The following is a 72089-nucleotide window of genomic DNA, read 5'->3' as shown; positions in this document are numbered from 1 at the left end:
GTAACTGTTCTTGTAGGAACCAGTTCATTCTTTTCATTATGAACCACTGTCATGCCTCCTTTTTTGGGGACAACTTGAACAGGGCTCACCCAGGGGCTATCAGAAATAGGATAAATAATCCCAGCCTCCAGTAATTTGGTGACCTCTTTCTGCACCACTTCCTTCATGGCTGGATTTAGCCGCCTCTGTGGTTGAACCACTGGTTTAGCATTATCCTCCAATAAGATTTTGTGCATGCATCTAGCTGGGCTTATGCCCTTAAGGTCACCTATGGACCACCCAAGAGCTGTCTTGTGTGTCCTTAGCACTAGAATAAGTGCTTCCTCTTCCTGTGGATTTAAGGAAGAGCTTATGATCACTGGAAAAGTGTCACCTTCTCCCAGGAATGCATATTTCAGGGATGGTGGTAATGGTTTGAGCTCGGGTTTAGGAGGTTTTTCCTCTTCCAGAGGAAATTTCAGAGGCTCTTTCATTTCCTCTAAATCCTCCAAATTAGGCTGAACATCTTTAAAGATGTCTTCCAACTCTGATTCGAGACTCGCAGCCATGTTGATTTCTTCTACCAAGGAGTCAATAAGATCAACTTTCATGCAGTCTTTTGATGTGTCTGGATGCTGCATGGCTTTGACAGCATTCAACTTAAACTCATCATTATTGACTCTCAGGGTTATTTCCCCCTATTGGACATCAATGAGAGTTCGTCCAGTTGCTAGGAAGGGTCTTCCTAGAATGAGAGTAGCACTCTTGTGATCCTTCATTTCCAGCACCACAAAGTCAATGGGAAAGGCGAATGGCCCAACTCTGACAATCATGTCTTCAATCACGCCTGATGGGTATTTCATGGAGCCATCAGCAAGTTGGAGACATATCCGGGTTGGTTTAACTTCTTCAGTTAACCCAAGCTTTCTGATGGTGGAAGCAGGTATTAGATTGATGCTTGCTCCAAGATCGCATAAAGCTGTCTTAGTGCAATTCTCTTTTAATGTGCATGGTATCAGAAAACTCCCAGGATCTTTAAGCTTTTCCAGAAAACTTTTCAGAATGACTGCACTGCATTCTTCAGTGAGGAGAACTCTTTTAGTTTCTCTCCAATCCTTCTTATGACTCAAGATCTCTTTCATGAACTTGGCATAAGAAGGTATTTGCTCAAGTGCTCTGCAAATGGAATCTTTATTTCAAGAGTCCTGAGATAATCTGCAAAGCGAGCAAATTTCTTATCCTGTTCCTCTTGGCGGAGTTTTTGAGGATAAGGTATTTTGGCTTTATATTCTTCAACCTTAGTTGCTGTAAGTTTATTTCCTACAGAAGTGGTTGAAGAAGCCTTTTTAGATGGGTTGTCATCAACACTTGTGTGTGTCTGATCCCTCACTGGTGGATTTTGGATGGTTTTCTCATTTCTTGGCTTCTTGCTGCCTTGAAATGGGGCATTCAGTGCTTTCCCACTTCTTAATTGAACTGCTTGACATTCTTCTGTTATTTTTTTTACAGCTGCTGCTTTGTTTGCTTTAATTGCACTTCCATGTTTATATTAGCCATCCTTGTTTCTTGTAGTTTATCCTTGAATTCAGCTAACTGCTTTGTTAGAAAATCCAATTGCTGATTGAATTCAGCAGCTTGCTCTGCAGGACTGAGTTCAGCAGTTACTGTTTTAGCCTCTTCTTTCATAGAAGAGTCACTGCTTATGTACAGATGCTAATTTCTGGCAACTGTATCAATGAGCTCTTGAGCTTCTTCAATTGTCTTTCTCATGTGGATAGATCCACCAGCTGAGCAATCTAAAGAGATCTGAGCTCTTTCTGTAAGCCCATAATAGAAGATGTCTAACTGAACCCACTCTGAAAACATTTCAGAGGGGCATTTTCGTAGCATCTCTCTGTATCTCTCCCAGGCATCATAAAGAGATTCATTATCTCCTTGTTTAAAGCCTTGGATGTCCAGCCTTAGCTGTGTCATCCGTTTTGGAGGAAAGTATTGATTCAGGAATTTTTCTGTCAGCTGTTTCCATGTCCTTATGCTAGCCTTAGGTTGGTTATTTAACCACCTCTTGGCTTGGTCTTTTACAGCAAATGGAAATAGTAATAATCTGTAGACATCCTGATCTACTTCCTTATCATGTACTGTGTCAGCAATCTGTAAAAACTGTGCCAGAAACTCTGTAGGTTCTTCCTGTGGAAGACCGGAATACTGGCAACTTTGCTGCACCATGATAATGAGCTGAGGATTCAACTCAAAGCTACTGACTCCAATGGAAGGTATGCAGATACTGCTCCCATATGAAGCAGTAGAGGGGTTAGCATATGACCCAAGAGTCCTCCTGGACTGTTCATTTCCACTTAGATCCATGATGGAGAAAGGGAGATGATGTAAAAAAAATATTTATTTTTATTTATTTATTTATTCAATTATTTCAAAAATAAATTAAATTAAAATAAAATAAATAAAAATAGGTGAAGATTTTCGAAAAAAATGAGGAGAGAGGAAGTGGTTAGGAAGTTTTGAAAAAGATATGATTTGGAAAAGATTTTAAATTTTGAAAAAAAAAATCTGAATTTTTTTTTAAAAAAATAATTTTCGAAAATTTGTTTTAAAAATAGAGAGAAAAGATATTTTTGAATTTAGTGAGGAAAGAGAAAAACAATAAAATAGCATAAGATTTAAAATTTTTAGATCTAATGCTCCTTGTTTTCAAAAATTTTGGAGGGAAAACACCAAGGAACACCAAACTTAAAAATTTTAAGATCAAGGCACAAGGAAAATTCAAGAACACTTTGAAGACTCACAAGAACACAAGAACATGAAGAAAGAACACCAAACTTAAAATTTTTAGAAAACCCAACTAAAATTTTCGAAAACCAAAGGAAAATCAACAAGAAAACACCAAACTTAAAGTTTGGCACAAAATTTAATAGAGAAATTATTATTTTTGAAAAAGAAGATTTTGAAAAGAGTATACCAAATTGCCACGAACTTAGACCAACGCTCTAGCCAATTGGGCAGTAAATATAACACTTGTTTTCAAGAAGTATTTTTAAATAACTAAAAAGAATTTTTTTTTGAAAGAGAAAATAAGGATTCTAAAATTTTAACCAGAAATAATAATAAGAGACTCTAAACCAAAAAGAAAAGTTTTTTCCTAATCTAAGCAACAAAATAAACCGTCAGTTGTCCAAACACGAATAATCCCTGGCAACGGCACCAAGAACTTGGTGCACAAAATTGTTACTCTCTTACAATTTCGCACACATGACCAGCAAGTGCACTGGGTCGTCCAAGTAATACCTTACGTGAGTAAGGGTCGATCCCACGGAGATTGTTGGCTTGAAGCAAGCTATGGTTGTCTTGTGAATCTTAGTCAGGATATTAATAGGTGATTATCAATTGACTTGCAAATGAACAATAGAGCATGAATTAAAAGTTACTTGTTATGCAGTAAATGAGAATGTGTTGGAGTTTTGGAGATGCTTTGTCTTCTGAATGTCTGCTTTCCTCTGCCTTCTTGTTCACGCACGCACATTCCTCCTATGGCAAGCTGTATGTTGGTGGATCACCGTTGTCAATGGCTACCATCCATCCTTCCAGTGAAAAGGGTCCAAGTGTGCTGTCACCGCACGGCTAATCATCTGCAGGTTCTCAATTGTACCGGAATAGGATTTACTATCCTTTTGCGTCTGTCACCACGCCCAGCACTCGTGAGTTTGAAGTTCGTCACAGCCATTCAATCCCAGAATCCTACTCGGAATACCACAGACAAGGTTTAGACTTTCCGGATTCTCATGAATGCTGCCATCAATCTAGCTTATACCACGGAGATTCTGATTAAGGAATCTAACAGATATTCATTCAATCTGATGTAGAACGGAGGTGATTGTCAGACACACGTTCGTGGGTTGAGGAAGGTGGTGAGTGTCACGGATCATCACCTTCTCCATAATTAGGCGCGAATGGATATCTTAGATAGGAACACGCATGTTTGAATGGAAAACAGGAATACTTGCATTAATTCATCGAGACACAGCAGAGCTCCTCACCCCCAACAATGGAGTTTAGAGACTCATGCCATCAGAGATTACAAAGTTCAGATCTAAAATATCATGAGATACAAAACAAGTCTCTAAAAGTTGTTTAAATACTAAACTAGTAACCTAGGTTTACAGAAAATGAGTAGACTATGATAGATAGTGCAGAAATCCACTTCTTGGGCCCACTTGGTGTGTGCTGGGGTTGAGACTAAAGCTTCTCACGTGCCTGGGCTGTTTTGGGCGTTCAACGCCAGGTTGTAACCTGTTTCTGGCGTTGAACTCCATTTTGTAACTTGTTTCTGGCGCTGGACGCCAGACAGCAGCATGGAACTGGCGTTGAACGCCAGTTTACGTCGTCTATCCTTGAGCAAAGTATGGACTATTATATATTTCTGGAAAGCGCTGGATGTCTACGTTCCAACTCAATTAGAAGCGCGCCATTTGAAGTTCTGTAGCTCCAGAAAATCCATTTTGAGTGCAGGGGGGTCAGAATCCAACAGCATCAGCAGTCCTTTTTCAGCCTAAATCAGATTTTTGCTCAGCTCCCTCAATTTCAGCCAGAAAATACCTGAAATCACAGAAAAACATAAAAACTCATAGTAAAGTCCAGAAATATAAATTTTGCCTAGAAACTACTAAAAATAAACTAAAAACTAACTAAAACACACTAAAAACTATATGAAATTAACCCCAAAAAGCTTATAAAATATCCGCTCATCAAAAACTCATCTCAACAGTCACAAAACTCATTTTATAACTCACAAGATTCATTCCATACCACTCAAAACAACCTCACCACAACACATCCATATCCACAAAATTTCTCTCAACCTTCATCTTTTGAGCTAGTAACTGAGGATCCCCTTCAAAAGTCCAGAGAATTATTGGAAAGGCAAGAACAATCCTTGAGAGAACAAGAAATCCTCTTCCAAAAGATGGATGAGTACATGGAGAAAATAAGAAAACACTCAAAACTACTAAGCAAGGAAGATGAAAACCAATTGGTGGATGTGAAGGAGGAAGTGGAAGAGCAAGAAGAAGAGGCACTGTGTCAAGCAAAATTTCAATGAATAATGAGGTGGTGGGGGTATTTGAACCTGAAACTGCACATCTACAGAAGTCAATTGAGATGACAAGGGAACATGAAAACTCACAACCCCCACAAACTTCCCTGAACCAAAAACTCTCAACACTTGAATCTGTGATTGAAAGATATGAATAGGAGATGAAGAAATCTTGGAAAGAACGACAAACCTCCTCCATGAAAGTGCTATTAAATAAAATGTTGAGTGCAAAAGAGGAAGTGGAAAAACAAGAAAGTGAGAAAGACAATCAAGGAAGTCCATACTCAAGTGAGGCAGAAATTTACATAGAAGAAGGGCTCATTGAACCACCAATGCAAGAAGCTCTTGATGAAGAGAACACTCCAACAATCACACAACCACCAAGTCTTGATATACAAGAAGTGAAGGCAACCAACAACAACACCCAGAAGAGGATTGTGACCAAGATACCAAGGACAACATTCAAGAAAAGGTCAACTGCAAACGATCCTACCCCTGATCCAGCAAGCAAGTTCAATCCAGCAAATAACAAAAGGAAGCTTGTTGAGGAGAGACCAAAACAGGGGATAATAGCTGAATCTTCTCTCCCCTTGAGGTCATTCCTCTTAACAAACTCGAAGAAGAGGAAGAAAGTGAAGAACAACATGTCAAGCTAATGATACTAAAGGAGTGCGTGTTGGGAGGCAACCCAACCGTAGGTAACATTTTATTTCTCTGCTTTGTTTATTTTCTTTCCTTGCTTTGTTTAATTTCAATAAATTGCCATATGACTACATTTTAAATTTGGTGTTGCCCTGCAACAGTCCGCTGCCAATCCTTCTGGATGATTGCATCAATTCTAAATGGAAGTGTCATACTAAATTTCTAAGTTTGGTGTACCACTTAATTTTCTGTGCAAATAAATCCAGCAACACCACTTGTCTGCATAATCATAATGCCTTTGCAGTGTTATTTTTCTTTTGGTTTGACACTTTTTCATTCTATTCGCTTTAGTCATTTCTTTGTTTTTAATGCTTTCATTTATTTTGCTCCTTAACTGTTTTTGTTAATACCTCACCAAGAAATCCTTATTAATGACAGATTCTTCGCTTGGTGATTGTATTTAACATATAACAATTTCATTTGCTTAGTCTTTGTTCAAATAAATGGACATGTGATTGCATTTTAAGTTTGGTGTTGCTATGCAACAAAATTTATTTCTAATCTTTATTGGATACTTGCATCAATTCCAAGTGAAAGTATCACACTAAGTTTTGTGTGCCACTTATCTTTTATGCAATGTATCATGCACACCCTTCTTATTTTTGCAATCATAATGTCTCTGTTTCCTGTGCCTTCACTGTTATTTTTCATTTTGCTTGCTTAAACACATGTACTACTAACATTTTATTGTGTAAGACATTCATGGTCCATTTTAGACCCCATCACCATTGTTCTAATTATTGCTTGAGGATGAGCAAGCATTCTAAGTTTGGCATGGGAAGGGGAAAAATAGGAGGAAAAGGACAACAACAAGGAAGATGAACTATAAGGTGGTAACATTTCTTTTTCCTCCTACTTACTTCCAGCACTGTAAATTGCATGATTGTCTTTATCTTCTCTGTATGCATGTGTATTATGAATAAGCATAATTTGATTACTGATTTTTAACATCTTGCTGTGACATTATGACTACCAACTTGAGTTTTGTGAGTTCAAAAGAAATAAAGTATCATGATCATAAACAAACAAGGCATTAAAGAAGAACTTAGCATGGGCATACAAGTATTAGAATGCTAGTATGGTTAATTGTTGCTCAATTGCATTAGATTTTATTTAATTGAAGTTTTCATCTAGGACATTTTATGAAATTTTTGAAATCATGAAAACCTTGAAGAAGCAAATGCAATTAAGGAAAGAAAAGCAAAAAGGAAAGAATGAGAAAGCTGAAGGCTCTGAGTACCAATGACAATTCAATTGTTAAGTACTTGTGGTGTTTATGTATCAGGCAAAAAGGTTGAAAATAAAACACTTAGAGTCAAGGCTAGGCTCAAGTGCAAAAGCACTCCCTCAAAGCTCAAGGCTCTGAGCATCAATGATTAGAGAGTCAAGAAAAGAAACAAATGAGCTTAATGAAGTCCTCTAATTAAATGCTTGTGGTGCTTATGTATCAAGTGGTAATACTTGAAAACAAAGCATTTAGAATCGTAGCTTTGTTATCAACTCATGGGGCAAAGCACCCAAAAGGAGAAGCTAAAAAGAAAATCAAAAGCTTGTTTCAAGGAAGAAATATAAGGAAAAGATTTCATAAAATGAGCTAGATAGAAGCATCAATCATTTACATTTCTTTTGTGATTGTAGCATGCATAGAAAACTAGCCAACCATAAACATTGAGTTGTTATTCTTCTTACCTTGGATTGTCAATCTTTATTGCATGAGTCTTTCCTTGCTTGGGGACAAACAAGGTTTAAGTTTGGTGTTGTGATGTCACATCATCATGTCATGTTGTTCTCTGCTTTTTCATACAAGAAATTGATGATTAGTGCTTAAATATTGAATGCTTTTGTACTTAAATAGTATATTTCTTTGATCTTTTGATTTTATAAACTTTGTAGAAAATAAGAAGAAAAAGAACCAAAAAAAGCACAAAATAAGCTAAAAAGGACAAAAGAGAAATTCTTGGGCACACTTTGGAGCCTTAGGCCACGCTTTTAAAAGCGTGGCCCATGATTTACCAAGGAAGAAGCGCTCTCAGGCCAAGAACGCTATGTTCACGAGTGACGCGCATGCATACAAGGCGCTTACGCGTAGGACGACACTTTTGAAGCTCCATGCGTACGCATGCATGGCGCGCACGCGTGGGAGGAGGATCAGCGTTCACTCAGCAAGAACGCTACGTTCGTTACCAAAGAACGCCTGCGACAAAGTGCGAAATTTGGATTTGAGGTTTAGCCATCGACGCGTACGCGTGGGTGTGGCAATGGTGATGGATTGCGCAAATGCGTGAATAGAACATCAGCGTGAAAATGGCATTTTTGCAATCCACGCGTACGTGTGTATAACGCGTACGCCTGGGGTAGCGTTCATTGCATGAATGCTGCGTTCGTTTAGTGAACGCTGCAAGGGACGCGTACGCGTAAGTGACACGTACGTGTGGGTGAATGAACATTGTGCTCAATTTGAAAATGCTCCATTCTCCTGGAAGTGCAACTCTGGCTCAATTAATCTGATTCAAAGCCCATTGAGAATTCAAAGCAAGCAGAGCCCATTGACATCACTCAAAGGCATAAGACACAGTTAGAATAGGAATTTCATTTATTTGTAATTTGTTTGCAATTTTATTTTCATTTTGTAAAGCCTATATAAAGGCATCAGTTTCATTTCATAGGAGCACTGGAGTAGGCTGCAGTAGTAGTAGGCAGAAGTAGGAGAAGGAGTAGGAGTAGAATAGAAGCGTCTCTTGAAACATTTTTATTTTTTCTGCACTTTTACATTTCGGTATTGAATTCAATTTGGCTTATACAACTTTCAGTTTCTGATAATCCTCTTCTGCAAATGTTCCTTTCTGCAATTTTACAATTCAATTTACATTGAGCTTGATTTTAATCTTCTATTCCCATTGCTCTCAATTTACTTTTATGCAATTTAAATCTTATGCAATTGTTCTGACTTCTGATTTACTGCTTCATTTAATTTCCCAGCACCCAATCCCCTTTACATTTGCTGCAATTTATGTTTCTTGCCTTTTAAGTTTCTGCCAATTTACCTTCTGCACTTTATACCTTATGCAATTTACATTCTGTCAATACAATTTCACCCAATTCACCACTATTAGCTTAACTAAACTAATCACCTCACTAAAGTTGCTTGATCCATCAATCCCTGTGGGATCGACCTCACACTTGTGAGTTATTACTACTTGATGCGACCCGATACACTTGCCCGTGAATTTGTGTGGAATCGTTTTTCCCCCATCACCCTGCCTCAGACAGCGAACAAAATCCTGTCTCTTGAGCGTATTACGCTATTCCATGAGAGCACAGGAAGGAAGCTCCCAGTAAGGAGTGAGGATTTATTCCTCTATGACTATCTTCCTCCTTGAAAGGAGTTGTCTGTCAAGGTAATGACATTAAAGAAGCGCTTGATGGGAGGCAACCCAACCTTACTCAACCATGTTTATTTTCTTCCATTTTGTTTTTCTTTCAGTTGTTAGAGTCATGATCATATGCACCAATCAAGAGACGGAGTTCACAGTAGTGAAAACAGAATACTCCGAAAAGAGTGATAAAGTTGAACGCCAGCCAGGGTATCCCTGCTGGGCGTTCAACACCCCAAGAGGGGAGCATTTCTGGCATTGAACACCAGCCAGGGAGCAGCCCCTGGGCATTCAAACGCCAGTGCAGAGAAACAAAAAATCTGGATTCTCTAGCCTCTCAGGACCAAGAGGTCCCACAGAAGCTCCACCTACCCCACTTTCTTCCTCCCCATTGATCATATTTGCTCAAGGACAAGCAAAACTCTTATGTTTGGTGTTGTGCTTTTCTTTGTAACTTCTACCACTCTTAATTATAGAAGAAGAGGATGGAGCAAACTAGGAAGCATGTACATGAGCCTGTGCAGCCGCCTCAACAAAGACAAAGGAGTGACATAGAAGAGATCAAGCACTACATGGGATCCTCAAAGAGGAGCACTGGCCACTATCATTCAGGTGGATTCGTTCTCTTTTACTCATTTCTTGTTATTTTTCTGTTTTTTGTCTATTTATTTAATTGCTCTCTTGTCCTAGTTGCATGATCATTTGCATTTAATGTCTTAAAGTTATAAAATTTTCCATAGATCTCTCACCTTGCTTAAATAATTTTTTTTAATTGAAAAGAATTGAGAGATGCATGAATTTCAAGTTTAAAATAAGATTAGTTTAATTAGTTTGATGTGGTGTCATTTGCTTTTGTTTTCTGAATGAATGAAATAAACAGTGCATATTTGAAGTTGAAACTTATGAATGTTGTCTCTTGAAAGAATAAGGAAAAAGGAAAAACATTATTGATAATCTGAAAAATTTGAAAATTGATTCTTGAAGCAAGAAAAAGCAGCAAAAGAAAAAGCATGTTTCAAAAGAAAAAAATTATTATGCATGCAAAAGAAATAAAAAAAGTGGCAAACAAGAAAAATAAAATAAAAGCAAAAAAATCCATTACTGCCCAAAAATGTAGGAAAAGGAGGGCATATTGAAAGAGCCAGTAACCCTTTAAACCAAAAGGCAAGGGTAAAAGGACCCAAGGCTTTGAGCATTAATGGATAGGAGGGCCCAAAGGAATAAAATCCTAGCCTAAGAAGCTAAACCAAGCTGTCCCTAACCATGTGCTTGTGGCGTGAAGGTGTCAAGTGAAAAGTTTGAGACTGAGCGGTTAAAGTCGTGGTCCAAAGAAAAAAGAGTGTGCTTAAGAACTCTGGACACCTCTATCTGGGGACTCTAGCAACGCTGAGTTACAATCTGAAAAGGTTCACCCAGGTAAAGTGTCTGTGGCATGAATGTATCCGGTGGTAATACTGGAAAACAGAGTGCTTAGGGTCATGGCCAAGACTCAGAAAGCTATGTTCAAGAATCAAAATAAGCTTAAATAAGATAGTCAATAATATCATCTAGATTCTGAGTTCGTAAAGATGCCAACATCTCTGGGTTTCAATGGATAGTGAGATACCGAAACTATTCAGAAGCAAAAAGCTACTAAGTCCCGCTCATCTAATTTTAACTAAGCTTCATTTGAAACTTAGAAATTTATTGTATCTTAATTTTCTTTTCTATCCTACTGTGTTTTTAGTTTCTTGGGGACAAACAACAGTTTAAGTTTGGTGTTGTAATGAGCGGATATTTTATATGCTTTTTGGCATCACTTTCACATAGTTTTTAGTAGTTTTTATTTAGTTTTTATTAAGTTTTTATAGGTTTTAGTGTTAAATTCACATTTTTGGATTCTACAATGAGTTTTGTGTTTTTGGGAAATTTCAGGTATTTTCTAGCTGAAATTGAGGAGCTGGAGCAGAAGTCTGATTCAGAGACAAGAAAGCACTACAGAAGCTGTTCGGATCTGACCTGCCTGCATTCGGAAGTGCTTTTCTGGAGCTACAGAAGTCCAAAAGGAGCGCTCTCAACGGATATGGAAATCTGACTTCCAGAGCTTTCCAGCAATATATAATAGTCTATACTTTGCTTCGGATTAGAAGGCCCAGAACTAGTGTCCAACGCCAGCTTCCTGCCCTTTTCCAGGCGTCCAACGCCCAAAGAGCAGAGCCCAGCATCCAAAGGCCCAGAGAGGACCCCCTAGCTGGCATTCAACACCAAAGGAGCCTCATAGCACGTGGATCTCATTAAAGCTCAGCCTAAACACTCACCAAGTGGGCCTCAGAAGTGGATTTTAGCACTATATAGACTGTTTTACCCTTACTACTCATTTGTTTAGTATTTAAAGGATTAGATTCATGTTATTCGAGACTTATCGCACATACCACTCTGCTATATTTTCGTTTTTCCATTGTTTTTACTTTCGGTATGAGTTTCTAAACCTCCTAGGTTGAGGGGAGGAGCCCTGCTGAGTCCTATGAATTAATAAAAGTATTACTGTTTCTTCTTCGATCAGTGTTTGCTCTATCTCAAAGATGTATATTCGTTCTTCATCAATATGAATACATTGAACTAGCATAAGGTTATCACATTCTACATGGGTTCAGTGTTCGTCTTTCATCGGACAATGATGAACCACCAACTTGAATATACGTCTCTCAGACGGCTAATCCACGACTTCGTTGGGGACTTCTTGAGACATCAGTTCAACCAATTTCTGGGGAGATTAGGGTCTCTATGGTAGAGGCTAGAACCCAAAGATGCAGCATTCTCTGATTCGGAAGATCCGACCTTGTCTGTGGCATTTTGAGTATGATCATTAAGGAGAATGGACTGCAGGAACTTCACCCTCAAGTAGAGATGGATCCACACTAAACCAGGGGTTTAGATCTGGAGGAGTATTCGCAGCTGCTCAAACTAGTGTCAATCACATACAGCCTGCCATTGAAGAAGATCATTCACAAAGCGACTCTGACTCTCAACTCTAATCCTATCACTTATTCCTTTCACAGTTTTATGATACTTCATCCAACTCCACATACTTAATCCAACAACCTTCTGATCTGCCTAACTAAGACCTGCAAGATAACCATAGCTTGCTTCAAACTACAATCCTCGTGGGATCGACCCTGACTCACTCAGGTATTACTTGGATGACCCAGTGCACTTGCTGGTACAACTGTACGAAAGTGTGGGGATTCGTGCACTAGGCGCTGAACACCAGTGAGGAAACCTTCACTGAGCGTTCAACACCCATAAACCCAGGAAAGTTGGCATTGAACGCCAGCAAGGATATCCCTTCTAGGCATTCAACTCCTAGAATGCTAGAGAGACTGGCGTTTAACGCCATTAAGGGTGGACAGCAAGGGCGTTCAACGCCCAAAGAGGTATGTGAGCTGGCGTTGAATGCCAATAAAAGCACACCCTTTGAGTGCTTAAGTCCCACTCAAGAAACCTCTATTCCAGAACCAAAGAAAACCATAAAGACCATTGAGGTTCCTTTGCATGTACTTCTGTAGTGCATGAGTTCTGATGACTACTCATCCTCTGATGAGGATAAAGACACTAGGGAAGAGCAAGTTGCTCGGTACCTAAGAGCTCTAATGAAGCTGAATGCCAAGTTATTTGGTACAAAGCCTCTGGAGGAAGAACCTCCACTGCTTTCCAAAGGACTCCATCCACTGGTTCAGCAGAAGCTACCTTAGAAGCTTCCAGATCCTAGACGCTTTCTGATCCCTTGCACCATAGGCACCATGACCTTTGAAAAGGCTCTGTGTGACCTAGGGTCAAGTATAAATCTCATGCCACTCTTTATAATGGAGAAGCTGGAAATCCTTGAGGTACAAGCTGTAAACATCTCATTAGAGATGGCAGACAAGACAATGAAGAGGCCATATGGCCTGGTAGAGGATGTCTTGGTAAAAGTCGAAAACCACTACATCCCTACAAACTTTATAGTCTTAGACATAGGAGAGGATGAGGATGACTCTATCATACTTGGAAGACCTTTCCTAGCCACTGCGAATGCTATCATTGATGTGGCTAAGGGAGAACTGACTCTACAACTAGGGGAGGATCACATCTTGTTCAAGATGCCTCATCCTAATTCTCCCTCAAATAAAAGAGATATAACTGTGCAATACCTAGCGTTCCAACCCTCTCTTTCTGTGCAGAGCATTACAGAGCCCCAGACTTCAAGTTTAAGTTTGGTGTTGGGCAGCCATCAACAAGCTCTAAGCACAAAGGTACTAAGAAGAAATTACCTAAAGGCTGGACAGACAAGAAAGTCCCAATTGAAGGCCTCTCACCTGGCATGAGAGTTGCATTCACCAAGAATCCAGTCTTACCACAAATAGTGAGTCGTGTCCTATCTCTAGAGTATGTGGATCTCATTCATGAGAGGACAAGAAGAAAGTTCACTGTAAGGGGTAAAAATCTGAGCTTATACTCACCTCCGTGAGGAGCTAACCGTCAAGCTAATGACGTTAAAGAAGCGCTTGTTAGGATGCAACCCAACCTTAATTTATTTTATTTTATTTTATTTATCTTTGATTTATATTTTAGGTTCATAATCATATGCGGCAGTCAGAACAGAAGTAGAAATATTAAAGCAGAAAAAACAGAACACTCTGGATAGAGTGTTATTGAGGTTGAACGCCAGCCAGGGTATCCCTACTGGGCGTTCAACGCCCCTCATGGGCAGCATTGCTGGCGTTGAATGCTAGCCAGGGAGCAACCCCTAGGCATTCAAACGCCAGTGCAGAGAAGTAGGGAATCTGGATTCCCTAGCCTCTCAGGACCAGTGGGTTCCATAACATCTTCACCTAACCTACCTACTTTCACACTTCCCTATACACACTTCCCTATAAACCCTAGTCCAATCACACCCATTTCACTTTCCCAGACCCATCATAACTCCCACCAATCCCCACCCAATTCAAAATCAAATTTCCCATCCAAAACCCCACCCATGACCGAACCTTAACCTACCCCACTCTATAAATACCCATTTTCATAACCCTTCATACTCACACCTCTCATACACTCATAAACTTACAAGGCCGAGCCCTCTCTCTCCCTCTATCTCCTTCTATTTTCTTCTTCTTATACTCCATTCTTCTTCTTTCCTTATTTTTGCTTGAGGACGAGCAAAGTTTTGAGTTTGATGTTGGAAAAGCATAGCTTTTTTCTCTTTCTATTACCATTCATGGCACGCATGGTTGGAGAACCCTCTAGAAAGAGGAAAAGAAAGGCAGTAGCCACCTCTTTTGAATCTTGGGAGATAGAAAGATTCAGTACCAGAGCTCATCAAGACCATTTCTATGAAGTAGTGGCAAAGAAGAAAGTTATCCCTGAGGTCCCTTTCAGACTCAAGAAGAATGAGTATCCAAAAATTCGAAGAGAGATCCGGAGAAGAGGTTGGGAAGTCCTAACCATCCCATTCAAGATGTTGGGATTCTTATGGTGCAAGAGTTCTATGCTAATGCATGGGTTACTAAAAACCATGACACTAGTGTGAACCCAAATCCAAGGAATTGGAGCACCATGGTCCGAGAGAGAATCTTAGATTTCAGCCCGAAAAGTGTGAGGTTGATGCCAGGGCATCTTGGCCAGTTTCACTGACCTTTTCTTTATTGTTTTTAGGTTAGTTTCATGCATTTCTTTAGGAAATAAGCTAGTTTTGGATAGATATTCACCTATGCCTTGATTCAAGCATACATTGTGCATTTTACATAATTTCATGAGGATTTTGCATAAGTTTAGTGACAAATATTATGTTGCATTACTCATGACTTGGACTAGAGCTTTGATGCACTTTATTGCTTGATTTCAGGACCAAAAGGAAGCAAGAAAAGGGGAGGTAACTTGCAAGGTTAATGAGAAAAGTGATTGCCAATAACACTCTCAAAAAGCCATCAATGCCCACGTTAGAGAGTCATGTTAACTAAGTTAACGTGAACTCTAACGTGGAGAAGAGAAGTTGAGCCAACGTTAGTGACACTTAACATTGTCACTAACGTTGGCAATTACTCATAAATGGCCACGTTAGAAGCCACGTTAACCTAGTTAACGTGTAGGTTAATGTGGCCTCTAACGTTAAGGGGGGAAGAGAAGCCAACGTTAGTGACACCCAACATTGTCACTAACGTTGGCCTATGATGCAAAGTACCACGTTAACTCCCACGTTAACTTGGTTAACGTGGGAACTAACGTAAGGGATGAAGAGTTGTCGACAACGTTAGTGACACTTAACATTGTCACTAACGTTGAAGCAACCACACAACCCCCAAGAGTCACATTAACTTGCACGTTAACTTGGTTAACGTGGAAGCTAACGATGAGGAATGAAGGATGAGCCAACGTTAGTGACACTCAACATTGTAACTAACGTTGAGATGGCTAAAGATGGCCATGTTAGAAGCCACGTTAACCTAGTTACCATGGACTCTAAGGTGAGACCTAGGGGCACATTGGAATATTAGTGACAATGTTGAATGTCACTAACATTCTCGAAGGATGGCAAGGGCCACGTTAGAAGCCACGTTAACCTAGTTAACGTGGGCTTTAACGTGAAGCAAGAAGGGGCACACTGGAACGTTAGTAACAATGTTGAGTGTCACTAACGTTCTTGAAGGTTAACAAGGCAACGTTAAAAGCCACGTTAACCTAGTTAACGTGGGTTTTAACGTGAGGAAAAGGGGTGCATTGGAACGTTAGTGACAATGTTAAGTGTCACTAACGTTCCCGAACTTATATTCTCACTAAATATTAACACCCCTAACGTCCTGAACTAAAGTCTCCGCCCACTTCGCACTTTCTCTCTGCAAGTAAAGCCAAGCCCAAATAAAGAAAGGAACTGCTTCAAACTCAAGATCTAAAGGCCCAAGACTTGAAGAATCACACTAGAAGCTGAGAAGAGTAGTATATATAGGAGTAGCTTTGAATTGAAAAGAAATTCTGGAGGCTGGGAAAAAGGAGAACTACTCTCTGTATTTTACTTTCTTTGCAATTTCTAGTTTTCTGATGTATTCTTCATCTTTGTTTTCATTTTCAAGAGCTATGAACAACTAAACCCCTTTCATTGGGTTAGGGAGCTCTGTTGTAATTTGATGGATCAATATTAATTTTCATTATTCTTCTTCTATCTTTCCTCTTGATTTTACTTGAAAGCTTTCAATCTTTATCCAATTGAGTAGTTATCTTGGAAGAGAAGCTATTCAAACTTGGATCTCTTTTGAACCTTGAAAGAGGAATGAAGAGATCAAGCTAGAAATGCTTTCTCATGCTGGACGAAATTGGGTTTGGATGGGTATGTGACTATAACTCTCTCAATACTTGATTTGGGAAATGCATGTGGTATAATCAGTGACCATACTTCATCTCTTCTCATGAGCAATTGACCAAGGAATTGGCTATTGATCAAGATTTGAGAGATTGTATTGTAAAAAATTGTAATTCAATCACTTAAGATTGCCAAGGAGATCAATGAGTGCATTGATTGAGGAAGAGATGAAAATGAACTTGATCCGGAGAATTCCAACATCTTCTAAGCCCAATGAACTCCCCATCTCTGATCTTACCCATTCTCTTTAATTTCGGCCATTTACTTTTATGAGCAAATCCCCCATTCCCATTTACAATTCTGCAATTTATTTTCAGTCATTTACTTCCAGTCCTTTAATTCTAGCATTTACTTTTCCGTTATTTACATTCCCGCCATTTTTATTTTCTGCAACTCTCAACCCAAATTCTGGATTCGCTCAACTAGAACATTCTTCTAATTAAAGTTGCTTGATCAATCAATCCCTGTGGGATTCGACCTCACTCTATTGTGAGTTTTTACTTGACGACAAATTCGGTACACTTGCCGAAGGGAGATTTGTTGAGAGACAAGTTTTCCGTGCATCAAGTTTATGGCGCCGTTGCCGGGGATTGATTGTGCATCAACAATGATTAAATTGGAAGATCACTAGATTGAGCATTTTTATTTTGTGAATTTCATTTTCTGTTTGAGTGATTTACTTTTTGTTTTAGTTAAACTTCTTCCCTTCCCCCTCTACTCTTTTGTTTTTCTTTGTTATTTTCAATTCTGTTTGCTAACCCACTAATTGTTTGATATATTGCATCACCCACAACTAACAGTAATTCTGACACAAATACTGTCTGCACCTATTTTCTTTGCTTGTACTTGTTGGTTGTATGACAGGGAGAAGAAGCGGGGCTTCAACTTCCTTTGATTCTGAACCTGAGAGAACCTTCCTTAGACTAAGGAGGGAGGCAAAAGAAAAACGTGTAGTTGGTGCTGAAGAAGAGGAGGAACACTTTGAGGAATACTTTGAACCAAACATGGAAGAAAACATGGAAAATCATCATGAAGAAGAGACTCACAACCATGGCAGAGGAGGTGGAGCAAATCATGCTGGGGAGGATAGAAGAGTTTTGGGCTCTTACATCAATCCAAACCCAGGTAATTGTGGAAGTAGCATCCAAAAGCCAACAATCCATGCCAACAACTTTGAACTTAAACCACAGCTCATCACCCTTGTTCAGAACAACTGTTCGTTTGGAGGAGGTGTTCAAGAAGATCCCAATCAACATTTGATCACCTTCCTGAGAATATGTGACACAGTGAAATCTAATGGTGTTCATCCTGACGCCTATAGACTGCTCTTATTTCCTTTCTCACTCAGGGACAAGGCAGCCAAGTGGCTGGAATCTTTTCCAAGGGAGAGCTTGACAATTTGGGAGGATGTGGTGAACAAATTCTTAGCAAGATTTTACCCTCCTCAACAAATGAATAGGCTGAGAGCTGAGGTTCAAACTTTTAGGCAACAAGATGGTGAGACTCTGTATGAAGCATGGGAGAGGTTCAAGGACTTAACAAGGAGGTGTCCACCTGACATGTTCAACGAATGGGTCCAGCTGCACATTTTCTATGAAGGGCTCTCTTATGAGTCAAAGAAGGCCGTTGATCATTCATCTGGAGGATCCTTGAACAAGAAGAAGACCATTGAGGAAGCCATAGATGTTATTGAAATAGTAGCAGAAAACGATTACTTCTATGCTTCCGAAAGAGGGAACACCAGAGGAGTGATGGAGCTAAACAATGTAGATGCTCTGTTGGCCCAAAACAAGCTCATTACCCAGCAGCTGGCTGACCTCACCAAGAAGATGGAGAGGAATCAAGTAGCAGCAATCTCATCTTCATTAACAACCCAAGAAGGGGTGAATGAAGAAGCAGAGGGGAGTCAGGAGCAAGCCAACTACATTGGGAATTCACCAAGGAAAAACTATGATCCATACTCCAAAACTTACAACCCTAGATGGAGAAACCACCCAAACATTGGGTGGGGAAGTGAGCAAGATCAAAACCAAGACCAGAGACGTTACAACTCCAACAACAATGCAGCTCACCAGCAATTCACCCAGAGGACATCTCAACACCCCCACAACAACACATCTCCACACACTTATCAAAACCAAAATAGCACATCTGCTCCGAATCACTCATCAATTGATGACAAACTCTCTAAGATTGAAGCCTTACTTGAAGGAATATGGCAAGAGATTCAAGAAAATAAGGTGTTCAAAGAGGAGGTGCGAGCCAATATTAAGAACCAGGGAGAGACCATTAGGAAGCTGGAATTCCAGGTGGGATATTTAGCTGAGAAGATTCCCAAACCTACTGATAGCTTCCCAAGTGACACGGAGAAAAACCCCAAGGGAGAAGCAAAGAAAGTAAGATGGGAAAATTGCAAAATGGTCACTACAAGTGATCAAGAGATTGAAGACAAGCAAGGCAAAATGTGCAAACAACCTGAAAACAACTCAACAAAGGAGGAGGATAGAGATCACAAAGAACCAGAAATCTCACAACAAGAGCTGTTGAAGCTCTATGCACCATTCCCTCAACTGCTCAATGGTGCTGTGGGAAAAAGAATATACTCAAGGTTCCTAGACTTGTTTGCATCTCTGCATGTGAACATACCATTCATCAAGGCAATTCAACAAATGCCTGCATTCATCAAGTATATGAAGGAACTTCTTCCCAAGAAAAGCTCACTCAAGGGAGGGCAGACTATAGTGATGAACAAGGAATGTAGTGCCCTTATTCAACCTGAGTTGCCTACGAAAAGAAGAGACCCAGGGAGTTTTCACATCCCTTGTGCCATAGGCGAAACTATGTTCGATAGAGCACTATGTGATTTGGGGGCCAGCATCAACTTACTACCTTTATCCCTGGTGAAGAGGCTTCAGATTAATGAGATAATGCCCACAGATGTAATCATCAGACTGGCTGACAAAACTCAAAAGCAAGTAATAGGAGTGGTAGAAAATGTGTTGCTAAAGGTTGGGAAATACTTTCTCCCAACAGACTTTGTCATTCTGGACATGGAAGAGACTCACACTCACCCAATCATATTGGGAAGACCATTCCTAGCTACGGCCAGAGCACTTATCGATGTAGAGAAAGGGGAGCTAATATTGAGAATCCATGATGAACGACTCAGCTTCAATGTCTTCAAACTCTCACAAGAAACAGATCGAGAGGACAAGGAACTAAGCACAAACGATAAGGAGACACTGAAGGAGGAGACAAGCACTGAAGCACAGCCAGTTCATTCTGAAAAGTGGGCTTTAACGTGAAGCAAGAAGGGGCACACTGGAACGTTAGTGACAATGTTGAGTGTCACTAACGTTCTCGAAGGTTAACAAGGCAACGTTAAAAGCCACGTTAACCTAGTTAACGTGGGTTTTAACGTGAGGAAAAGGGGTGCATTGGAACGTTAGTGACAATGTTAAGTGTCACTAACGTTCTCGAACTTATATTCTCACTAAATATTAACACCCCTAACGTCCTGAACTAAAGTCTCCGCCCACTTCGCACTTTCTCTCTGCAAGTAAAGCCAAGCCCAAATAAAGAAAGGAACTGCTTCAAACTCAAGATCCAAAGGCCCAAGACTTGAAGAATCACACTAGAAGCTAAGAAGAGTAGTATATATAGGAGTAGCTTTGAATTGAAAAGAAGTTCTGGAGGCTGGGAAAAAGGAGAACTACTCCCTGTATTTTACTTTCTTTGCAGTTTCTAGTTTTCTGATGTATTCTCCATCTTTGTTTTCATTTTCAAGAGCTATGAACAACTAAACCCCTTTCATTGGGTTAGGGAGCTCTGTTGTAATTTGATGGATCAATACTAATTTTCATTATTCTTCTTCTATCTTTCCTCTTGATTTTACTTGAAAGCTTTCGATCTTCATCCAATTGAGTAGTTATCTTGGAAGAGAAGCTATTCAAACTTGGATCTCTTTTGAACCTTGAAAGAGGAATGAAGAGATCAAGCTAGAAATGCTTTCTCATGCTGGACGAAATTGGGTTTGGATGGGTATGTGACTATAACTCTCTCAATACTTGATTTGGGAAATGCATGTGGTATAATCAGTGACCATACTTCATCTCTTCTCATGAGCAATTGACCAAGGAATTGGCTATTGATCAAGATTTGAGAGATTGAATTGTAAGAAATTGTAATTCAATCACTTAAGATTGCCAAGGAGATCAATGAGTGCATTGATTGAGGAAGAGATGAAAATGAACTTGATCTGGAGAATTCCAACATCTCCTAAGCCCAATGAACTTCCCATCTCTGATCTTACCCATTCTCTTTAATTTCGGCCATTTACTTTTATGAGCAAATCCCCCATTCCCATTTACAATTCTGCAATTTATTTTCAGTCATTTACTTCCAGTCCTTTAATTCTAGCATTTACTTTTCCGTTATTTACATTCCCGCCATTTTTATTTTCTGCAACTCTCAACCCAAATTCTGGATTCGCTCAACTAGAACATTCTTCTAATTAAAGTTGCTTGATCAATCAATCCCTGTGGGATTCGACCTCACTCTATTGTGAGTTTTTACTTGACGACAAATTCGGTACACTTGCCGAAGTGAGATTTGTTGAGAGACAAGTTTTTCGTGCATCAGAGGTTGACGTTCAACTTATCTCTAATGCAAGGAGATCCTCATCCTTACACTAGGAGAGTTAACTTTGATCATAGATTGGATCAAGTTCTCTCAGATATCTGTGTGGAAGGAGCACAGTGGAAAAGGGATTCCCAAGGCAATCCCATTCAACTAAGAAGGCTTAACCTAAAGCCCATAGCTAGAGTATGGTTGGAATTCATCCAAAGATCCATCATTCCCACAAGCAATCGATCAGAAGTGACTGTTGACAGAGCCATCATGATCCATTGCATCATGATTGGAAGTGAGGTGGAAGTACATGAGGTGATTCCTCAAGAATTGTATAAGGTAGCTGAGAAGCCTCACACCAATGCAAGGTTGGCATTCCCACACCTTTTTTGTCATCTATGCAATTCAGCTGGAATTGTCATAAATGGAGATATCTCCTTTAGGGAGGATAAGCCCATCACTAAGAAGAGGATGGAGCAAACTAGAGAGCATGCACAAGAGCCCGTGCATCCACTTCAGCATGAAATCCCTGAGATGCCTCAAGGGATGTATTTTCCTCCTCAAAGCTATTGGGATCAATGGCACACTTCACTTGGAGAAATAAGCACTAACATGGAGCAATTGAGGTTTGAGCATCAAGAGCATGCTACCACCCTCAATGAAATAAGAGAAGACCAAAGAGCCATAAGGGAAGAACAAAGGGCTATGAGGGAAGAACAACAAAGGCAAAGGAGTGACACAGAAGAGATCAAGCATCACATTGGATCCTCAAGGAGGAGCACTAGCCACCACCATTAAAGGTGGATTCATTCTCTTTTACCTCGTTTCCTGTTTTATTTTTCTGTTTTCTATTATGTTTTATCTGTTCTCTTTTTTTTGTTGCATGGTCATTCGCATTGATGTCTTAAAGTTGTAAAATGTTTCATATATCTCTCACCTTGCTTAAAAAAAAAATTTATCTAAAAAGAATTGAGAGATGCATGAATTTTAAGTTTAAAATAAGAATAGTTTAATTATTTTGATGCAGTGACATTGCTTTTATTTTCTGAATGTATGAATAAACAATGCATATTTGAAGTTGGAATTTTAGAATGTTGGCTCTTAAAAGAATAAAGAAAAAAGAAAAGTATTATTGGTAATCTGAAAAATCTCTAAAATTGATTATTGAAGCAAGAAAAAGCAGCAAAAAGAAAAAGAAAAAGCTTGCATGCAAAAAAAAAGGCGAAAAAAATTAATAAAAGAAAAAGAAAGCAGAAAAAGCTAATAGCTCTTTAAATCAAAAGGCAAGAGCAAAAAGCCAATAACCCTTTAAACCAAAAGACAAGGGTAAAAGGATCCAAGGCTTTGAGCATCAGTGGATAGGAGGGCCTAAAGGAATAAAATTCTGGCCTAAGCGGCTCATCAAGCTGTCCTTAACCATGTGCTTGTGGCGTGAAGGTGTCAAGTGAAAAGCTTGAGACTGAGCGGTTAAAGTCGTGATCCAAAGCAAAAAAAGTGTGCTTAAGAACTCTGAACACCTCTATCTGGGGACTCTAGCAAAGCTGAGTCACAATCTGAAAATGTTCACCTAGTTAAAGTGTCTGTGGCATGTATGTATCCAGTGGTAATACTGGAAAACAAAGTGCTTAGGGTCACGGCCAAGACTCTAAAAAGTTGTGTTTAAGAATAAAAAAGAGCTAAACTAAGAGAGTCGATAATATTATCTGGATTCTAAGTTCCTAAAGATGCCAACACTTTTGAGTTTCAATGGATAGCGAGATGCCAAAACTATTCAGAAGCAAAAAGCTACTAAGTCCTGCTCATCTAATTGAAACTGAGCTTCGTTAGAAACTTTGAAATTTATTGTATCTTAATTTTCTTTTTATCCTACTATGTTTTTAGTTGCTTGGGGACAAGCAACAGTTTAAGTTTGGTGTTGTGATGAGCGGATATTTTATACGCTTTTTGGCATCATTTTCATATAGTTTTTAGTGTGTTTTGTTTAGTTTTTATTAAGTTTTTATAGGTTTTAGTATTAAATTCACATTTTTGGATTCTACTATGAGTTTTTATATTTTTGTACAATTTTAGGTAATTTATGGCTGAAGTTGAGGAGTTGGAGCAAAAGTCTTATTCAGAGACAGAGAAAGCACTGCAGATGCTGTTTGGATCTGACCTACTTGCACTCAGAAGAGCTTTTTTGGAGATACAGAAGTCTAAATGGAGCTTTCTCACTACAAGAAAAATACCCATTCAGGTACACTTGAAAAGTGTAGCCAAAAGTGAAAAAAAATGATGCCTTAGGCTACGGCTACGCTTTTTGGGCTACGGCTACGCTTTTTGGGGTGATTCCTATTCGGCCGTTGCCTATTCTCAAAGGCTACGCTTTTCTGCACCAAGGGCTACGCTTTTGGCGTTTGGGAATAGGCTACGCTTTTCAAGTGATGCTGTCCAGGACCAAAGGCTACGCTTTTCAGCTTCCATTTTTGTCAGAATAGGCTACGCTTTTCAATACCTACTGCATCACCTGTAAAGCGTAGCCACATTGTATACCATGGCTACTTTTTATAAGTGTAGCCTTAGGTCCCTCTTTTTTTTTGTATACTATAGCTACTGTATATAAGTTTAGCCTTAGGTCTCTTTTTTTTCTGTATAATATATATATATATATATATATATTAATACAACATAATAGTTAATATGATTACATGTATAATAATTCTGTATTTTTATTTAAATGAGTTGAATATTATAAAATAAAAATAAATACATAATTATACTAAATAATTTCTTTAAATAACAAAAATTATCTCTAACCAAAATATATTTATAATAATAATCCAAAAGTACTAGAATGAAGTTAATTGTAAAAATTCATACATCTCACACTAAAGTAAGCATAGCCATATCAAAATAACCATAATATTACTTAGAATTTACTACTAATACTCTACAAAAAAACATATCCTACATATATAAGTATCTTCTAATAAAAGTCATTAGTCAACTATACATGTAAATATTTTAAACAGTACTCTATCTTAGCCAATAAACCACAATAATAATCAGCTTAATTTCCATTGCTTAATCTTCATTGCTTAAAAAGACAACCTAGAAGAAGGTGGAAATTAGGGCAGAACCGGATAGCACAGGGCAGAATAGCAGAGCAGGCGGAATCGAAGAAGGCAAAAGCTTGTTCTTTGGATAGAAACAGGACAGATCAATTAAATAAGTGCAGTATCTGAAATAAACAAATGCAGATCAATTATTTCATCTAACATTACAGTTCTATCCGTCTGATCAAGAGAAAAAGCACAATAATATTAAAAATGTTAGAACAATTCAGTGTTATTGTCTTTTTAATGAAACAGAGGGCGGTCATGCAAACAGAGCAAAACTACCTTCAAAGAAATTATTAAAAGAAATATCCCCTGAAACCAGTAGATTAATTTCAAGCTTCAAGAAGTATAAAAAATTTAATACACATCAAGTCAAAATATGTGGGCATGGTATCCCTCTTTTTATCCTTTTCAAGCATGTTTTTGTTATTTATGCTCAATGAAACAATTGCATGAAAAGTGGATCAGGAGATTTAATCTATATGTGGAGTTGCGGACAAGCACAATCTTAAACTGATTTGACAACTCAATAGGTCCAGAGGCAGATGCCATATTCTAAATCCAAAGAACACATTTACTCATTTATATGAAAATAATTTTCAAGGTGCCAATTCGCTACATAAATTACATTATATATATATATGCAAATATCATATCTACTGGAACAATATATTGACAGGGAAAAGACCAGAAGACTAAAACGAATACAGATCCTCCATATTTCTATGAAAATGGCTACTTCCTTCTATTGTATTTTCTATCAAATCTTCCTATTGAAAGACAAAAAATTGGAGGAAAAGTAAAAGATATTGTTTCTTAGGCCATATATAGAAAAGCAAACCAACCCCTTGATATAAGTAATAACATCTATTTTAGTATTTATATTGTAAAAAGAAAGATAAGACCTATGATAGGCAATAGTGTTAGTGGAGATCTGATGAGCTAAAGAAGTAGTGAATGAACGATACCTACAATGCGGACAAAATGGCCAAATGCACACCATGAAAAGACCCATTTTTGTTTTAGGAGAAAGACATGAATACACTTATTCACAAGTTGATAATAAACTAAAATGTAGCATTATCATTTACAATTTCAAGCCAGAAAGGAAAGTGGGGGATGATAATAGATATATCTCTATAAATGTCAACATAATACACCATCTTTTCTCACTTTTTTTGGCTACACAAGACAATATTCCTTTCCTTTTGTACTATTTCACTATTGCTAATATTAAAGAGGATCACAAACTGCATTAGAACAGTTACATACCTTGTTGACACTTGAAACTAGTTCTTGTAGAGCCCTGATTCTTTCTGCTATTCTTTCTTTGCGCAACTGTAACCATAATGTAACATGAAGAACTGAGGTACAAAATAAACACCCCGTCTTTAAATTTTAACACCATAACCAGCAGACAGCATGTATTTGTGCAAATATCCCAAAGCTCACCCGTTCAGCTATACTGTGTGGGTCTGTAGCCTGTCCTCTTCTAGCCCGCACCCTAGGACGCATTGTTAGAGGATGTGGAGCTGCCGGAATAGTAGTAGGCATTGGTTGGCCATGAAAAACCTGTTAAAAGATTACAGATGATCAGGGGGGCCAAAATAAGGGGGGTGAGGAAACTAAAACAGCAACTCCTCCTCTGCCTCTTAGTGATCACAGCAGTATGGAGAAGGTGTAAATAAACTTGCACTAAATCGTAATCCTGAAATGTTCAAACCATTCCATCAAAATTTATAACACCAACTTACACCTATAAGTCAACACCTACAACAATGATTCAACAATAATAGTCAGCACAAGTGCAGAGTTTATCAATAGCTAGTTGCTCAAATCAAGAAGCACTGAAGCACACACTGCAATAAGTTTTTCCCCCCTGCTGTCTGACCTCGAATAAAGGGGAAAAGAAAAACCAAAGATGACCATCCTGAAACAATAATTTGGTTTCCATAACAGCCATGGAATAACCCTGCCTTGCTCTTTATTTTTTCAAAACTACAACATGCTTTCTTTCCCAACTTCATTTTCAAGGAATTTTGAAAGTGATTCTAATTAGTTAAAAAACTGCCACATGCAATTGTATTTTAGTTCCAGTTCGGAACTCAAAACCCTGCCTTGAAAAAAAACAAATATTGAATGCATTTGAGCTAATTTTCTGTTACGCAAAGCGAGAGAGAGAGAGAGAGAGAGGGACAGGGTGTTTACATTCTTAGCTCTGGCATCAAGGACATCATCGCGAAAGTGCTTGCCGCTACCGGAGGCCTCTTTTGGTGGCTTCAAGAAGCCTACTCCTGGTGCTGCTGCTCTATCGGCTCCTTTCCCTTTGTCCAAGCTGAGACCTAGCTGGTAAAGACAAATGCAAAAGTAGCATGTCTAGTAGTATTTTTCCCACATTCCAATCTTTAATCCATTTTCAAATCATAGTTTTTTCAAATATCTGACCTAAAGATATGCTTTGATCATCAATGGTGCACAAGCTAATTATGCTCTCACCTCAGTAGATTGTTGGAAAGCAGTAGCCTCCCTCAGGTAGATGCCCCGTGAAGAAGGATCTACAATCAGTAATCATGAGCATAAGGGAATTAATATTTTTCTTAAGTTTTCCCTTGTGTCCAATTGAATTAATATTTCAATGAACAAAAATTTTTATCGTTGTTGTGAAAGCCAATACTCTTTTCCCTAACTTCTTCCAGTTTTTACTTGTGTCTTATCATGAGCATTCTAATTCTTAATAAATAACAGAATATCAGAAACAATTTCCCCCAAATGAGTTAGTTATTTATAAGTACAAAACAGGCAAAAAAATAATCTGTTAAACCACGCATCTTCATCAACAACAACATTCATGTTATCAAATCACAATTCACAAACCCATATTTCACAGATTAAAACCCCCAAATTAAAACCCTTAAAATCGGAACCCTAAACCTCTGAAATTGCAGAACCAAATAGAAATCAATAAATACATACTCAACGATGTGAGCACAGAGAAGACGATGATGAGAAGAATGGTGAAGAAGAGCGATGGTCAGTGCAGCAACAGCGATGATCAACATCGACGGTGACTGGCGGTGACTGGTTACTGGGTGGCGACAATCACCAGCGACGGTGAGAAACCGAGAATGGCAAAACTGAAAGGGGAAGGACGATGAGAAGCGAAGAGATGACGATGCTGAGAGCGGCGCAGCTCAGTGCAGTAGGGCGAAGAGGAACGACGGTTAGTGGCGATAGTGAGTGTTGTGTGTGGTTCTTCGCGATGGTGAGAGGGTTTCAGAAAGGGGATAAAGGCACTGTGATAACAAAAATTTCAGAGAGGGTTTCAGAGAGGGTTCTTCGTGATGATGAGTGATGAGTTTTGGAAGGAACAAAGGCACTGTGGTTCGTGTGGTTCTAGAAAGGGGATAAAGGCGCTGTGATTCACTAAGTGTTGTGAGTTTTAGAAAGGGAATAATGAGCTTTGGTGGGAACAAAAATTTCACTAAGTGTTGTGAGTTTGTTTTCAATTGGGAAAAAGAGGGAAGGCATCACTTTTGAAGCGCACCCAAAACTTAACTAATAGGCTACCGTCAAAAAGCGTTCTCTTTGATACAAAAAGTGGACCCATAGATATTAACATACGGCTACGCTTTATAAGTGATTTCTATAATACCTAAGGCTACACTTTTTAAATGATGCCAGAATTGTGTTTCCTTTTATCTAAAAAAAGGCAACACTGAGAAAAGCGTAGCCTATGAATAGGCTATGCTTTTCAAATGTAGCTTAAAAAAAGTGTGGCTAAATGGATATTTTTCTTGTAGTGTCTCAATGGCTATGGAAAGCTGACTTCCAGAGCTTTCCAGAAATGTTTAATAATCCATACTTTTCTTCAGATTAGAAGGCCTAAAACTGGTGTCCAACGCCAGTTTCCTGCCCCCTTCCAGGCATCCAGCGTCCAAAGAGCAGAGACCAGCGTCCAAACGCCCAAAGAGGACCCCCTAGCCAACTTTTCTTGCCCTAGGAGCCTCATATCACGTGGATCCCATCAAAGCTCATCCCAAACACTCACCAAGTGGGTCCCGTAAGTGGATTTTAGCATTAAATAGATAGTTTTACCCTTACTAGTCATCTATTTAGTATTTACAGTGTATTTTACATAATCATTCAGACATCACGCATACTTTACACATTATTTTCGAGTTTTACTTTGTATTTCCTTTTAGTATGAGTTTTAAACCTCCTAGGTTGAGGGGATGAGCCATACTGAGTCTTATGAATTAATAAAAGTATTACTATTTCTTCTTCGATCCGTGTTTGATTTAATTCTAAGATGTATACCCAATCTTCAACATGGTGAATAGGATGATCAGTGACAATCAGCTCTGTTCATCATACTAAGATGAATGTGCCTGACAAACACCCGCGTCTACTTGGGTTCGTGTGAATACGTGACTAGAAAGCACGAGCCAACAACTATGTTTATACATCTCTCAGATGGCTAATCCACGACTTCATTGGGGACTTTTCGAGACACCAGTTCAGCCGATTTCCAGGGAGATTAGGGTCTCCGTGGTATAGGCTAGAATCCAAAGAAGCAGCATTCTCTGATTTGGAAGATTCGACCTTGTCTGTGGCGTTTTGAGTAGGATCGCCAGGAGAATGAACTGCTAAGAGCTTCACGCTTCGTCAAATTGGATGACCACGACCAATGGCATTCAATCTGTAGCAAAGGAGATCAATGACCACAGCCCATGGCATTGATCACATACAGCCTACCATAGAAGAAATCACTCACAGGCAAAGAAGATAGTAATACAAGAGTTAATTCAGAAAGACAAAGCAACTCCGATCCTCAACTACATTCCTATTACTGATTGCCCTTAAATCAATCCAACTGACTCCACTCCAATTTACAAATTCAAATTATGAATATTTTCCCCTTTTTCATAAAAACACAACCTTCTGATTCGCCTGACTAAGACCTGCAAGATAACCATAGCTTGCTTCAAACCACAATCGTCGTAGGTTCGACCCTGACTCGCTCAGGTATTACTTGGACGACCCAGTGCACTTGCTGGTACAGCTGTACGGACTGTGGGGATTCATGCACCACCCTCAAAGGAGAAGAATGATCAAAATTAATCGTAGTACTTTGAAATAATGACGACCTGTTTGCATGGAAACCTGCCGACATGCTTAGAATAGACCTAGAAGTCCTTTGTCACAAGCTGGCTATCAACAAGGCAATCCAACCTGCCCAGAAGAAAAGAAACCTCATAACAGAAAAAATGCAAGCAACCTTAGAGGAAACAAAGAAGCTTCTCAACGCAGGTTTCATCAAAGAGATCCGCTTTACCACATGGCTATCCAACGTGGTAATGGTAAGAAAAAGCTCAGGTAAATGGCGCATGTGCGTCGACTTTACAAACCTAAATAAGGCTTGCCCTAAAGATGCGTATCCGCTACCTTGCATTGATAAATTAGTAGACAATGCTTCTGGTTTTAATAGTTTAAGCTTTATAGATGCATACTCTGGGTATAACCAGATCCTTATGCACCCAGAAGACCAAAGCAAAACAGCTTTCATTACAGAACATGGAAATTTTTATTTTAAGATAATGCCATTTGGTCTAAAGAATGCAGGTGCAACATATCAAAGACTAATGGACAAAGTATTCCAATAACAAATAAGTCAGAACATGAAAATCTACGTAGACGATATGGTAGCAAAAACACCAGCAGGAGGCTCACATTGTGACGACTTATCAGAAATCTTCGACCAAGTCCGAGCCTACAACATGAGGCTCAACACAGAAAAATGTGATTTCGGGGTCAAAGGAGGAAATTAAAATTCCTTGGATTTGTGCTGACCTCATGAGGAATTGAAGCAAATCTAGAAAAATGTGATGCTATACTAAACATGGCAAGCCCGAAAACAATAAGTACAGCAACTAGCAGGGAGGGTGGCTGTACTGTCGCGTTTCCTACCCGCAATAACAAACTGATCATACTATTTTTTCCAAATAATTTTCAAGAACAGAAAATTTACATGAACAGAGGAGTGCAAAAATGCTTTTGCCGAGCTAAAACAGCTCATATCATCACCTCCGATACTCCAGAGACCAAAAGCAGGTAAACCATTACATTTATACCTATCAATATCTAACCATGCTATTAGTTCCATTCTAATTATTGAAACAGGGAAAACACAGAGGCCCATGTATTTCATCAGCAGAGTACTACAGCCAACAAAGACAAGATACCCAAAGATAGAACAATTGGCACTAGCCCTAGTCACTACAGTAAGGAGACTAAGGCACTATTTTCAGAGCCATACAATAATAGTACGAACTGACCAACCCTTGAGGTAAATACTAACCAGGCCCGAGCTAGCTAGACGACTAATCAAGTGGTCTATCGAGTTCTCCAAATTCGATATTCAATACCAATCATGAAAGGCACTGAAGTCACAAATATTGGCCGATTTCGTCTTAAAAATGACTACCGAAACACAACCTGTAGAGCCGAGTTGGAATCTACACGTAGATGGGTCATCAAACCAAGTAGGAAGTAGAGCAGGCATACTATTAAAAGGAGACAAAGTGATAGCCGAACAATCACTACAATTCTCTTTTGCAGCAAGCAACAACCAAGCAGAATATAAGGCTCTATTAGCAAGGTTAGAGCTTGCCTAACAACTTTAAATACCTCGGATCGCACCTACTGCGACTCCTTACTAGTGGTGCAACAAATCAAAGGTGACTTCCAGGTAAAAGATCCTTTGTTGGAGAAGTATTGGCTCCTAACAAAGGATCTCATTTCAAAATTTGATAAATTTGAGATTATCCATGTAAACCGAAAATAAAACACTAGAGCCGATGTATTGTCTAAATAGCTACTACTAGACCAACAACACACACACCAGCACTATCATAATTAACACTTGAGAAACCCAGTTTTGAACTAACATGCATATCGAGCATTATTCAGATGAGAGACTGGAAGACACCTTTCGTTGAGTATATTAATGCAGGAACTATCCCATGAGAAGAAACAAACCCACATCTTTTCTGAAGAAGAGCAAGCTTCTACACAGTGATAAAAAATATGCTATACAGACGAGGATATTTACAACCACTCCTCAAATGCATCAGCAAAGACGACGCCGATGTGGTCATGGCAAAGACGCATGAAGGAGTATGCGAAAACCACATAGGAGGTCGAGCTTAGCCGCCAAGATCCTACGAACAGGATATTATTGGCCAACAATGAAAAGAGACTGTATAGCTAAAGTCAAGGCATGTGATGATTGCCAAAAGCATACCACAATGTCAACAATGCCAGCAGATAAGTTGCACACCATAGAGGTAAGTTGGCCTTTTGACAGGTGGGGACTAGACATCCTTGGACCTTTCCCAAAAGTTCCAGAACAGATAAAATTTCTTTTAGTATCAATAGATTATTTCTCCAAATGGATAGAGGTAAAACCATTAGCACGAATAACAACAGAAAAAGAGAGATCTTTCCTATGGAAAAACATCATATGTAGGTATGGTATTCCAAGGGAAATAATTTCACATAATGGCAGACAATTCACTAAACCATAAGCTTGCCTCATTTTTACAAAATTTTAATATCAAACATCACTTTAGCTCAATTGAGCACCCACAAACAAATGGAAAAGTAGAAGCAGCTAACCGAATTATATTGCAGGTGCGAATGAGCCGACCTTATCAAAGAAGTCCTCTGGAGCTACAACATAATGATGCACCACTATTTCTTGATACATTTTGTGTGTAATTGAGATGATTTTATTAACATTCTATCACACTTATCCATAGAAAATGCATGGTTTTGTATTTCCTTCCTAGTTTTGCTTGATGGTTAAAAACATGCGTTTTAGGCCCTAAATAGGCTATATTTTGATCTCTCCCTGTTACCATTCGATGATGTGATCTATTTGTTGAGTGATTTCAGAGCCTATAGGGGCAGGAATGGTCTAGAAGAGGGAAAGAAAGTATGCATAAATGGAAGGAGCATGAAAAATGGAGTTTTAGAGTACAGCCGACGCGCACGCGTGGGAGCTGGATCTTGCATTGGCGCGCGAGAAGGGACGCGTATGCATGGCTGACCAGATTTCTCATCAACACGTATGCGTGAGACGCGCACGTGACCTCTTTAATGAAAATGTGGCTGGCAATTTCAGAGAAGCTCATGGCCTAATTATGGGTAGAATTCTGGCGGGAAAAGATTAAAAAACCAAGGATTGAAGGAGAACACATCTTTTACTCATTGTGAGTTACTTACTTTTGGAAGTTACATTTTTAGAGAGAGAAACTCCAACTTCTCTCTAGGTTTTTGGCTTTCTCAATCCTAATTGTACTTGGATCCTTTGGTGAGATCTGAATTTGATTCAATTTTACATTGCTCTAGATTGTAGATCATCTTCTTCTACTCTCAATTTAGTATTCTTTTTACTCTAGCATTGTAGATCTTGGATCTAGACCTTGTTACTTGTTAATTGTTTAATTGTTGTTAATTGTTGTTAATTGTTAATTGTTGTTAATTGTTTGATTGTTGTTAATTGTTGCAATAGATAGCTTTAATTCACATTCTTTTCTCCATTTCATGATGTCTTCCATTATTGCTCACCAAATGCTTGATAAAATGTCAACTATAGCTATGGAGTAGTTCTTCACTCTTGGCTTAGGGGTTGGGTAATTGGAGACGCTTGAATTATCAAGGTATTTTGTTGATTGACAATTGAAAATTGCTAATTGATTTGAATAACACTAACTCTAGTCTCTCTCTAGGATTAGACTAAAACTTGTGAACTCAAATTGATTATCTTCACTTGACTTTCCTTCATAGTTAGAGGTTAACTAAGTGGAGCAATGATCAATTGATGTCACAATTGATGGAGATAATAATGATAGGATTTCCAATTCTCAACCCTAGCCAAGGCACTTATATTGATTGATTATCATTCACTCTTGCTTGATTTCACATGCTCGTGTCCCTTAGTTTCATTGTTATTTGTTCATTACTTTTATGCAAGCTTTTTTACATTACTTGTATTCAACCTCAACACCAAGAGACTCCTAGCCAATAATGTGCACCTTAGGGCAACTCCTAGGGAGAACGACTCGAGACTAATGCTCTCGATTATCAATTTGAATTGTGGACACACACTTTCTTTGTTTGATGCATTATAGCTTCTTGGTCTAGACTAAACACGACATAATTCCATTGGATAATTCTATACCGACAAAATATAGCTCATCAAAATGGTGCCGTTGCCGGGGAGTTGCAAATGTGTGCCATATTGTTGGTTAGTATAAATATGTGGATATGTGAATACTTGCATTCTTCATTGATTGTTTGCTAGTTCAATTGTTAGTTAGGATTAATCTTTGTTCAGTGCATCTCTTTTGTCATGAGCTCTATGCCTCTTTCATTGAATGACACGTTCACTCCCGGATCCGAGCTTAGCCACTTTTGATCCCGAAATTGAGAGAACTTTGCTCCATATTAGGCAAGCTCAGAGAAGGTTAGCCTTTGGAGGTGGTGAAAGGGTTCCTACCAATTCACTAACCTTATCCGAGGTTGAATCGGAATCATCATTCGAAGATGGAATGGTATACTCTTCCATCGATACTACTAATACTTCTTCTATTGATCTAGGTAGCGAAACCATGGCTGCTCCAAGGAGAGTTACTCATAAGGAAGCTGGTGCTCCGGACTTTGTTCTTCAATGATGCACGGAAACTTGTCTCTCAACAATTTTCCTTCGGTAAGTATACCGAATTGTCGTCAAGTAAAAACTCACAATAGAGTGAGGTTGAATCCCACAGGGATTGATTGGTCAAGCAACTTTAATTGGAAGAATGTTCTAGTTGAGCTAAGCGGAATTTGGTTTGAGAGTTGCAGGAAATTAAATGGCAGGAAAGTAAATAGCAGAAAATGTAAATGCTGGAAGTAAAGAGCTGAAAATAATGGCAGTAAGTAAATTGTAGAATTGTAAATGGGAATGGGGAAGATACTCATAAAAGTAAATTGCAGAAATTAAAGAGAATGGGTAAGATCAGAATGGGGAATTCATTGGGATTAGGAGATGTTGCATTCTCCGGATCAAGTTCATTTTTATCTCTTCCTCAATCAACGCGTTCATTGATCTCCTTGGCAATCTTAAGTGATCGAATTACAATTCCTTGTAATTCAATCTCTCAAATCTAGATCAATAGCCAATTCCTTGGTCAATTGCTCATGAGAAGAGATGAAGTATGGTCACTGATTATACCACATGCATTCCCAAATCAAGTGTTGGTAGAATTATAGTCACCATATCCTTCCAACCCCAATTTGGTCTAACATGAGAAAGCATTTCTAGCATGATCTCTTCATTCCTCTTCCATGGTTCAGAAGAGATCCAAGTATGAATAGCTTCTTTTCCAAGATAACTACCCAATTGGATAAAGATTGAAAGCTTTCTAGTAAAATCAAGAGAAAAGATAAAAGAAGAGTAATGAAAACTAATATCGATCCATCAAATTACAATAGAGCTCCCTAACCCAATGAAAGGGGTTTAGTTGTTCATAGCTCTAGAAATGGAAAACAGAGATGGAAAATACATTATGAAAAGTAGACTAGAAGTGCAGAGAAAGTAAAATTATACAGAGAGTAGTTCTCAAATTTCCAACCCCCGTAAAAGCCTTTTTTTTAATTCAAAACTACCCCTATATATACTGCTCTTTTGATCTTCTAGTTGGTTCTTCAAGTCTTGGATATGGGCCTTTAGATCTTGAGTTTGAAGCAGTTACCCTCTTCAGTGGGCTTAGCTTTACTTGTAGAGAGAAAGTGTGAAGTAGGCAGGGTGTTTAGCTCAGGACGTTAGTGGCGTTAACGTTAAGTGAGAGTGTGGACTCGAGAACGTTAGTGACAATCACCTTTTTCACTAACGTTCCTAACCAAGGATGATCTACGTTAACTTCAACGTTAGTGGCACTAGTGTGACCACTAACGTTGCCTCTTGGTCTTTCGCACACGTTATTGGGACTCACCTTTTCCAATAACTTTGAGAGTCCTCCCTTCCCCTACGTTAGAGTCCACGTTAACTTAGTTAACGTGGCTCTTAACGTAAGCTTGCCAATCCTTCGAGAATATTAGTGACACTTACCTTTGTCACTAACGTTCCAAGATGCCCCTACTCCCCCACGTTAGAATCCACGTTAACTGAGTTAACGTGGCTTCTAACGTGGTGATGATAGCCATCTCCAACGTTAGTGACAAAGGTGAGTGTCACTAACGTTGGCGATTGTTTGCTTTCTCTACGTTAGCTTCCATGTTAACTGGGTAGGTATCTCAACTAGCGAACGATAAACATACAAGTAAAACACTTGCCTGTAGCTAGTCGATTGGCCGGCAGGAATCAAACCTAGTTTGTGTAGCCTATTTAGTTATAGCTATATAGTTAAAGAGATCAATCCCCTCTTAGGAATCAGTAAATCCTATAAATGATTGCTCTGATGTATTGCATAAATTCTTTTTTTGGCTTTCCAAGGGAATTTTGTTATGTTGCCTTGGGCTTGAACGGTGCACTAATCTTTTGAATCCGGTACCAACGGGTATCACCCCCCTAGAACAACGTTCTCTTTCAGACCTTTCAACCAATCGATACGACCCCGGAGAGCGGCTTTTGCTAAAACTCTAGCAGTTTCTTGAAAACTCGCTTCGGATATGAAACTTTGAGTATTCAGAGATGTTTTCCTTATTCCGGGCTCAGTAACAGATCGCTTCTTCCAAAGCACGTCCCGTTCGTTCAGCTCGCAATAATCCAATTAGTTCGCTGGGTGATTTTTCAGCAGACAGGAACAGTTTGATTCTCTAAGCAAGCAGGTTTTTACCCCCGAGCTTGATTTAAGAAGTTGATAAAATGCTTGCTTTAGACATCATTGGTCCCAGACAAAACGCGCTCTGCTTGTCTAACATCGTGCCTGTGAAGAAAACCTCCGGCCCTTCCTTGTCAATGGGAAATCAGTCCTAGATTCAATAGCAGGGGCTTCTCTTTTCAATTCAATATTTTTCAAGACTTCTTGCTTTGTTTCTGTCTCTCCTGCCTTTGCTAGTCTTTAATTGTCTCTAAATCGAAGCGAAGTCAATCTTTCTTCCTAAGAACATGGAAGCAGAAACTAGAACAATAGAGAGATAGCTTGAAGCCTAAGACGGATAACTTCCATAGTGGAATTTCCGGATCTTACCGTACTTAACTAGTGAAATTTCCGTATTCTAGTCACCTTTTTCTCACTACTCCCTTTTTCGAGGGATGAGCTCTAACTAAAGCTATCGAGAAGGGATCTCAGATCTTCTATTTCCGACCCGAAAGCATCTTTCATCTACCCTACGCTATCTATTGAAGCCGACTCTTAATATAGAAAAAAGACAGTGACAGTAAAGGGCCATACACGCTGACTATTTTTCTAGTCTGACTAGCCCTACGGCTGTGACAATTCTCCCTGCCCTTTTAGAAAGGGAAAAGGCCGGAAAGCGGGTAAGAAAGAAGATAATCTCTCACCTTACACTCTGACTCTTACTAATGGATTCTTAGGGGTACCAGTACTTATTCGATTAGTCTTCTAAAGAAGAATTACCGTATGTCCTGTCAATTCAATAGTTTCTGGCTTCCCGGCTGTACTTCTGTGACTACTTCCCTCGAGGGAAGGCCCTCAAGGTCAAGTCAATAAGTAAGGAAAGAAAAGTACTAGGCCTCTTTTCCATATCGTTAGCGTTAGTTAGGACCTATTCTTGGGAACTATGGCTTATGCCGTGAGGTCTCTCTTTTCTCATCTCAGCCTCCTTATCCTTATTTCTCTGTTTCGGGGCTACAGCACACGAGCAATGAAGCTTTTCGAGAAAGGCCCTGGAGAGCAATCAGCTCACTGATAGGCGCATATAGATATGGCTCCGCGGAAGTTGCCGTTGGTTTTATTCCATGAATGGATTCCCAATCAAGGTAGGGAAGACCTAAAACAGCATCTATCTCAACTCATCCGGAAAGAGGAGCGAGACAAATCCAATCCTCGGATAAAACGAGGACACCTGTGCGGAATCAGCATTTGGAGCAGGTCAGCCTCGAATCAAATCTTTACAAAGGGTCAAATCACCTGGACTCACAGTCTAGGGTTACATCTGCATTTTCGGGTTCCCTCTCGTCTACCACTACATTCTTGCACTAAAAAACCCTTGTAAACACCCCTCATCAAAGAAACCATGTCAAGCTACTGGAACGAACCTAATTCAAGTGACAGACAAGAAAAGCCCCAGGACGAGAGCCTCCCAAAGGAGATAAAAGACTTGGAAATCGAAGCGAAGGACAACCTGACGCAGGAGCCACTCTTTCTATATATTAAGTAGCTGTATGCATGTACATGAGATGTTGCAAGCGGTATCTCCTCCGCTTTCATTCCACGTTATTTGATTAGTTAGTCAAAAATTTCTAGCCCAAGGGGCGTTTCGTTGCTTACTTGTTAAAGTAAGGAAAAAGAGCTAAAATGAGAAGCTTTCTGAAGAGTGAGACTCAGATTCCACCTTGGAAAAGGGCTCAGTTGCTAGACCAAGCCATAAGTCAAAGGGAACCCGGATCTTTAACCAGACCGCCGCGAGCCGCTTGATTGATTTGGCGATCGGGAGTGGTTAGCACACGAGGACAGTATCTGGGGAGGAGGGTCCTGGTAGTTGCGATTTTCTGCTCATTAGAGAGCAGCTTACCAAGACCATCCGGAGAAAAGCTATGCTCTTCACTATTGAACCACCCAGTCACTTGCCAAGCTTTGAAGCCTGACTCCGGTAAGACAATAGCGTTGAACAAGCGTGCCTACCTTCACCATCTTCTTTCTATGAAGAGAAGGGATGATCCTCAGATAACCTGAACCCGATAAGGACACCGATACGGACTGCAAAGCCTTACCGCTGGTGGTTCCTGCATATGCTTGCTGAGGATAGAAACCACAGCTTGTTTAGATAAAATGCAGTGAACAACAAACCAGACTTACGGTTCAGCTCTACAACCCGCTTGGCGACTAAGTATGCTCTTACACAGAGCTCCTTGGTGAGACCGTCGGACACTACTAATGTGATCCTTTTAAAGATCACAATTAGTAGATTAAGGTTTTCCTTAACCTTATACCATTCGATGGTCGTTAGCTAAATTGCTAAGACACACTGAAACTCACCTAAATGGCAGGGTGTTTCACTTGTTGTTCTTCACGACTCCTTGTGTCAGGAGTGAGGTTAAACAGACCATATGTTGGAAGACAGACCTCGGAGAGATCCGAGTCACGCTACCGGCTGTTCGCCTCATGGACGCCGGACATCCAAAGACAATCCGACGCTAAGGGAGGTTAACCCCACCCGAAAATAGAAATATGAGAAAAAAAAAAGTGATGAAAGGCCCTCTTTTTTGCTTGTTCATGTTGTGATCGCAGCTTCTTTGTCTTGCGATCGCATTAACATGGCGCTGTCTTCTGTTTGATCCTCTCGAGTCGAGCCCAAAAGATCTCATTCAGGATTGGACTGCTTTTTGAAAATGGAATTTCCTCTTCTGAGGTAGCAGAAAGGCGAGAAAGACTAATCTTCGAATTCCGCTTGAAAACTAGTTCCGTCCTTGCTTTTCTAAGAAGTTACTATCCCCTCGGGCAAGCATAAGATAAGATTTGTATGAAAGAAATTTCGTTTCACCGTTTGACTCTGTTGACTATGAAGCTTGATTTCACACTGACAGGTTTGAAGGAAATTTCATTCACTAACCCTTTCTTACTCCCATCCCACTACTTCATCACCTGCGACAGCAGAGACGGATACAGGTACTCGCTTACTTGATTTGCTCAAAACCTTATCACCTGAAAATTGATATTTCGTAGCAGGATTAGAAGAGAAGGTAGTTTGGTGTTAAGGACCCACCCTCCAATTCATATTCTTTATTCCCCCAAGCCGGTTCATCTTTGCTTCCTTGCATGCCGCTTTGTTAACAACCGGCGAGACTCTCCTTCTCAAGCCAACCCCAGGTCGGGACGATACTTTCTTTGAGCTACTGGGGAGCTACTTTCTACCCTAGATCTTCTCATTGCGTTTAAAGGAATGCTTAATCCCTCTACAACCGCCTAGAATTCGTGAAAAAATGACTCTATGCGCTTATCCAGTTTGCGTTCTACTCCAGCTTTCCTGGCTAACTACGAAGCTTTCCAGGTTCGCTACTCTAGTTGAACTCGGGTTTCCCTATAAAGTCTTTCTTAATTGGCCCTGCCCGTACTATTACTAGATTGATCACCAGAACGGCTCGTTCCATTAGAAATTTCTCCTCAAGCTTTCAAGCAATGCGGATTAGCACTGAAAGCCTGGCAGGTATTTGAAGAATTGAAAAAAAACTCAAACAAATTTCTGTAAATCAGGACTTTCTTTAAAGAAAAATGGTCTATCTATAAGGCTGGTTCAAAGCCCTATTTTAGATAGGAAAAATCCCATTTCATTCGGGCTCGGAACCTTGGTCCAGCAATCTACTAAAGCGCTTGGATCGGGGATCGCATGACCAGATGATCATCCTATTCCATCCCAAGCTTGGAAAGCTGTGCTTCGATGCGGTTGTATACAGGGAGGAAGCCTTGAACTGTTAGTTAACGTGGGAGTTAACGTAGCTCAAAGTAGCTTGGTCCAACGTTAGTGACAATGGTGAGTGTCACTAACGTTGGCCATTCTTTTGCTTCCCAACGTTAGAGTCCACGTTAACTAAGTTAACGTGGAAGCTAACGTGGCCAATATGAGCTTAGTCCAACGTCAGTGACAAAGGTGAGTGTCACTGACGTTGGCTCCACTTTCTTTCTTCCACGTTAGAGTTCACGTTAACTTAGTTAACATAACTCTTAACGTGGGCTATGATGGCTTCGAGGACGTTATTGGCGATTACTTTTCTCATTAACATTGCAAGCTAGCTCCCATTCCACGTTAGTGGTCACGTTAGTTAGACTAACGTGGCTACTAACGTGGTTCTTTCTTGCTTCCTTTGTCCTGAAATCAAGCAATAAAATGCATCAAAGTTCTAATCCTCATCATGAGACATGCATCATCCAATTTGTCATTTAATTCATGCAAAATTCTTATGAAATCATGTAAAGTGCACCATGCTTGCTCGAATCAAGATGTAAGTGAATTTTTACCCAAAACTTGCTTATTTCCTAAGAAAATGCATGAAACTACCCTAAAGCAGTAAAGAAAAGGTCAGTAAAACTGGCCAAAATGCCCTGGCATCATTCAACCACTTCAAGTGCGGCATCTGGACTTAAATGATAATTTTGAACTCAAGACCGCCTTGATTAATCTTCTACCAAAGTTTCATGGGCTCTCCGCCCAAGATCCTATTAGACACCTTAGAGACTTCTAAGGTGTATGTTCAACAACTAGGCGGGAGGGTTCCGATGAGGTTGCTATTTTGTTATTTGCCTTCCCATTCTTACTTGAGGGAAGAGACAAAGAGTGCTTTTATACTTTGCCCAATGAGATTGTTGGTGATTGGAATTTGCTTAGAAGGGAGTTCTTAGATAAATTCTTTCCTTTTGAAGTGATCGATCGATTGAGGAAAGAGATTTCATGCATTGTCCAAGGTGAAATGGAAACACTATACGAGTATTGGGAAAGGTTTCGGAGACTACTTGACTCATGCCCCCACCATATGATTGACACTCTAGTGTTGATTAGCTATTTTTGCCAAGGGATGAAGCCACAAGACAAGATTCTCTTGGATGCCTCAAGCAATGGTTCCTTGACCAAGTATAGAATGGCAGAGAAAGCATGGCAATTGATCACCGATTTGGCCGAGTCCACCCAACACGCTAGACAAAGAAATAACCATCCAAGAGCCATAAATGAAGTTTCTTCTAGTGGTGAGACCGCCGCCCTTACCAAGACCTTGGGCGAAATGAAAAACATTCTCAAGCAACTCCAACTAAACCAACAACAATCTCCACCTCCTCAACCACAACAAAGTCAACAATTGGTCCCCCAAAGAGTGTGCGAAATTTTCTCTTGCTACTCCCATTACACCGATGAATGCCCGAACCTCTAAGAAGATAATACCTTGGCGGCTACTAATGCCTACTACAATTGCCCAAACCAAGGTTATCACCAACAAGGGGGCAATTTTAATCAAGGATGGCAAGATAGCTCCAACCAAGGATGGAGGGACAACTCTAACCAAGGATGGAGGGACAATTATAACCAAGGAGGAAGGGACAATGGAGGGAACCAAAGATAGAACAACAACAATCAACAAAACCGATACCAACAAAACTCTCCATATCAAAACCAAAACCAAGGCAAACCATACCAAACCTACCAAGCACCTCATCAAAGGCAAGCATCTCCACCCAACCAACCACAAGTACCCCAAATCACTTATTCTTCTCCATCTTCCAACCAAGATGAGACACTCCACTCCATCCTCCAAGGCTAAATGAAGCTTCAAGCAACACTTGCCTCAAGCCTTACCGGTCTTACTTCTACACTCTAAGCCCTTGTCTTTCACATGGAATCCACCCCTACCTCTACCACTCAAGCCTCAAGCTCAAGTGCCTTACCCTCTCAACCTCTACCCAATCCCAAGGGTGACATCAATGCCGTTACCTTGAGGTCCGGAACCAAATTGCAAGAGAGAAATCATGAAGAGGCAAGCCTAATAGAGGTCACTCAAGATGACGATGTGGTTGAGATAGAAGAGGTTGATGAGGAGGATGAAGCCCAAGAGGTAGTTGAAGAAGTGATTGCTCAACCAAGGGGCAGAATGCCTAAGGATGAGGATGTCTTGCAAGGAGCTACTCCAATCCCATTTCCAACATTGGCAAGGAAAACCAAGAAGCAAGTTGAGTTGGACCCCAAAATGGTGAAGATGTTCAAGAAAGTTGAGGTAACTATTCCTCTCTTTGATGCTATCTGCCAAGTGCCTAAATATGCAAAGTTTCTTAAGGACTTATATATGCATAAGGAAAAAATTTGTAAATTAGAAACTATACCATTGGGGAGCTCAATTTCTGCTTTAATGGATGGTGTGCCGGAGAAGTGTGGTGACCCCAGCCCTTGCTTAGTAACTTGCACCATAGATGGAGTCCAATTTGTTGATTGTATGTGCAATCTTAGTGCTTGTGTGAGTATTATGCCCCTGTCCGTCTATGAGGTCTTAAAGCTCCCACCGTTAAAACGATCGGCCGCCCGTTTTGTTTTAGCAGACAAAAGCATAATTTCTGTGGTTGGTATAGCGGAGGAAGTTCCAGTGAGTATAAAGGGGTTGGTCTTCCCAATTGATTTCCATATCCTCAAGATGCCCCCTAGTGACTCCGGTAGGACATCATCTATATTGCTTGGGAGGCCATTCTTGAAGACCTCCCGGTTCAAACTAGATGTGTTTTCGGGCACCTACTCATTTGAGATCGATGGAAGAAAAGTGAGCTTTAATCTTGATGAAGCCATGAGACATCCACCGGAGGATCACTCTATCTTCCGGTGTGATTTGATTGACAATGTTGTAGCCAAAGTTCATTAAGATGGCTTTGATAGAAAGAGTATGAATCAAGACCCAAGTGTGGGGAGTTCCCATGTATGTGAAGAAGATGTCTTATCACCTCCAATGATACCGAAAGACAAAGTACCAAGTCATGAAAAAAATGCTTATTTAAAGCCACTCCCAACCCACCTAAAATATGCCTTTCTTGAGAAGAACCAAAAGTTTCCGGTAATAATTGCAGGGGAGCTCACCTCCCACTAAGAAGAGAAGTTGCTCAATGTCTTGAGGAGAAACAAGAAGGCCATAGGGTGGAGCTTGGCAAATTTGGTTGGCATTAGCCCCCAAGTATGTGAACACTAAATTTTCTTAGAAGAAGGAGCTAGACCCGTTAGACAACCTCAAAGGCGTCTAAATCCTACCATTCTAGAGGTTCTGAAGAAGGAGGTCACCCAGTTATTAGAAGCGGACATTATCTATCCGATTTCGGATAGTGAATGGGTGAGCCCCGTCCAAGTGGTCCCAAAGAAATCCGATGTTACTACAATCAAGAATGAACAAGGGGAGCTTATAGCCACCAGAGTCCAAAACTCATGGAGGGTATGTATTGACTATCGGCGCTTAAACTTGGCCACTAGGAAGGATCACTTTTCGTTGCCCTTCATCGATCAAATGCTTGATCGCCTATGTGGTAAATCTCATTATTGTTTTTTAGATGGATATTCCGGTTATTTTCAAATCCACATTGCTCCTCAAGACTAAGAAAAAACAACCTTCACATGCCCTTTTAGAACGTATGCGTATAAGAGAATGCCATTTGGCTCGTGCAACGCACTGGCAACATTCCAAAGTTGTATGATGAGTATATTTGCGGATCTTTTGGAGCAATCCATGGAGGTGTTCATGGACGATTTTAGTGTTTACGGGGACTCTTTTGATCTTTTCCTAGACAATCTTGCAAAAGTATTAGAGAAGTGTTCTAAATCAAACCTTGTGTTAAATTTTGAGAAATGTCATTTTATGGTAAGACAAGGTATTGTTTTAGGGCACATTGTCTCTAATGATAGGATTTCTGTTGATCCGGCAAAGATCAATGTTATTTCTAGTATGCCTTACCCCTCTTCTGTGAGGGAAGTCCGTGCATTTCTTGGACATGCAGGTTTTTACCGGTAATTCATTAAGGATTTTAGTAAGGTGGCATTACCTCTCTCTCGATTGTTGCAAAAGGTGTGGAATTTGAATTAAGTGAAGAGTGCATAGAGGCCTTTGACAAGCTCAAAATTGCTTTGACCCAAGCTCCCATAGTGAGAGGACCGGATTGGACTAGACCTTTCGAAATCATGTGTGACGCCTCAAACTATGCAGTGGGAGTAGCACTAGGTCAGCGCGAGGGTAAAATTTCTTATGTCATTGCCTATGCCTCTAAGACTTTACATGGAGCGCAATCCAATTATACTACCACCGAGAAAGAATTGTTAGCTATTGTCTTTGCCTTGGACAAGTTTCGAGCTTATTTACTTGGTTCTAAGGTGGTAGTATACTCGGATCATGCGGTATTGAAATATTTGTTGGCCAAAAAAGAATCCAAACCGAGGTTGATACGATGGGTGTTGCTATTGCAAGAATTTGACCTTGAAATCACGGATAGGAGTGGTTCGCAAAACTTAGTGGTGGACCACTTGAGTCACCTTGAGCACACAAAGGCCGATTCCACTCCTATTAATGATACCTTCCCTCTTGAGGGCTTGCTAGCAATCTCCGAAGTTATCCCTTGGTATGCACCTATTGCCAATTACTTGGTTGCTGGCACCTTTCCTCCTGATTTCTCTCAACATCAAAAGGATAAGCTTAAAAGCAAATCCAAATATTATGTATGAGATGACCCATACTTATGGAGATGTGGTGCCGATCAAGTAATTCGAAGGTGCATACCACAATCCGAGCATCAAGCTACCTTGAAGGCTTTGATGAGCCGATAATTTATACCCTTTTGGCATTGTTTTTAGGTAGTTTTTAGTATATTTTAGTTACTTTTTATTATATTTTTATTAGTTTTTATTCAAAAATCACATTCCTGGACTCTACTATGAGTTTGTGTGTTTTTCTGTAATTTCAAGTATTTTCTGGCTGAAATTGAGGGACCTGAGCAAAAATCTGATTCAGAGGCTGAGAAAGGACTGCAAATGCTGTTGGATTCTGATCCTCCTGCACTCGAAATAGATTTTTTGGAGCTAAATAAGCTCAATTGGCGCGATCTCAATTGTGTTGGAAAGTAGACATCTTGGGCTTTCCAGAAATATATCATAGTTCATTCTTTTCCCGAGATTTGATGGCCCAAACTGGTGTTAAAAGCCAGCCAAAAACTTTCTGGCATAAAACGCCAGAACTGGCACCTTTCTTGGTGTTACATGCCCATTTTGGCACCCAGGGTGGTGTTTAATGCCTACTTTAGGCATATGCTCGTGAAAGCTTGAAAGCTCAGCCCAAACACTCACCAAGTGGGTCCCGAAAGTGGATTTCTACACTATCTGCACTTAGTTACTCATTTTCTGTAAACCTAAGTTACTAGTTAGTATAAAAACTACTTTTAGAGATTTATTTTGCAACTCATGACATTTAACAATTGATATTGTATCCTCTACGGCATGAGTCTCTAAACCCCATAGGTGGGGGTGAGGAGCTGTGTTTCAATGGATTAATGCAATTACTACTATTTTCTATTCAATCACGCTTAATTCTATTCTAAGATACTCACTCGTACTTCAATCTGGAGAAGATGATGATCCGTGACACTCATCATTATTCTCACATTTATGAACGCGTTCCTGACAACCACTCCCGTTCTATCTGAGCTAAACCTAGTCAATGGGCGACAGCTTGAGTGAGTATCTCTTGGGTCTCTGATCCACGGACCGAGTCTGTGAGATTAGAACCTTCGTGGTATAGGCTAGAACCAATTGGCAGCATTCCTTGATCCAGAAATTCTAAATCTTGTCTGTGGTATTTCGAGTAGGATCTGGGAGGGGATGACTGTGACGAGCTTCAAACTCACGAACGTTGGGTACAGTGACAGTATGCAAAAGGATAGAGAGATCCTATTCCGATGCTAGTAAGAACCGACAGATGATTAGCCGTGCGGTAGTTGTACCTGGTATTTTTCATTCGAGACGAGAAATCTGATAGTTGATTAGCCGTGCAGAGATCGTGCCTGGTATTTTTCATCCGAGAGGATCATATAACTTACCATTGAAGGAAGCCATGCGTGTTCGGAGAAGAAGACAGTAGGAAATCAGAGATTCAGATGACAGAGCATCTCCGGAACCTCAGCCTGTTCCTCATTACTGAATCACAAGTACCATTTATTTCATGTTATTTACCTTTCATAAACAAAACCATTTTTATCATTAATATCATGACTAAGATTTACAAGATAACCATAGCTTGCTTCAAGCCGGCAATCTCCGTGGGATCGACCCTTACTCACGTAAGGTATTACTTGGACGACCCAGTGCACTTGCTGGTTAGTTGTGCGAAGTTGTGAAAAGTATGATCACAATTTTGTGCATCAAGTTTTTGGCGCCGTTACCGGGGATTGTTCGAGTTTGGACAACTAACGGTTTATTTTGTTTCTTAGATTAGGAAAAAATTATCTTTTTAATAGAGTCACTAATAATTAAGTCTTCTGTTTAAGTTTAATTTCAAGTTTTAAGTTTGGTGTCAATTGCATGCTTTTATTTTTCTTTCAATTTTTCGAATTATATGTTCTTAGTTCTTCTTGATCTTCAAGTTGTTCTTGTTTATTTTCCTTGTTTGATCTTTAGTTTTTTTTTTGTTTTGTGTCTTTCCTTATTTTTCTTGTGCATTTTCGAATTATTAGTGTCCAAAGTATAAAAATTTTTAAGTTTGGTGTCTTTTGTGTTTTTATTATCTTAAAAATTTTCCAAAATTTGTTCTTGGTGTTTATCTTGATCTTCAAAGTGTTCTTGGTGTTCATCTTGACATTCAAGGTTTTCTTGTTTATTTTATTTGTGTTGATCTAAAAATTCTAAGTTTGGTGTCATCTTATTATTTTTCTCTTTCCTCATTAAATTCAAAAAAATATATTTTCCTTTAATTACTCATCATTTTCGAATTACCCAGGTTGACTTAGTCAAAATTTTAAAATTTGGTAGTTTCTTGTTAGTCAAGTTAAAATTTCGATTTTAAAATTTATCTTTTTAAATCTTTTTTAATTTTCTTTTTTTTATATTTTTCGAAAATCCTTTATAAAATTTTTCAAAATCTTTTTTCTTTTCTTATTCATAATTTTCGAATTACTTGTCTTATTTTATTATTTTGATTGAAAAATTTTAAGTTTGGTGTTTCCTTGTTAAGAAAGTTTCAATCTTTAAAATTTTAAAATCATATCTTTTTCAAATCTTTTCTTTTATTTATTTATTTTTACAAGTATCTTTAATTTTTAAGACATATCTTTTTCAAAACTCCTTAACCACTCTCTCTCTTCAATTTTTCAAAAATCATATCCAAAATTTTTCAAATCTTTTTTATTAATTAATCATTTTAGTATTCAAATTTTTTTATTTTTTTCTTTTAGTTTTCGAAACTTATATTCTAGTTTCCAATTATTTTATTTTATCCTATTTTAATTCGGTTTATCCTTAATTAAATTAAATAAAAATAAAAATATATTTTATTTGCAATCCACATCATCTCCCCTTCTCCGTCATGGACCTAAGTGGAAATGAACAGTCCAGAAGGACTCTGGGGTCATATGCTAACCCCACTACTGCTACATATGAGAGTAGTGTCTGTATACCCCCCATAAGAGCCAGCAATTTTGAGCTAAACCCTCATCTCATTATCATGGTGCAGCAAAATTGCCAGTATTCTGGTCTTCCACAGGAAGAACCTACTGAGTTTCTGGCACAGTTCTTACAAATTGCTGACACAGTACATGATAAGGAAGTAGATTAGGATGTCTACAGATTATTACTATTTCCATTTGCTGTAAAAGATCAAGCTAAGAGGTGGTTAAATAACCAACTCACAGCAAGCATAAGAACATGGAAACAGTTATCAGACAAATTCCTGAATCAGTATTTCCCTCCAAAAAGGATGACATAGCTAAGGCTGGACATCCAAGGCTTTAAACAAGAGGATAATGAATCCCTTTATAATGCATGGGAGAGGTACAGATGGATGCTAAGGAAATGCCCCTCTGAAATGTTTTCAGAGTGGGTGCAGTTGGACATTTTTACTCTGGGCTTACAAAAAAGGCCCAAATATCTCTAGACCACTCAGCTGGTGGATCTATACATATGAGAAAGACAATTGAAGAGGCTCAAGAGCTCATTGATATAGTTGCTAGAAATCAATATCTATACTTAAGTAGTGGGTCCTCCATGAAAGAAGAAGCTAAAGCAGTATCCACTGAACTTAGTCCTTAAGAACAAGTTGCTGAACTCAATCAGCAATTGCTTATTATAACAAAACAGTTCACAGAATTCAAAAAGATGCTCCAAGACACTAAAAATGCTAACCAGAATATGGAAGCACAATTGGATCAGACAAGACAGCAGCTATCTAAACAGATAGCAGAAGAATGCCAAGCTGTTCAATTAAGGAGTGGGAAGACATTGAATGTCTCAACTTAAAGCAGCAGAAAGCCAAGAAAGGAACAACTGACAGAGGATGACCACCCCACTGCCCAAAATCCCTCTGAGGATAGTAAGAGTCCAAAGAGGAATGATTCTGGCGTTCAAACGCTAGAAAAGGGTAAACAAGTGGCGTTAAACGCCCAAAGGATAGCCAATTCTGGCATTCAAACGCCAGAAAAGGGAGGCAACCTGGCGTTAAACACCTAAAAAGCACCCAATTTTGGCGCTCAAACGCGAATAAGGGATCAGACACCTGCAAGTGCTGATAACAACCCCCTTAAGCAGGCTTCTCCAACCCCTTCTATAGGAAATAAACCTGCAGCAACTAAGGTTGAAGAATATAAAGTCAAGATGCCTTATCCTCAGAAACTCTGCCAAGAGGAACAGGATAAACAATTTGCCCGCATTGCAGACTATTTCAGGACACTTGAAATAAAGATTCTGTTTGCAGAGGCACTTGAGCAAATACCCTCTTATGCTAAGTTCATGAAAGAGATCCTAAGTCATAAGAAGGATTGGAGAGAAACTGAAAAAGTTTTTCCTCACTGAAGAATGCAGTGCAGTCATATTGAAAAGTTTACCAGAGAAGCTTAAAGATCCCGGAAGCTTTATGATATTGTTCCGAGGGTTACCTGAAACTGTTGGTCGATCTCGAACGAGATCCTCTGTACTGATCGGCGATGACATGTCCGGCGTGTGGGTGGTGGCCGGAGCAGTAGCGCCCGACTTGTTGGACTGGTAATGCTGCTGATCCTTTGTCACCGGAGGATGGTGGTACCTGCAAGGGACTCTGATGCTTAAGTTAGCAAGGGTATTAAGTAGGTTTTTAGTAGAATCAGAGTATGAGTTATACCTGGGTGCTCCAGTGTATTTATAATGGTGTAGGGTGACCTTCTTTAGATAAGATAAGTTAGTTATCTTATCTTACCTTTATCTTATCTTTGAGTGAGGTCATCTTATCTTCAAGGGAACCACCTTTATCTCTATAGGCTTGGGCTGCCTTTGGATTTGGGTCGTGTTCCTCCATTTGGACCCTTTTTGGGCTTTCCTGGTAATTTGGCCAAGCTCTTTGAGAAGAGGTCAGATAGTCTGACCTGAAGAGGTCGGTCGCCTTGTCGATAAACATCCCGGGTCGGACAGCTCGACGCAGGGTATGAACAGTGCCCCTGCTCGAGCTTGGTCTTTCTTTTGAGGTCGAGTCTTAGTTTTAGGACTTCGATCCTTTTCCGGTGACGCCGAACTCGAGCATTTTGTCGACTTCTTCTTTGTAGAGTTCTCCTTTGAACGTGGAGCGTTTTCTTTTGAATTTTTATTCTTTTGAAAACACGCGTCTCTTGCTTTGGGAATGCGCGAGGGTTTAATAACCTCATTAACTTTTTTTAATGCTCAATTTCTTCGTTCATTTTGAACTTTTCACAAAAATAGTTTCTTTTCTCTGTTTCTTTGTTGTAACTTCCCCTTTTCATTCTCACTTTCTGTTCCATCTGAATTTTGCATTTTTGCGTTTCTCCTTGTGACGTCGCTTGGTGATTGTTGGTGCTTTCTTTGTTCTGAAAGGCAATTCCAGATTCTATCTTTCTGTCCTCGATTTTCTTCGAAGCTTTCTCCTTTTTCCAGGTTGGTTCTTCTTTCTGCTTTTTACTTCTTTTGCTTTGTCTTCGTTCTTCGTAAAGTTTTGATTTTGCTTGAATGCATGTTGGAAAGCTTGAACCTTTTTATGTCGTCGTGCTCGCTTGTTGCTGTGCTGCATGTTTTTCTGGTATTTATGAACCTGTTTACTTTACCCAAAAGGTTACTCCTTTTGATGACTTTCGCTATGTTGATGATATTATTAATGAACCTTTGTAGAAAGTAATGATTTTTTCTAGTGGTTTATTTTTATTTTCTTCGTGTCGTTTGTTTGTTTGGGGTGTTTATTTTCTGAAAAAGGTGGCGTCTTTGATGACTACTTCTTGATACTTTCGTTGCTTGGTAGTTCCATTTGTTGATAAGCTGCGACTGTGAATTTGGGAGGTAGTTATTTTGATGACTTTCTTTGATTTGTAGCTCGTGGCTTTCTTCTCAGAGTGTTATCTTCCTGTTAGGACGTGTAGAGATGTAGACTTGCAGGTTTCCCTGAGTCCTTGTTCCATAACTTGCCTCCAAAGGATGCCCCTGGATCATTAGTGTGGGTCCTGGGGTTTCCTTTTGTTGCTTGTATTGCTCTGTGTCATGCTTGTCCAAGCTGTTCTGATTTCGTCTGAGATGTTTTTTAGTAATCAATTTTCTTTTCTTGTTTGTAGGACTAGTTGGCCATGTCTTCTCGCAAAAATATTGTTGAGACATCCTCCCAAGTCCCTGATGGCATGGCTGACTGGGTGGATTCTATGGTTCTTCTGTGTATTTCGCTGGTTGATTCTAAATTTTGTGAGGAGCTTAGGAAGTTTCACAGGGTTTGTAGTAATAGTAGTGATGAAAAGAATTATGAGCTTGTATCTCCTACTTCTGAAGAGAGAGTTTGCTTTTCTACTCGGGTTGTTGGAGACCGCCCCTTTTTCTATGCGTATGACTTCTTTTTAGTCAGATGAATATTACTCTTTCTTTCACTCCTTTTGAGACCAACCTGTTATGGTCTTGTAATGTAGCTCTATTCCAACTCCTGGGGCTTTATAAAAATCTTTCAATTGCTGTGTCGTGAACTGGGTGTCCATCCTTCACAATCCCTCTTCTTTTACCTCTTTGTTTTAACAAAACCTGGGGTGGTTAAGAAGAAGGCCGCCTGGGTTTCTTTCCGAGCTTCTCAGGGAAAGAAGTTTTTTCTATGTATGACGAATATTTCTGTGATTTTAAGAACTACTTTTTCAAGGTCCGAGCTATTGAAGGAGCTTGGCCCTTTTCCCTGGATGAGAATGATGAGCCTTCTTTTCCTTTAGAGTGGCAAAAGAACATTGTTTTGTCGAGGTATTCATGGGAGATGTTGGACGAGGTCGAGCAGGCCTTTATGAATGTGTTGGAGGAGAATTGGGGGCAACCTCCTTATCTTGACACTAAAAGATTTCTAGGGGACCCCTCGCTTCTCCGAACCGAGCTGGGTAGTGGTCGACTTCTTTTTTCTATCTGTTTTTACTTCTTTTCTAATTTGTCTTCTTTTCTGATTTGTAACTTGGCTTTGTTGGTCTTCTGTTTGTTTCAAAGATGGCCAAGACTTCAGATTCCATGAAGGCCTTTAAGAAGGCCAAGAAGGCTACCGCAGCTCAGCTTGCTTCGTCCAAGGCTGCTAGCGAGGGATCTTCCCAGGTTCCTCCTAAGAAACCGGTCTCAGTTGCTTCAGGGCCGAGAAGGATAATCCCTACCCCTCCAACTCATTTAGTTGATCTTCCTCAGTCTTTTGTTGCTAACTCTTCTCCTACCAGTGATCCTCCTCCAAAAAAGTAAAAAATAGCCGAGCTCTTTAACCTTGATGCCCCTGATTTCGATGTTGTCGAGTTTGTGGACCAGCAAATCGGTCCTTATGGTATCATCCCTACTGACGATGTTTCTCTTCTTCGCCATCTGGATTTTATTACTCGAAGTAGCATCAAAATGGCGCACATGGGGGCGGCTTTATATCGGAATGCCCAAGATCTTCCCCTTCACGCTACAAAGGCCTTTATGGAGGAGGCTAAGTTGGAGTTCGATCGAATGAAGGGTTTGAAGGAGGAGCTCGAGGTGAAGGTGACCAAGTTAGAAAAAGAGTTGGAGGGTGAAAAGGCTAGTTCTGTTGCCTTGGTGGCTTCTGTGAAGTTGGCTGAAGACACGGTGTTGGGGCACAAGGAGAGTTATGTCACGACCTATAGAGAGATGATGCGTCTCAGGGATGATTTGGAGTCTGCCCGGGCTGATTATGCCGAACTCCAGGGTCACCTTGTAGGCAGCGTAACTACTGCTTATGAGAACCTGAAGGAGCAGGTTCGGGTTCTTGCACCCGAGCTTGACCTTACCCTCTTCAGCTTGGACAACGTTGTGAAGGATGGTAAGATTGTCCCTGATGACCCTGATGATAATGATGTCAAACCTCCTCCTATGCCTGCCGCCAAAACTTCTGTTGCGCCGACTTCTTCAAATCCTTCATCTGAGGTTGGTCATTCGAATCTTGATTGCCAACTCTTGAACCGGGATGATGGGACAGTGGATGCGGTGCCTCTTCAGACTCGCCCTCTTTCACCCCGTGCTGATGCAGTTGAGAAGTCTTCAGATCCTTAATGATTATTCTGGATGTTTGTGTATATAGCCCGATTTGTGGGCTTTGAACTTTTTATATTTTGTATTGGTTCTGGATCTTTTGATACTCTTTTAGTTGCTTATTTAGCAACTTTATTTTGAAAAACAAAGTAGTCTCTCAAGCTCTTGGGGGTGACTTTTGGTAGCCTCTTGAGTTTGTTATTATCATAACTTGTATTTTGCATAACATGTTTGTCTGCATCTGTCTGGTACCTTTTTAGGCTTTTGGGAGTGTTGGGGCCTTGTTGTCCGACCTCTTGTGATTGCTTTTGTATTTTCATACTTGTGGCTTGATTCTTTTAAGGTTGTGGATGTTTTGGGTCCAACTTTGTATGTCGACTTCCCTACTTCGGTTTGAAGTTATTTCTAGTAATCTGTTTTGTTTGGACCTTTGTTAGGTCTCTTTAAAGGATTACTTTTATAACATTTGTGGGAGTCCGATTTCATCATGTCGGTTTCTGCTAAGTTATTTCTAGTAATCCTCTTTTTGGACATTTGTTCAGGTCTCTTTCAGGGAATACTTTTATTACTTTATGTTCTGGGCCGACTTCATCATGTCGGGCCCTTCGAACTTATTTTAGTAATCCTCTTTTTTGAACCATGTTCAGGTCTCTTTCAGGAATTACTTTTATAACTTTATGTTTTGGGCCGACTTCATCATATCGGGCCCTTCGAAGTTATTTTAGTAATCCTTTTTTTGGACCTTGTTCAGGTCTCTTTCAGGGATTACTTTTATAACTTTATGTTCTGGGCCGACTTCTTCATGTCGGGCCCTTCAAAGTTATTTTAGTAATCCTCTTTTTGGACCTTTGTTCAAGTCTCTTTCATGGATTACTTTTATTACTTTATGTTCTGGGCCGACTTCATCATGTCGGGCCATTCGAAATTATTTTAGTAATCCTCTTTTTTGGACTTTGTTCAAGTCTCTTTCAGGGATTACTTTTATAACTTTATGTTCTGGGCCGACTTCATCATGTCGGGCCCTTCGAAGTTATTTTAGTAATCCTCTTTTTTGGACCTTGCTCATGTCTCTTTCGGGGATTTCTTTTATAACTTTATGTTCTGGGCCGACTTCATCATGTCGGGCCCTTCGAACTTATTTTAGTAATCCTCTTTTTTGGACCTTGTTCAGGTCTCTTTCAGGGATTACTTTTATAACTTTATGTTCTGGGCCGACTTCATCATGTCGGGCCCTTCGATGTTATTTTAGTAATCCTCTTTTTTGGACCTTGTTCAGGTCTCTTTCAGGGATTACTTTTATAACTTTATGTTCTGGGCCGACTTCATCATGTCGGGCCCTTCGAAGTTATTTTCGTAATCCTCTTTTTTGGACCTTGTTTAGGTCTCTTTCAGGGATTACTTTTATAACTTTATGTTCTGGGCCGACTTTATTATGTTGGGCCCTTCGAAGTTATTTTAGTAATCCTCTTTTTTGGACCTTGTTCAGGTCTCTATCAGGGATTACTTTTATAACTTTATGTTCTGGGCCGACTTCATCATGTCGGGCCTTCAAAGTTATTTTAGTAATCCTCTTTTTTGGACCTTGTTCATGTCTCTTTCAGGGATTACTTTTATAACTTTATGTTATGGGCCGACTTCATCATGTCGGGCCCTTCGAAGTTATTTTAGTAATCCTCTTTTTTGGACCTTGTTCAGGCCTCTTTCAGGGATTACTTTTATAACTTTATGTTCTGGGCCGACTTCATCATGTCGGGCCCTTCGAAGTTATTTTAGTAATCCTCTTTTATAGGGCTGGCCAGACCTCTTTCCAGGAATTTACTTTTTATAACTTTGGTTATTTTGTTCGACCGTTCCGACTTCTTTTCATCGGCCAGTCTTTAAGTTATTTTTTAGCAATCCATTTATTTAAGACCTCGTTAGTTCCTTTCTATGGATCACTTTCGATAACTTCTAGCATTATTCTGTTTTCATCTTTGCCGATTTTGTAAAAATTGGGTTTAATTCCCGTTTGGTCGACCTTTTGATGAATTTGATTTTCATCTTTGTTGGTCTTTATCGCGATCGTGCAGTGAATTTGATTTTCACTTTCTGCCGATCTGTAGCTTTATAATCGGGCAATGAATTTTTAGCATTTCAGATTAATGCGCCTTGAGATTTTATAGAAGGTCTAAACAATTTTATTCAAAAGAAAATGCAGATATATACATGTGGGAGTTTTATCCCTCTAAGTCGGGCAATTTGTAGGTCTTGGCTTGGCACCTCATTAAAAAACCTTTTCAGGAAAAAAAGTGCGCCTTATCCTAAGATCCTTTATTACCCCTAACTATAGTACCTTCTTAAGTTGCATGCCATGACCTAAAAAGCTCTCGCCCTTCGAGTTCGGACAATCTGTAGTAGCCCTTTCCAAGTACTTCTATGACTCGATAGGGTCCTTTCTAATTTGCTGCCAGCTTTCCTTCTCCAGGTCGAGTTGTTCCGATATCATTTCGGATTAGGATGAGGTTGTTTTCTGTAAAGCTTCGCAGCACTACCTTTTGATTGTATCTCGAAGCTATTCGATGTTTCAATGCCTCTTCCCTGATCCGAGTTCTTTCTCGAATTTCTGGAAGTAGGTCGAGTTCTTCCCTTTGAAGTTGGAAGTTGGCTTCTTCATTATAGTGGATCACTCTGGGCGACCCTTCTTCAATCTCCACTGGGATCATTGCCTCCATTCCATAAGCTAATCGGAAGGGTGATTCCTTTGTGGTGGAATGTGGCATTGTTCGGTATGCCCATAGGACTTGTGGGAGCTCTTCAGCCCAAGCTCCCTTTGTGTCCTGTAATCTCCGTTTTAGCCCAGCCAATATGATTTTGTTGGCAGCTTCGGCTTGTCCATTGGCTTGGGGATGTTCTACGGAGGTGAATTGGTGTTTTCTGTTCAAGTCGGCCGCTAACTTTCTGAAGCCTGTATCTGTGAATTGGGTGCCATTGTCTATGGTTATGGAGTATGGAACCCCAAACCTTGTGACAATATTTCTATATAAGAATTTTCGACTTCTTTGAGCAGTGGCATTAGCTAGGGGTTCTGCCTCGATCCATTTTGTGAAGTGGTCTACCCCTACTATGAGAAATTTGACTTGTCCTTATCCCTGAGGGAAGGGTCCGAGAAGGTCGAGTCCCCATTTTGTGAATGGCCAGGGTGAGGTTACGCTGATGAGCTCCTCTGGCAGGGCGATGTGAAATTTGGCATGTTTCTGACATGGTGGACACGTCTTTACGAACTCTGTGGCTTCTTTTTGTAGGGTTGGCCAATAGAATCCGGCCCGGAGTACTTTTTTGGCAAGTGCCTGTGCTCCGAGATGATTGCCACAGATGCCACTGTGTACTTCTTCTAAAACTTCCTTTGTGTTGGGAGTCGGTGAACATTTTAACAATGGTATTGAAATCCCTCTTTTGTATAGAGTATTGTTTATGATAGTATAGTATTGTGCCTCCCTTTTTAACCACTTTGCCTCCTTCTTATCTGTAGGGAGTATTTCTGTTTTGAGGTAGTTAATTATGGGGGTTATCCATCATTGATCCGACTTGTTATGGCTAGGACTTTTTCTTCTTCCAAGTTTGACGGGTTCTGCAGCATTTCCTGGATGAGGCTTCTATTGTTGCCCCCTGGTTTTGTGCTGGGTAGTTTTAAGAGTGCATCAGCTCAGGCGTTCTGTTCTCGGGGTATGTGGCGAACCTCATATTTTCCGAGTTGTCTGAGCTATTCCCTGGTTTTGTCCAAGTACTTTTTCATGGTGAGATCCTTGGCTTGGTAGCTCCTTGCTATTTGTGAAGTGATTACTTGTGAATCGCTGAAGATGATAAGCTTTTGAGCTCCAACCTCCCTAACCAGCTTCAAACCAGCTAGTAGCGCTCATATTCGGCTTGGTTGTTTGAGGCAGGGAACCTGAATTTGAGGAAAAGTTTGATTTGAGTTTCCTGGTCACTTTCAATTATCACACCCGCGCCGCTTCCAATTTTATTTGAGGAACCGTCTACATAGAGATTCCATCTTGTGGGGATTTTCGGGGTGTCTGTAAATTCTGCAATGAAGTCAGCCATATATTGCGATTTGATAGCTGTCTGAGCTTCGTATTGAAGGTCGAATTCGGACAACTCGACTGCCCATTGCAAGATTTCGCCTGCTAAGTCTGTTTTCTATAAAATCCCTTTCATGGGTTGGTTGGTTCGAACCCTAATAGTGTGGGCTTGGAAATATAGGCGAAGTCATCGAGATGTTAGTATGAGAGCATAGGCAAAGTTTTCTATTTTTTGATAGTTCAGTTGGGACCCTTATAGTGCTTTGTTGATGAAGTATATGGGCTGTTGTCCACTGTCATCTTCTCGGACCAGTGCTGAGGCTACTGCTCGACTTCCTACTGCGAGGTATAATACAAGGGGTTCTCCTTCCCGTGGCCGAGTTAGGATAAGAGGTTGTCCCAGGAAATTTTTGAAATCTTGGAAGGCCTGCTCGCATTCTATGTCCATTCAAGCCCCTTTCCCTTTCTTAGGGTGGTGTAAAAGGGGAGAGATCTTATTACCGATCTAGCTAGAAATCTGAACAAGGCTGCCAACCTTCCATTGAGTTGTTGTACCTCTTTGACACAAGTTGGGCTCTTTTTGTCGAGTATGGCCCGGCATTTATCCGGATTTGCCTCGATTCCTCTTTGTGTGAGCATATAACCCAAGAATTTGCCAGCTTCTACTGCAAAGGTGCATTTTGCAGAATTAAGTGGCATGCCAGGCCTTCTTATAGTGTCAAATACTTGGGTGAGGTCGGATAGTAACGTCTCTTCACTTTGTGTCTTTACTAACATATCGTCCACATAGACTTCCATGATTTTTCCGATGTGATCCGTAAAGACCTTATTCATTAATCTCTAGTAAGTAGCTCCTGCGTTTTTAAGTCCAAAAGGCATGACAATGTATCAGTAGTTTACTTTTAGGGTTAAGAATGAAAATTTTTCTTGGTTGGGTGGGTACATCGGGATTTGATTGTATCCCGAATATGCGTCCATAAACGAGAGGTATTTATATCCGGAGGAGGCATCCACTAGGGCGTCGATACTTGGGAGTGGGTAAGGATCTTTTGGGCAGGCTTTGTTGAGATCAGTGTAGTCAGCGCACATCCGCCACTTCCCATTTGATTTCTTCACCAAGACGACGTTAGCTAGCCATAGTGGGTACTTGACTTCTCTTATGAATCCTGCCTCCAGTAGAGCTTGTACCTGTTCTTCCACAGCTTGGGATCACTCTGGTCTGAGCTTTCTACATCTCTGTTGTACTGGCTGAGATCCTGGGTAGACTACTAGCTTGTGGCACATTAACTTGGGGTTTATGCCTAGCATGTCTGCAGCCTTCCATGCAAAGAGGTCGACGTTATCTCGCAAGAACTGTACGAGCGATTCTTTGGTGTCTCTTTTTAGGATTGTATTGATATTGGTTATTTTGTCCGAGATATCTCCGATCTGGACTTTTTCTACTTCGCCTTCGGGTTGTGGGCGGAGTTCTTCCCACCTCTAAACTCCACCGAGTTTGATGGTGTGGAATTTTTCTCCTCTGCCTCTGAGGTTTAGACTTTCATTGTAACAGCGGCGCGCTGTCTTCTGGTCTGCTTTTATTGTAGCTATCCCTTCTGTAGTTGGGAACTTCATGCATGATGTGGGGTCGAGACTACTGCGCTGAGCTGATTTAATGTTGTCCGACCTATTAAGGCATTGTAGGCTAAACTCACGTCAACCACGATGTAGTCTATCTTGAGTGTTCTTGATTGGTTTCCTTTTTCCGAAGGTCGTGTGTAGTGAGATGTATCCAAGTGGCTGAACTGGAGTGTCTCCCAGTACGAACAGGCTGTTCGGATATGCTCTGAGTTCTTTTTCTTCCAGGCTGAGTTTGTCGAAGGTAGTTTTGAACAAGATGTCGGCGGAGCTTCTTTGGTCTACCAGTGTGCGGTGGAGATTTGCGTTTGCCAGTATAATAGTGATGACCATGGGATCGTCGTGTCCTGAGATGATACCGGATGCGTCCTCTTTGGTAAAAGTAATTGTGGGGATGTCAGGTGCTTCCTCTTTTCCCTCGACATGATATACTTCTTTAAGATATCTTTTGCGAGATGATTTGGAGATTCCTTCTCCCACAAATCTTCCGTGTATCATGTGGACGTGTCTCTCTGGTGTACTAGGTGATCGCTCAGTTCGTCCGACATCTTCGTCCCTTCCTCTTTTTCTTTGCTCATCGTCTCGGGTGGCTAGGTACCGAACCTAATTTACCTTCTCTTACTAGTTTTTCTATGACGTTTTTTAAGTCAAAGCATTTGTTGGTGGAATGCCCACGGATTCAATGGTATTCACAATATTCAGTCCGATTTCCTACTTCTTTTTTGCCTTTGAGTGGTCGAGCTGGGGGTATTTTTTTAGTATGGCAAACTTCTCTGTAGACATCCACAAGGGACACCCGAAGAGGGGTGTAATTGTGGTATTTTTTTATTTTTTCCCCATGTTGATCTTCTTTCTTTTTGGATTCTTAATCCTTATCTCGGGAGGAGTAGGTGAATCTGGATTTTGATGTCTCTCCTAGTCGAGAGTTTTTCTCCATGTTGATGTACTTTTCTGCTCGTTCTTGTACTTTGTTCAGAGATGTGGGGTGTTTTTCGATATAGATTGGCTAAAAGGTCCCTCTCGCAAGTCATTGATGAGACCCATAATGGAAGCCTCTATTGGTAGGCTTTGTATGCTTTGTTAAATCTTTCCATGTAGCTGCGGAGACTTTCCCGATCTCATTGTTTGATTCCTAATAGACTTGGGGCATGCTTAGCTTTGTCTTTTTGGATGGAGAATCTGGCCAGAAACTTCTTGGCTGAATCATCGAAGCTTGAGATGGACCTAGGAGGTAGATTGTCGAACCATCTAATTGTTGTCTTTGTTAAAGTAGTCGGGAAGGCTTTGTAGCGAACTGCATCTGAGGCATCGGTGAGGTACATTCTACTTCTGAAATTACTGAGATGATGGCCGGGATCTGCTGTGCCATCATACAAAGTCATGTCGGGAAGTTTGAAGTCCTTTCGTGACTGGATCGAGTAGTCTTGGTCTTGAGATCTGCTTCGAGTTTTAGTAGCTTGTCCTCTAACTCGCGACGTCGCCTAACTTCCCTTCGTAGGTTTCTCTCAGCTTCTCGTTGATGCTCCACCTCTTTTTCGAGTTGCTTTAAGCGATCTTAAAGTGCCTCCACGGCTCCCACATTTGGTGAATCGTTGTTTTTGATAGGTTGAAGAGTATCTTTTGGTGTAGTGTCCGCGTTCTTGTGCGGCGTTCTATCTTCTAGATCCGAATCGTGGTCGTTGTCATGGTCGTCCGCCATGGTGGTGGGATGACTTCCAGGTTCCCCGGCAACAGCGCCAATGTTCCGGTGAAACTGTAGGTCGATCTCGGACGAGATCTTCTGTACTGATCGGCGATGATGTGTCCGGCATGTGGGTGGTGGCCAGAGCAGTCGCGTCCGACTTGTTGGACTGGTAATGCTGCAGATCCTTTGTGACTGGAGAATGGTGGTACCTGCAAGGGACTCCGATGCTTAAGTTAGCAAGGGTATTAAGCAGGTTTTTAGTAGAATCACAATATGAGTTATACCTGGGTACTCCAGTGTATTTATAATGGTGTAGAGTGACCTTCTTTAGATAAGATAAGTTAGTTATCTTATCTTATCTTTATCTTATCTTTGAGTGAGGTCATCTTATCTTCAAGGAAACCGCCCTTATCTCTATAGGCTTGTGCTGCCTTTGGATTTGGGTCGTGTTCCTCCATTTGGACCCTTTTTGGGCTTTCTTGGGGATTTGGCTGAGCTCTTTGAGAAGAGGTCGGATAGTCTGACCTGAAGAGGTCAGTCGCCTTGTCGCTAAACATCCTAGGTCGAACAGCTCGACCCAAGGTATGAACAGATACCATGACAGCTCTATGTGATCTTGGGGCAAGTATCAACCTAATACCTGCATCCACTATAAAAAAGCTTGGTTTGGTTGATGAAGTTAAACCAACCCGGATATGCCTCCAACTTGCTGATGGCTCCATTAAAATCCCATCAGGCGTAATTGAGGACATGATTGTCAAGGTTGGGCCATTCGCCTTTCCCACTAACTTTGTAGTGCTGGAAATGGAGGAGCACAAGAGTGCGATTCTCATTCTAGGAAGACCATTCCTAGCAACTGGACGAACCCTCATTGACATCCAAAAAGGGGAGATAACCCTGAGAGTCAATAAGGATGAGTTTAAGTTGAATGCTGTCAAAGCTATGCAGCATCTAGACACATCAAAAGACTGCATGAGGGCTGATATTATTGACTCCCTGGTGGAAGAGGTCAATATGACTGAGAGTCTTGAATCAAAGCTAGAGGACATTTTTAAAGATGCTCAGCCTGATATGGAGGAACCAGAGAAAATAGAAGAACCTCTGAAAACTCCTCAGAAAGAGGAGAAGCCTCCTAAAGCTGAGCTCAAACCACTACCACCATCCCTAAAATATGTATTTCTGGGAGAAGTTGACACTTTTCCTGTGATCATAAGCTCTACCTTAGAGCCACAGGAAGAGAAAGCATTAATTCAGGTGCTGAGGACACACAAGACAGCTCTTGGGTGGTCCATAAGTGATCTTGAGGGCATCAGCCCAGCCAGATGCATGCACAAGATCCTATTAGAGGATGATGCTAAGCTAGTGGTTTAACCACAGAGGCGGCTGAATCCAGCCACGAAGGAGGTGGTGCAGAAAGAGGTCATTAAGTTACTAGAGGCTCGGATTATTTATCCTATTTCTGATAGCCCCTGGGTGAGCCCTGTCCAAGTTGTCCCTAAGAAGGGAGGCATGACAGTATTTCATAATGAAAAGAATGAACTGGTTCCTACAAGAACAGTTACAGGGTGGCGTATGTGTATTGACTATAGAAGACTCAATACAGCCACCAGAAAGGATCATTTTCCTTTACCATTCATAGACCAGATGCCAGAGAGACTAGCAGGTCATGAATATTACTGCTTTTTGGATGGCTACTCAGGTTACAACCAAATTGCAATAGATCTTCAGGACCAAGAGAAAACAGCATTCACATGTCCTTCTGGAGTATTTGCCTACAGAAGGATGCCATTTGGTCTATGCAATGCACCTGCAACCTTTCAGAGGTGCATGCTCTCTATCTTCTCTGATATGGTAGAGAAATTTCTGGAAGTCTTTATGGATGACTTCTCAGTATTCGGAGACTCATTCAGCTCCTGTCTTGACCATCTAGCACTTGTTCTGAAAAGGTGCCAAGAGACTAACCTGGTTTTAAACTGGGAAAATGTCACTTTATAGTGGCTGAAGGAATTGTCCTTGGGCACAAAACTTCAAACAAGGGAATAGAGGTGGATCAAGCTAAGGCAGTGGTAATTGAAAAATTACCACCACCTGCCAACGTTAAGGCAATCAGAAGCTTTCTGGGGCATGCAGGATTTTATAGGAGGATTATAAAGGATTTTTCAAAAATTGCAAAACCTCTGAGCAATCTGCTAGCTGCTGACACGCCATTTATCTTTGACACAGAGTGTCTGTAGGTGTTTGAAACTCTGAAAGCTAAGCTGGTCACAACACCATTCATTTCTACACCAGACTGGACATTACCATTCGAACTAATGTGTGATGCCAGTGACCATGCCATTGGTGCAGTATTGGGACAGAGGCATAACAAGCCTTCTGCACGTCATTTACTATGCTAGCCGTGTTTTGAATGACGCGTAGAAGAATTACACAACCACAGAAAAGGAGATGCTTGCAGTGGTTTATGCCATTGACAAGTTTAGATCTTATTTAGTAGGATCAAAAGTAATTGTGTATACTGACCATGCTGCTCTAAAATATCTATTCACTAAGTAGGATTCAAAACCCAGACTCATAAGATGGGTGTTGCTTCTGCAAGAGTTTAATATAGAAATCAGAGACAGAAAAGGGACAGAAAACCAAGTAGCCGATCACCTGTCCCGGATAGAACCAGTAGCAGGAGCGTCCCTCCCTCCTACTGAGATCTCTGAAACCTTTCCAGATGAGCAACTCTTTGCCATTTAGGAAGTACCGTGGTTTGCAGACATTGCAAACTATAAAGCTGTGAGATTCATACCCAAAGAGTATAGTAAGCAGCAAACAAAAAAATTGGTTTCTGATGCAAAGTACTACATGTGGGATGAACCATACTTCTTTAAAAGGTGTACAGACTGGGTAATCCATAGATGTGTGCCTAGAGAAGAGGCACAGAAGATTCTATGGCATTGCCATGGATCACAATATGGAGGACATTTTGGAGGTGAGCGAACAGCCACAAAAGTTCTCCAATGTGGCTTCTACTAGCCTACTCTTTATAGAGACTCTCGAGAGTTCGTACGTAACTGTGACATGATGCGCATAAACTAGTTATGCCACGATTTAGGAAATTGCACGATCGGCAAAATTCCTTCTGGCAAGTGCACCGGTTATCGTCAAGTAAAAACTCACAATAGAGTGAGGTCGAATCCCACAAGGATTGGTTGAATGAGCAATTCGGATTAGAAGTGTGTCTAGTTGAGCGGAATCAAGAATTAGATGAGAATTGCGGAATGTAAAATTGGCGGGAAACGTAAATGGCAAGAAATTGAAATGGCGGAATCTTAAATTGCATGAATTAAAGAGCAGAAGCTAAATTGCTGAATTTAAAAGGGAATGGGGGTGATTGCATGAATTGAGTTGCAGAATGTAAAGAGAAAGTGGAAATCAGAAATGGGGAATTCATTGGGTTATAGAAGATATTGAGATCTCCGAATCAAAACATGTTTATCTCTTCCTCAACCAATGCGTTCATTGAATTTTGCTTGGCAATCTTATATGATTGGATCCCAATCCCTTGGCTCACCAATTCTCTCTAAAAACAAACAAATTCCCAATCCCTTGGTTTAAATGTTCATAAGAAGAGATGATGCTCGATCACTGATTATACCACATAGTTTCATGAACCACAATTTGGTAGGATTACATGTCACAATATCCATCCAAACCCCAATCCAATTCACTGTGAGAAAGCTTCTCTAGCATGAATCCTCCATTCCTTTCCCAAGGTTCCGAAGGATTCCAATTATGGGTAGTTTCTTTCCCAAGACAACTACCCAATGGAATTAGATCGAGAAGCTTTCTAACAAAATTCAAGAGAAAAGATTGAAGAAGAAGATAAACTATTATTGATTCATTGAATTACAATAGAGCTCCCTAACCCAATGAAAGGGGGTTTTGTGAGTCATAGCTCTGAATTCAATTACAAAGGTATGAAAACTAGCCAAATGAAAGGTAAAAGTCCGTCATCACTTAAATTCTATCCTATTTATACACTTTCTATATTGAGCTTCTGTTGTGTTTCTTGGGCTTTGAGGCCTCTCCCTGCCTTCCTTTTGCTTTGGGTTTATGATCCATAATCTTGATGAGGCTGCTGATCCACATTCTGTAACATTCATTGAGCCAACTTAGTGATAATCAAGTAATGACACATGACTCAACAAATTGAAATTCCAGACTCATCAATCCTTCAGGCCCAATCCCATAAACCATGATATTCAATTGGGTTTCATACCAGAGTAAGTTTAAGTTAATGTTTGTGCTCAAAAGCTAACTTAAACTGCAATATTTTTGGCCCAGAAACCTTTTCCAATAATGGCATTTAAGTTGCAGTTTAAGCTTAAACTGCAGCTTAAACGCCAGACACTTCCAGTGATGCCTTTTGTGGAAGCACGTTTAAGCTTCAGTTTAAGGTTAAACTGAAGCTTAAACGTGGAAATGGAAGAAGGCAGCCCTGGAGGTCGAACATAGTCGAACACATTTAAGCTTCAGTTTAAGGTTAAACTGAAGCTTAAACGTGGAGATAGGAAAGGCAGCCCTGGAGGTCGAACACGTTTAAGCTCCAGTTTAAGGTTAAACTGGAGCTTAAACGTGGAAGAGGAGAAAGGTAGCCCTGGAGGTCGAACACGTTTAAGCTCTAGTTTAAGGTTAAACTGGAGCTTAAACGTGGAAGAGGAGAAAGGTAGCCCTGGAGGTGTCACACGTTTAAGCTCCAGTTTAAGGTTAAACTGGAGCTTAAACGTGGAAGAGGAGAAAGGTAGCCCTGGAGGTGTCGAACACGTTTAAGCTCCAGTTTAAGGTTAAACTGGAGCTTAAACGTGGAAGAGGAGAAAGCAACCCTGGAGGTGAAAACTTGGTCGAACACGTTTAAGCTCCAGTTTAAGGTCAAACTGGAGCTTAAACGTGGAAATGGCTCCCTGGTGCATTTCCCATTTCTGGCGTTTAACTTCCAGTTTAAGGTTAAACTGGAGGTTAAACGCCACTTTCACCCTTTCCTCAGCTTTCATGATTTTGGCGTTTAAGCTCCAGTTTAAGCTTAAACTGGAGCTTAAACTCCACATGTGATATTCAAGCTTCCTTTATTGATTTTTGTTGCTTCCTTGCCTAGCCTCTTCTTTCCTGAAATCATCCAAACAACTGCATCAAAGTCTTGCAAATTTTTATGAGAATCTTCCATTCATAGCATTCAAGTAATATAACTAAAAACTCATGGAATTTGCATCAAAATCATACTGTTTGGATGGTTCATTGCTTTGTTATTCATTTAACCATTCTTGGTTACTTTAAGCTCAAGAAAATGCATAAAACAACTAAAACTAACAGAAAAATGCTAGTGAAACTAGCCTAAGATGCCTTGGCATCATGACAGTTGCCAGAGAGTTGGTAATCTGCCTCACGATTATGCCATGCCTCAGCAAGGGATCTTAGAGATTGAGTTGTTTGATGTATGGGGTATTGACTTCATGGGGCCTTTCCCACCATCATATTCAAACACTTATATTCTGGTAGCAGTAGACTATATATCTAAATGGGTAGAGGCAATTACAACACCCACTAATGATACTAAGACAGTGATGAAATTCCTCTAGAAGCATATCTTCAGCAGGTTCGGTGTCCCTAGGATACTGATCAGTGATAGAGGCACTCATTTCTGCAATAAACAACTTGACTCTGCTCTGGTCCGATATGGAATTAACCATAAAGTGGCAACTCCATATCATCCACAGACAAATGGGCAGCCTGAAGTCTCAAATAGAGAACTAAAATGAATCTTGGAACGGACTGTAAGTACCCGTAGAAGGGATTGGGCAAGAAGTCTGGATGATGCTCTGTAGGCATACAGAACCGCGTTCAAGACACCTATAGGGATCTCTCCATACCAGCTTGTGTATGGAAAAGCCTGTCATCTGCCAGTAGAATTTGAACACAAGGCCTACTGGGCAACCAAGTTCCTAAACCTTGATGCTAAGGTAGCTGGCGAGAAAAGATTACTCCGGTTGAATGAGCTGGAAGTGTTCAGACTCAATGCTTTCAAAAATGCTAAAATTTATAAATAGAAAGCAAAAAGATTGCATGACAAAAGGCTATCATCTAGAGTCTTTGAGACAGGACAGAAGGTCCTACTGTTTAACTCTAGGCTCAGATTGTTCCCTAGGAAATTGAAATCCCAGTAGAGGGGACCATATGTGATTACAAGTGTGTCACCATATGGGTATGTGGAGCTTCAAGATATTGATTCTAAAAAAAGATTCATTGTTAATGGACAGAGAATCAAACATTATCTTGAAGGCAATGTTGAGCAAGAATGCTCAAAACTGAGACTAAATTAAAAAGCTCAGTAAAGTCCAGCTAAAGACAGTAAAGAAGCGCTTACTGGGAGGTAACCCAGCCATTATCAAAATTTAGATGTTTATAACAATTATATAAGTCCATTTAATTTTGTTGCTCATGTTTATTAATGCTTTTCAGTGAATAAGCCAAGAAAATGAAGGTTCAAGACATAAAATAGAGAAATCACAGAGAAAAGGAGCTCACTAGCGTCAAAACGCCAGTAAAGAGGCAATTTGGGCGTTAAATGCCAGAATGTCTATCATTCTGGGCGTTAAACGCCAAAATGTCTATCATTCTGGGCGTTTAACGCCAGTAAAGGTATCATTCTAGGCGTTAAACGCCAGAATGGGCAGCATTCTAGGCGTTTAACGCCAGAAATGGCAGCATTCTGGGTGTTCAGAAAAATGCCTAGTAAAGAAGGATTTCTGGCGTTTAACGCCAGCCAGGGTACCTGGCTGGGCGTTAAACGCCCAAAATGGCCACCAGATGGGCGTTAAACGCCAGAATGGGTATCATTCTGGGCGTTTAATGCCAGAACACCTAGGGGAGAGGTAATTTCGTTTCCAATTCAATTTTTTTCAAATTTTCATGTTTTAATTCAAAATTTTCTACATCCAAACATTACAAACATTCAATTTTTAATTTCCATTAACAAAAATTCATAATCTTATAAATTCTTTTTAATTCTCTTTTAATTCTTTTCAATTTTTTTTCAAAAACTCATTCATTTTTCCAATTTCTTTTCAAATCTTTTTAATTCATTCATATTATCTTTTATTTCTTAAATGCATAAACAAAAACTCAGATTTAACTTTCTCATATCTTTTTCATATGTCTTAAGTTTTGAAAACAATCTTCTCTTTTTCATATCATGTTTATCTTTTATCAATCATATCTTTTAAATCATATCTTTTTCTAAAAATTCAAACCCATTCCCTCCCTCTCCTTTATTTATACATTCGGCCATCCCCTTTACTCCATCATTCGAATTCTTCTCTCCATCTATTCATCTTCTTTCTTTTTATTTTGCTTGAGGGAAAGCAAATATCTAAGTTTGGTGTGATTTCTGTGATCCCTAAGTTAAAACAAACCAATCTTATGGCACCCAAAGGAAGACAAACCGCTTCAAGAGACAAGAAAGAAAGCAATCCAAAACCACGTTGGATGCATGAGAACTTCTGCACCAAAGAACATGCAGACCATTATTTCAAAATTGTGTGTAGAAGATCAGTGATCCCGAAAGTTAGGTTCAATCTGAAAGAAGATGAATACCCAGAGTTCCAAGAGCAGATTCAAAACAGGGGCTGGGAAGTCCTGGCTAATCTTGAGATACATGTTGGAAGAAACATGGTCCAGGAATTCTATGCAAATTTATAGATGACAGAAAAGCAAAGATTAGAGGGAACCGCTTTCTACTCCTTTCGGACTATGGTCAAAGGGAAGATTATTTACTTCTATTTTGACAAAGTGAGAGAAGTTCTCAAACTTCCTCAACTATAAGATGATCCAGAGTCCTTTAATAGGAGAATGGCCAAGGATAAAAGGCTAGATCAAGTTCTAGAGGACATATGCCTCCCTGGAACCAAGTAGATTACCAATTCAAAAGGTGTCCCAAACCAGTTAAAGAGAGGAGATCTCAAACCAGTTGCTAGAGGTTGGCTAGATTTCATTGGGCGTTCTATACCTCCAACCAGTAACCGATCTGAAGTCACTGTCAAGAGGGTAGTGATGATTCACTGTATTATGCTGGGGAAGGAGGTAGAGATTCATCAACTGATCCCTGTTGAAATTTGGATGTTTGCAAACAAGGAATCCACTGAGGCCAAATTGGCCTACCCAAGCTTGATTAGTCTGTTATGCAAAGATGCGGGGGTACAGATAGGTGTGGATGAATATATCACAGTTGAACGCCCAATCACCAAAAAAGTGATGGATGGACCTCAAATTCAAGATAACCTCATCAAGAGAAAGGCGCATGAGCTCCTCCCAGAAATTTCTTAATTTGACTATTGGGCCCGCTTAGAAGCATCTGTCACCAAGCTGCAAGAAGCTATGAATTAACTCAAAGAAGAGCAGCAGAATCAAAATAGCATGCTCTGCAAAATGCTCATAGAACAAGAGAAACAAGGGCGCAAGATACAGGAGCTAAAGCGTCAGAAGCTATCCTTTGAAGAGTTGAACGTCCCACAGATTGAAGGAGCACCTACCCCTCAAAATCAAGGTTGTTGAGTCCTAACTCTGTGATAACTTTTATTATTAGAAACCTATTCTAAGAGTTACATGAGCGTTAGTATTAGAGTCATTTATTTTATGTCTTTAATTCCCATTCTTTTATTATTATTTGTCTGCTTTTATGTTTATTTTATGTGTTATTTTTATTACATGATCATTAAATTTTAGAGTCTATGTCATAAAGCTATGAATTATTCCATGAATCCCTCACATTTCTTAAATAAAAAAAACTATTTTTAATTGTAAAAGAACAAGAAGCACATGAATTTCGAATTCTATCTTGAAAATAATCTAATTATTTTGATGTGGTGGCAATACTTTTTGTTTTCTGATTGAATGCTTGAATAGTGCATATTTTTTATAGTGAAGTTTATGAATGTTAAAATTGTTGGCTCTTGAAAGAATAATGAAAAAAGGAGAAATGTTGTTGATAATCTGAAAAATCATAAAATTGATTCTTGAAGCAAGAAAAATCAGTGAAAAACAAAAGCTTAAAAAAAAGCCAAAAACCCTTTAAACTAAAAGACAAAGGTAAACAGGATCCAAGGCTTTGAGCATTAATGGATAGGAGGGCCCAAAGGAATAAAATCCTGGCCTAAGCGGCTAAACCAAGCTATCCCTAACCATGTGCTTATGGCGTGAAGGTGTCAAGTGAAAAGCTTGAGACTGAGCGGTTAAAGTCGTGGTCCAAAGCAAAAAGAGTCCTTAAGAGCTCTGGGCACCTCTAACTGGGGACTCTAGCAAAGCTGAGTCACAATCTGAAAAGGTTCACCCAGTTATCTGTCTGTGGCAATTATGTATCCGGTGGGAATACTGGAAAACAAAATGCTTAGGGTCACGGCCAAGACTCATAAAGTAGCTGTGTTCAAGAATCAACATACTGAACTAGGAGAATCAATAACACTATCTGAATTCTGAGTTCCTATGGATGCCAATCATTCTGAACTTCAAAGGATAAAGTGAGATGCCAAAACTGTTCAGAAGCAAAAAGCTATTAGTCTCGCTCATCTAATTGGAACTAAGCTTCATTGATATTTGGAATTTATTGTATTTTCTCTTCTTTTTATCCTATTTTGTTTTTAGTTGCTTGGGGACAAGCAACAATTTAAATTTGGTGTTGTCATGAGCGGATAATTTATACCCTTTTTGGCATTGTTTTTAGGTAGTTTTAGTATATTTTAGTTAATTTTTATTATATTTTTATTAGTTTTCATTCAAAAATCACATTTCTGGACTCTACTATGAGTTTGTGTATTTTTCTATAATTTTAGGTATTTTTTGGCTGAAATTGAGAGACCTGAGCAAAAATCTGATTCAGAGGCTGAGAAAGGACTGCAGATGCTGTTGGATTCTGACCCTCCTGCACTCGAAATGGATTTTCTGGAGCCTTAGAAGCCCAATTTGTGACCTCTCAATTGCGTTGGAAAGTAGACATCTTGGGCTTTCCAGAAATATATAATAGTCTATACTTTGCTCAAGATTTCATGGCCCAAACTGGCGTTAAAAGCCAGCCAAAAACTTTTTGGCGTAAAACGCCAGAAATGGCACTTTTCTTGGCGTTAAACGCCCATTTTGGCACCCAGGGTGGCGTTTAACACCTACTTTAGGCATATGCACGTGAAAGCTTGAAAGCTCAGCCCAAACACTCACCAAGTGGGTCTCGGAAGTGGATTTCTGCACTATCTGCACTTAGTTACTCATTTTCTGTAAACCTAAGTTACTAGTTAGTATAAAAACTACTTTTAAAGATTCATTTTGCAACTCATGACATTTTACAATTGATATTGTATCCTCTACGGCATGAGTCTCTAACCCCCATAGGTGGGGGTGAGGAGCTCTGCTGTGTTTCAATGGATTAATGCAATTACTACTGTTTTCTATTCAATCACGCTTAATTCTATTCTAAGATACTCACTCGTACTTCAATCTGGAGAAGATGATGATCCGTGACACTCATCATTATTCTCACATTTATGAATGCATGCCTGACAATCACTCCCATTCTATCTGAGCTCAACGTAGTCATTGGGCGACAGCTTGAGTGCGTATCTCTTGGGTCTCTGATCCACGGACCGAGTCTGTGAGATTAGAACCTTCGTGGTATAGGCTAGAACCAATTGGCAGCATTCCTGGGATCCGGAAAGTCTAAACCTTGTCTGTGGTATTCTGAGTAGGATCTGGGAGGAGATGAATGTGACGAGCTTCAAACTCACGAATGTTGGGCGCAGTGACAGTCTGCAAAAGGATAAAGAGATCCTATTCCGATGCTAGTGAGAACCGACAGATGATTAGCCGTGCGGTAGCTGTACCTGGTATTTTTCATCCGAGACGAGAAATTCGACAGTTGATTAGCCGTGCAGAGACCGTGCCTAGTATTTTGCATCTGAGAGGATCATACAGCATGCCATTGAAGGAAGCCATGCGTGTTCAGAGAAAAAGACAGTAGAAATGTAGAGATTTAGACGACAGAGCATCTCCGGAACCTCAGCCTGTTCCTCATTACTGAATCACAAGTACCATTTATTTCATGTTATTTACCTTTCATAAACAAAACCATTTTTATCATTAATATCTTAACTAAGATTTACAAGATAACCCTAGCTTGCTTCAAGCCGGCAATCTCCGTGGGATCGACCCTTACTCACGTAAGGTATTACTTGGACGACCTAGTGCACTTGCTGGTTAGTTGTGCGGAGTTGTGAAAAGTGTGATCACAATTTCGTGTACTAGGCTTGCCACTCTTCCGAGAGTGGTGGCCATTTTGGTCCTCAAAGGACGGCTCAGAATGTCTTGGATTGTGGCTTTTGGTGGCCTAAAGTTTTCAAAGATGCATCTCTCTTTTGTAGCTCTTGTCCACAATGCCTGAGGTTTGGAAATATTTCTGAAAAGAATGAGATGTCCCAACAAACAATGTTGTTTTGCAAAATTTTTTATGTTTGGGGTATTGACTTTATGGGGCCTTTTCCAAATTCTAATGGTTTCATGTATATTCTTCTAGCCGTCGACTATGTTTCCAAGTGGGTGGAGGCAATCCCCACTAGGACTGATGATGCTAATGTAGTGATTTCTTTTGTCCGGAATAACATCATTTGCCGCTTTGGATCACCATGAGCAATCGTGAGTGATCAATGCTCACACTTTTGTAATAAAAGAATGGCAGGGCTAATGAAGAAGTATGGCATCATCCATAAAGTGGCCACGGCATACCACCCCCCAAACAAATGGCCAAGCCAAAGTCTTCAATCGGGAAATCAAGCGCGTATTGGAAAAGGTTGTGAAGCCTTATAGGAAGTATTGGAGTACTAAGCTTGTGGATGCGCTTTGGGCCTACCGGACGGCTTACAAGACGCCGATTGGTATGAGCCCGTTCCGGTTGGTATATGAGAAGGCTTGCCATCTCCCGGTGGAGATAGAACGTAAAGCGTATTGGACCGTAAAAGAATGCAACACCGGATTTAGGGTTGGAGTCGAAAGGAAGTTACAGTTAGTGGAGCTTGAGAACCTTC

General features: G+C 40.1%; 3 protein-coding genes and 1 non-coding gene across 4 annotated transcripts in view; 2 read left to right on the top strand and 2 right to left on the bottom strand.

Annotated features, from left to right (window-relative positions):
• Positions 1-17985: 17985 nt before the first annotated feature.
• LOC148570794 (small nucleolar RNA R71) lies at positions 17986-18089 on the bottom strand. Its single transcript, XR_015907889.1, has one exon. It is a non-coding gene; the product is annotated as a small nucleolar RNA R71 (small nucleolar RNA).
• A 6271-nt stretch (positions 18090-24360) lies between these two features.
• On the bottom strand, positions 24361-27314 carry LOC110270206 (transcription factor UNE12-like). Its single transcript, XM_088507164.1, has 6 exons — positions 27245-27314; positions 26752-26810; positions 26464-26601; positions 25708-25827; positions 25528-25593; positions 24361-24432 (listed from the first exon to the last, which is right to left on the bottom strand). Exons 1-6 carry the CDS (start codon positions 27312-27314, stop codon positions 24361-24363), a joined length of 525 nt encoding a protein of 174 aa, XP_088363290.1.
• Positions 27315-41803: 14489 nt separating this feature from the next.
• Positions 41804-42814, top strand: LOC107633230 (uncharacterized). The gene is made up of 2 exons (XM_016336872.1): positions 41804-42181; positions 42260-42814. Exons 1-2 carry the CDS (start codon positions 41804-41806, stop codon positions 42812-42814), a joined length of 933 nt encoding a protein of 310 aa, XP_016192358.1.
• A 28944-nt stretch (positions 42815-71758) lies between these two features.
• Positions 71759-72089, top strand: part of LOC107633231 (uncharacterized) — a 672-nt gene continuing 341 nt past the window's right edge. Inside the window, exon 1 of the mRNA XM_016336873.1 lies at positions 71759-72089. This exon is cut by the window's right edge and continues 341 nt beyond it. Coding sequence (XP_016192359.1) covers positions 71759-72089 — 331 coding nt within the window.

This window comes from Arachis ipaensis, chromosome B3 (assembly GCF_059453495.1).
Source record: "Arachis ipaensis isolate K30076 ecotype BB chromosome B3, ASM5945349v1, whole genome shotgun sequence".
Lineage (NCBI taxonomy): Eukaryota > Viridiplantae > Streptophyta > Magnoliopsida > Fabales > Fabaceae > Arachis > Arachis ipaensis.
This window is presented reverse-complemented; position numbering and strand designations above follow the sequence as displayed.

What these genes read in the sequence shown, in the direction of transcription:
- LOC110270206 (XM_088507164.1), bottom strand. Translation starts at nt 27,314, where the DNA reads ATGTTGATCATCGCTGTTGCTGCACTGACCATCGCTCTTCTTCACCAT. An exon ending in CACACAGTATAGCTGAACGG is followed by an intron (nt 25,594 to 25,707) that starts GTGAGCTTTGGG and finishes TTATGGTTACAG; the next exon opens with TTGCGCAAAGAAAGAATAGC. An exon ending in TAGTTTCAAGTGTCAACAAG is followed by an intron (nt 24,433 to 25,527) that starts GTATGTAACTGT and finishes TCTCTTGATCAG; the next exon opens with ACGGATAGAACTGTAATGTT.
- LOC107633230 (XM_016336872.1), top strand. Translation starts at nt 41,804, where the DNA reads ATGGAATCCACCCCTACCTCTACCACTCAAGCCTCAAGCTCAAGTGCC. An exon ending in AGATGTTCAAGAAAGTTGAG is followed by an intron (nt 42,182 to 42,259) that starts GTAACTATTCCT and finishes TATATGCATAAG; the next exon opens with GAAAAAATTTGTAAATTAGA.